Source organism: Pinus tabuliformis, chromosome 9, assembly GCF_031772625.1.
Source record: "Pinus tabuliformis cultivar Carrire ecotype Pingquan chromosome 9, CPIR1, whole genome shotgun sequence".
NCBI classification, from domain to species: domain Eukaryota; kingdom Viridiplantae; phylum Streptophyta; class Pinopsida; order Pinales; family Pinaceae; genus Pinus; species Pinus tabuliformis.
This window is the reverse complement of record NC_142307.1, coordinates 407,638,863-407,707,816: the sequence shown is the minus strand read 5'-3', so window position 1 is coordinate 407,707,816 and position 68,954 is coordinate 407,638,863. Positions and strand designations below refer to the sequence as shown.

The following is a 68,954-nucleotide window of genomic DNA, read 5'->3' as shown; positions in this document are numbered from 1 at the left end:
GCCATTAAAAGACAAGCAAACCATTTATATTAAAAATAAGATTATATGAGTCAAAAAAATACTTATTAGGATAACAGTGATGTGGTACTTATTAGGATAAAAGCCTGGCAAACCATTTATATTAAAAATAATGTCGTATTGAAGAGACTATATCAAAGCGAGCTCTGCTCTGGCTCTTGCTTGTTATTCCATATGAAGCAGCGTTCAACAGGATGAATCATCTGCTTTAGCATCCAACATGAATTGTTTATAGGTATTGACTGGACAACTTTCCTTCCTTCTCAATATAATTCTGTGAAGGGAAATATTTGTGAGCCAACTTCATGCATCAATAGCCACAAAGGACTAAAGCACTGACTTCACTCTATCTTAGATTTTGTTTATTTCAAAACTACTAACCTATAAAATCAATAAGATGGAATGAGCTCCATGCTAATCTTTTATCATTCATTCCTACATAATGCTTTGAACCATCATTGGTCTCAGGAATGTATTTGAGAGTCCAATATTTGATGCATTGTTTTATTTGAGAGAAGCGAGCTCTTCTCTGGCTCTTGTTTGTTATTCCAAATAAAGCAGCCTTCAACAAGATGAATCATCTGCTTTAGCATCCAACATGAATTGTTTATAGGTATTGACTGGCCAGCTTTCTTTCCTTCACACTATAATTCTGCGAAGGAAAATCTTCTCCCTTGAAGTATCTGTCTAGAATATCCTGCGTTCCAGCTGCATACATTATCTGAAGTAGAGATTTTATAAACAATTAGTCAGAAAAATCTCAAGAATATCTTTGTACTTTTTATGATTCCTATTTTCTGCTTCCAAAGATGACAAAAATGATGAATTAATGACAGCATTAAAGCTTTGTGCAATGGACCATGATGCAATATAATTGACTTTTTGAATTATTTATGAGGTACATTTGTCAATCAAAGAAATTGCTAGAAACAAAGGGGTGAAATTGGATGAAATATGACACCTAGCCATCTATTGTAGTCCCAGAGATATGGGGAGTCATAGCATGGTTTGGCATGGAGCACCATGGATGATCTTTTGGAGCAGGTTGAGCAAACCAAGAGTTAGCAATGTACCTGTTTCCATCATTGCAATTGGCAGTTAGCAATGTGGCTGTTTCCATCACTGCAATTGGCAAGCTAACTTGTTATAACAAACAGGAACATAGTTTAGATCCTTTTGTCTTTCAGCGCATTGGACATTGGGATTTTTCTCTCCCCTTGCACGCAGTTATGATATATAAGGGGGCTTCTATCTTTATTGCGATTAACATGTTGACTCTGTTCCATCTGCATCTATGTTCCAGATTTATTTGCTTTTTAATCAGGCCATCAATAGGGGCTTATAAATTTTCATGCATTGTTGCCAGGAGGGCAATTGCAATTGCAGTATAGTTCTCATGCTAGATGGCCTACTTTATTCTTTATCTATCCATATCTAGTTATCAAAAACACGGATTTCGAGTGCCTACTTTAATGAAGTCTCCACCAGTGGATGAGTCACACTGTCTGTACAACATTCTTGAAGGAAATCGGATGAGAAATGGAAAGAGGACCTTAAGTAGTGCAAGAGCAATGCAATGGTATTTTGTATTCCTAAGCCTATTCAGACAATGAATAATGCAGTGTGGAGAATGTGATTCCAACCTTCCCATGATCTTTTGTATAGAATTCCTAATTATTGTGAATTGCAAGTGTTTTCCAGACAGGAATAGCTTGTAAAAGATAAAATTCCATCACAGTCAAGGAAACTCATCTGGTAGTGGTCCAAAGTACCTTCACAAAGGCCCTGGTACTTCGTGAATTTAGAGGATGCATCTGGGTTTGCATGTGACCATGTTCTAGCGAAATGTTACAATTTGTTTTAAAAATTTAAACCAAAACAAAAATCTTGCATTTCATTCAGAAGTACAACTCACTTGGCCAAGGGAAGCAGTTAGAAAGTTTAAGGAGGTCAGCGTCCAGTATGTAAAGAGATAAGGAAATATGGTAGCAGACCTATTGGCTAATATTGCAATAGAGGAGGAATAGAAGGATCAGACCTAAACACAAATTCACTGTCATTGTTCATTGTAAGCAGATTTTTTGCATCTACATTCAAATATTTCAAGGTAATGTCCTAGTTTATTGTAGAATCCATTGACAGAAAAGAGACACTTGCAGTCACTATAGGAAAAGCGTATCATCATTTGATATATTGATTGATCTAGATTCTATAGGAAGGGGAAGCTGGGTAGAATGTACCATATACATGAGCTCTAGCTTGAATTTCACAGCCCCAATATCTCAATGCAGCATTAACATATATACAATTACTAAGGAACTGTACCTGCTGAAAACCAAACGTACGAATGTAATTTTCTTCCTTAGAAGGCAATCCAATCAATCACATCTCATTTCAACTTTAAAATAAAAATACACTTAACCGGTCAAAACCTAGATAAGTGAGTAACCCATCAAATGCACCGTACCTGCTGAAAACAAGACGTCCGAATGTAATTTTCTTCCCTCGTTTTGTATTCAGGGACGGCTCTTCCCGGAAGGCAGTTCAATCAGATCTTATTTCAATCTTTAAAATAAAAATATCCTTAACAGGTCAAAACCTAGGTAAGCGAGTGAACCTTTAAATGAATTTAAAGCGTCAGTGAGTTTCCCTCGAATTACTTTCTTGTTGAAATCCCAATGAGTTGTGTCTGAGTACTTAAAACCCTGCAATAGAAAAAAAAAATCATCAAACAACCCTCTGAGTCATCTTAAGATTCCAAACCATTATCTACCAGAGGGCATTCTAAATTCTGTACACCTATATAATATACTGGTTTGGAATTAAACAAGAAGCATACCTGCTCAGGTAATTACCCTTCACAGAAATCTGAAATCATGCGTTTCATCTCTTCTGCTCCGCATCGAACCAAACAAAATAAAATCAACCAATCCAGAAAAGGGAAAAAAATAAAAGAAAATTCAACAAACACCAGCTGGTAAAAGAAAAATCGACAAAGAAAATGCACAATGAAAGCCAAAAAATAACAAGCAGAAGCCAATTCAAAGCAATGCAGAATACAGAAGAAGATGAGCTCAAAATAATAAGATATAATTTGCCTGCAACTCTTATATAGCAGCTCCATCTCAAACGGTCATAAATTTGCCCCAACTTCTAGTTCTTTCTCACTTCCACTTTAATCTATATTAGCAACATATCACCATGCTCTTTCTGAATCTGAGATAAATGTTTGATGATGGGACTTGTATGTCCATTATTGACATTGGGAAGTAAGAATTACATGGTGTTCTACCTCCTTTCACATGGTCTAATATAGAACCAAGAAGTCCACAAATGAAGTGGAAGCCCATTTACCAGAGATTTACCCAAATACTATATATTCACCAAATCAGACAAACAATGACTTGAGTATGGCTATAATCAAGAGAAACTTCAATAATGCTTTCCCACATAATGCTTTCCTCAATAATGCTTTGTCTTCAGAAAATCTTCGTCCATGACTCTAGTCATTAATTAGGATTTTCAATTCATGTATATTCAAATTGGAGCCAGCTTTAATCAACCATCTAAGCATGCAAACATTGGCATAAAAAAGAAGACGAGCTTCTGCCAGAGAAAAGGAGATCTTGAAGCATACGAGTCATTATTATCTCAAAGCTGCTTGTGACTCAACAAGAGCAGACTTTTGGGCCCTAGGGGTTAGACTGAGAGGACAAAGCTCAGGGGGTTAATGCTCCCGCCTCAATTTGAATTCACAGACTTAACTGTTCTGTGTGGCTGGGCCTCTCCATGGGACCTAGGGTTTATAGTGGCAACCCAATGGACTCAAACCCATGCCTAGCGGGTATGAATCCACTCAGTTATTGATTCCCTTAATAGAAATAAAGACAACAGACTTTCCTGCAAGCCTTGTACCATGCCACAGAATGGGCCTTACTGCAAATGGCCAAAGCCTCTAAGTCTGTGTTTCAGCGCATTGGACATTGGGATTTTTCTCTCCCCTTGCATGCAGTTATGATATATAAGGGGGCTTCTATCTTTATTGCGATTGACATGTTGACTCTGTTCCATCTACATCTATGTTCCAGATTTATTTTCTTTTTAATCAGGCCATCAATAGGGGCTTATAAATTTTCATGCATTGTTGCCAGCAGGACAATTGCTATTGCAGTGTAGTTCTCATGCTAGATGGCCTACTTTCTTCTTTATCTATCCATATCTAGTTATCAAAAACACAGATTTCGAGTGCCTACTTTAATGAAGTCTCCACCAGTGGATGAGTCACATTGTCTGTACAACATTCTTGAAGGAAATCGGATGAGAAATGGAAAGAGGACCTTAAGTAGTGCAAGAGCAATGCAATGGTATTTTGTATTCCTAAGCCTATTCATATAATGAATAATGCAGTGTGGAGAATGTGATTCCAACCTTCCCGATGATCTTTTGTATAGAATTCCTAATTATTGTGAATTACAAGTGTTTTCCAGACAGGAATAGCTTGTAAAAGATAAAATTCCATCACATAGTCAAGGAAACTCATCTGGTAGTGGTCCAAAGTACCTTCACAAAGGCCCTGGTACTTCGTGAATTTAGAGGATGCATCTAGGTTTGCATGTGATCATGTTCTAGCGAAATGTTACAATTTGTTTTAAAAATTTAAACCAAAACAAAAATCTTGCATTGCATTCAGAAGTACAACTCACTTGGCCAAGGGAAGCAGTTAGAAAGTTTTAAGGAGGTCAGCTTCCAGTATGTAAAGAGATAAGGAAATATGGTAGCAGACCTATTGGCTAATATTGCAATAGAGGAGGAATAGAAGGATCAAACCTAAACACAAATTCACTGTCATTGTTCATTATAAGCAGATTTTTTGCATCTGCATTCAAATATTTCAAAGTAATGTCCTAGTTTATTGTAGAATCCATTGACAGAAAGGAGACACTTGCAGTCACTATAGGAAAAGCATATCATCATTTGATATATTGATTGATCTAGATTCTATAGGAAGGGGAAGCTGGGTAGAATGTACCATATACGTGAGCTCTAGCTTGAATTTCACAACCCCAATATCTCAATGCAGCATTAACATATATACAATTACTAAGTAACTGTACCTGCTGAAAACCAGACGTAGGAATGTAATTTTCTTCCTTAGAAGGCAATCCAATCAATCACATCTCATTTCAACTTTAAAATAAAAATACACTTAACCGGTCAAAACCTAGATAAGCAAGTAACCCATCAAATGCACTATACCTGCTGAAAACAAGACGTCCGAATGTAATTTTCTTCCCTTGTTTTGTATTCAGGGACGGCTCTTCCCGAAAGGCAGTTCAATCAGATCTTATTTCAATCTTTAAAATAAAAATATCCTTAACAGGTCAAAACCTAGGTAAGCGAGTGAACCTTTAAATGAATTTAAAGCGTCAGTGAGTTTCCCTCGAAATACTTTCTTGTTGAAATCCCAATGAGTTGTGTCTGAGTACTTAAAACCCTGCAATAGGAAAAAAAAATCATCAAACAACCCTCTGAGTCATCTTAAGATTCCAAACCATTATCTACCAGAGGGCATTCTAAATTCTGTACACCTATATAATATACTGGTTTGGAATTAAACAAGAAGCATACCTGCTCAGGTAATTACCCTTCACAGAAATCTGAAATCATGCGTTTCATCTCTTTTGCTCCGCATCGAACCAAACAAAATAAAATCAACCAATCCAGAAAAGGGAAAAAAATAAAAGGAAATTCAACAAACACCAGCTGGTAAAAGAAAAATCGACAAAGAAAATGCACAATGAAAGCCAAAAAATAACAAGCAGAAGCCAATTCAAAGCAATGCAGAATACAGAAGAAGATGAGCTCAAAATAATAAGATATAATTTGCCTGCAACTCTTATATAGCAGCTCCATCTCAAACGGTCATAAATTTGCCCCAACTTCTAGTTCTTTCTCACTTCCACTTTAATCTATATTTTAGATTTTATTTTATATTCATATCCACCGACATGGCCAGTGCTCTGCGATTCAAAATTTGTTTAAAAAATCACAAATATTCTGAGTGATTACGGTCGATGGCGATTACATGGAAGCAGTGCTGAAAGATTTCCAAACCAAAACCTTCAGATTGCGTTTTTAAATGGAAACATTTTACAAGGACATGAGATACTTTAATATTTACTGTTTTTCTAAGATATAATGTACATAGCTATGCATAGTCATTTAATTACCAAACTCGTTTCGAACATGCTTGAACAGGATTACAGAACTGAAGCAAAAGCAAGAAACCTAGCCTGGCGCTCCTCCTCCTGCAGAAAAATCCGCCCTGCGCGGCCCTCCCCATCCTCCTGGCCTTTCTCCTGCAGAAAAAGCTCGTGCAGCACTGGACGGACTGGCTAGGTAGACAGATGGCTAGAGCTAACCAGCCTGCTATTGGGCATTTAATGCACCCGATAGCGGCCTCACCATACATACATGCCATGCATTTCCATCCCGCATCCATCGTTTCTCCGGCAGCAGGATGGCCCATCACATCATAAGTTTTCCGAGAATGGGTGACCCACTACCTCCGAGCTGGCACCGGCTGTGCTGGGCAGGATTTTCAAACGAGCATTCGCGCCAAAGAGCCATTTGCTCCATTCGCGCAATCCGTCGAGTTTCCTCTGCAACCTCTGCAACCCCTCTCGAGCACAAACCGCTCCCGCAAGTGTTGCTGGCTCACCCACGCAGGTCCGCCCAGGGTGCATATTCCCGGCTGGCTGTGCGCCCCCCGGCGTAAGGTAAATTAACCTCTGTGCCAGTTTCTTATCAATGCTGTATGTGGCATCCCCATATTGCCAATGCCTGTAAATCCTCGATTTATTCCATGTAGTTACAAAACATGGCAATCTCAAAATAAATTTTGGCATACAAGGTCTTATTTTACATGACCATGGACATAATATTTAAGATAAATGATCTCCTTATAAGCAAATCTGAATTCTTATGCTGTTTCTCCGAAAACTACATTTGAAGGTATCGAAATTCTGTGCTCTTAGCTGGCAATTTAGATTCTCTCAGCCTTTTTAATTTGGTGATTAAGACTAAATCCCATCCGCAGTAGTTTACATGTACTCAAGAATAAAATTGTTGACAGCGTTTAAGGCTAGAGTTTAGAAAATTTGGGTTGCATTAATCATAGAACTGTCAGACATGCTTTTCCTTTCTTGTACAACTATTACAATCTGGGTGGAGTAATATCCACTGTTCTGAATGTGTAACTTTTTCCGATACAAGAATTGAACACATTAATTTCAGGACACCAAAACAGATCATTGCAGTGTTTCTGCAGGGTAACCATACAAATAAATTGTTAGCAGATCATTGAAACAGCCTATGAATCATTGGTCCCTTTTTTTTGCTAAATTCTAACAATTTAGCACATTAAACCTTTAAATGAGCAGAAAAACACTGGAACAAAGTGCCTCAGAAGAAAGACATTTTGAATGAATGCACATGCTTGGGAAGGCATCTTTCGTTCAAGGTCTAATAGCAGTCCAACAAACTCTTTAGCAAGCTAGTGGGCTCTGTTGCAATATATACTTTATTGAGTACTTACAGGACCTTATAATTACTACTGGGCACCATTCCAAGCCTACAGGTTCTGATGTATGCCTACATAATTTGTCGAGGGGCCTACGGGTTCTGTAAGTGTTGATCAGTCTTGCAACTCTGCTATGCAATCTATTTTGCAAGTTGAGAGCTCCATTGTGGGCCTACACTTTATGTTTTTGACTTATTAGTGTTCCTAAGGTCCAGCAAACTCTATTATGGATTTCTTCTTTTTGCTACAAGCTCACGAATCCTGTTAGAATTCATATTTTGAGAAGTACAACAATATATTACTTATCGTTACATACTAGAAAACATGCAACTTTTCCGAAGAATTTTTTATACTCTGTAGATAACAAATGGGAGGAGCATCTAATTATTAATCCAAATGATGTGTTAGGATCAAGTAAAAAGCAACATGTTTTAACTTTTATTGTTGAAACTTGAAATCTGGGAAGGATTTTTTTAATCAAAAATCTTCTTGACTATAAAAACAAGCAATGAACACTTTGCAATAAAAGACATCCACATTGGGATTATTTATTCATGGAATCATGAACCCCAGTGGATATTAATCTTTGCTACATTTCCATTGTGCTAAGAAAGAAGCCAACTTAAATAAATCATAAATGCAAAGATAACCTTGTTTTACCACTAGTTGGGCCACTTCACATCTGCCAATCTATATGGGTGAAAGACCTTCAACAATTTTCTTTAATGGAGCTCTAATAAGTTTTATAAACTCCTTAAAGTAGATCAAGAGCTACTTGAAGATTCACAATTTTGCCATCCCACTCAAATTTGTTATGACTTGACATAAAGCTTAACAAGCACTGATAAGTCGCAATTAAAAAGACAAAATGCTATTTCAGGTATAACTTCATACAACTACATGTGCAAAGTAGCATTTAGCCAGGCTATGGACAATCCTAATTTAGCTCCTTTGCTGAATTGTCTGAATAATGTACGCCTGCAACTAAAATGAGAAACTAACTCTGTAAAGAAGGCTGCAGGTATAGGAAAGCGGTAGCCTGCATATAATCCCAGCCATAGATTTGTCTATCGATTATATCAGAGCAAGCATTCAATAATGACCTAGAGATATAAAATGTTCAATCACAATCTAGAGGTACAAATAATTGGACCAGAGATACAAATATTTGGATAGACTTGTTGCTGATTATGAGTGCTCAAAGTTTGTCCTTTCTCTGAACAATAGACAGGTCATCTGATAGGCTAGAGCCTAGATTATAATCAGCATTAAAAACGAACATCCATTAAGAAGGTTGTACTGACATGCGAATATGCAAGTCTAAAACGCCATGATTACTGGTCTATTTCCAATCCAGTAACTTCGCTTACCAGCATTTCTTCAAGTCACTATAAAGTCCTTTAGCATACATTCCACTACCATAACTTACTCACATATGCAGAGTTTTAAGTCCCAAGAGGCACATTCACATTTGCTACAATTATGTCTCCACAGTGTTCGATACACCTATTACTTTATATTCTACCACACATTTATCTCCCAGTTGAACCCGCTGGAAAGAAGTAGACTGCATAAGATTTTTATGTGATTAAAATAGAATCAGAACTGGCCTTATCAATCTTGACTACAAGCGTCACAAATGCCCTAGACCAATAAATATTTATATCTAGTTATAAAATCCTTTACAGCAAAAAGAAAAAATAGGACATCTCAATACATGGGAACTTCATAACCAAAAGTTCCACATAAATTACAATTTTGATTAGGTACATGATATTCTAGTTTTATCAGTAGCCCATCATTATGCTACTTCCAAACCAGTTCAGAATATATTCAGTACACACACCTCGGAATTGGAATTCATCAAAACTCCATGTGCATGCTGCAAAACCCACTCAACTGTTCCGAGACACCAAAGAATGTCTGCTCCCATGGGACTCCATTCTCCAATCCTGCCTCCTCTGCCGGAATCTGTGATACACCCTCTGGTCTTGTGAAGCACTTTTACCAACTAGCTGCATGTGATCTGCAAACAAAATTATGAGATGATTAACTATACCCAAGCCTAGCATTAGTTCATATAAGACAGAAAGTAGCAGCAATTGCTAGTTAGAAGTATACCCATTCTTCCACCATCCTCTCCTTATATTGATATTTTCATTTTATTTGTACAATTACTCTGTGGCAAAGGATATGAAACAATGGTCATTGTGATCTACTAACAATTCATTTGTATGGTTACCCTGCAGAAACACTGCAATGATCTGTTTTGGTGTCCTGAAATTAATGTGTTCAATTCTTGTATCGGAAAAAGTTACACATTCAGAACAGTGGATATTACTCCACCCAGATTGTAATAGTTGTACAAGAAAGGAAAAGCATGTCTGACTGTTCTATGATTAATTTGCAATATTTCAACAATCCTATGTGGCCTGGTATTCTCCTTTCTTACTCTACTTCCCATTTTTTTTTTTCATTTTTAATTTTTTTTTAATTTTTTGAGAAATATGTTGTATAATTCTATTGAAAAAAATATTGGTAAAGGGAGCATATGACAAAAAAATGGACAGTATATTGACTTTCACCACGTACACAGATCAAAAGCAGAAAATTTAAGTCCAAGAATGAAACCTAGAAACCTAAAAACCAACATGTCCCTGTGATAAACAGAGCAGGGCCAGACAGACAAAGAACCAAAAAAGAATCCCCCACGAATTGCCAAAAGGGAGTTTGGGGAAGATCACTCCCCAAAGCACTGACAAACATGACAGCATCGAAAACCATGAAATCCTAAACAGCAGTAGTTCCCATAACAGGCCACTGCTAGGCAGCCATGACATGGGATGGTAAGGGCTAGCAGCGAACACTTCACCAACTGCAAGATGTGTACCAGCAGACAAACTGTCAGCAGAAATCCCTTCGCACAAAAGCAACTGCAATCAAAGGGCTTCATGGCCCAACCAACAAGATGCCAAGCCCTTCAAGTTGCCTGCAACCAATATCATCACAGAAGCTTGAGCCACCAGATGTCCTTCACAAGTCGTGTCGCAGTGCCATCCCCAGTAAGGCATAACTCCAAGCAACACTGCTGCAGGGGATAAACCCTTTCAACAACCTACAAACAAGATGTCTGTGAAGAAAACTCACCCCAATGCCTTTCATGAATAGATCTTAAACTCCATTTGCCAAGAAGAGGTGAACCAAATAATGTGAGCCAGAAAATTCAGAATATGGGCCTTTTTCTTGCAGTGAAAAGCCATGAACATCAGCCCACAAACTAAAAACAAAGAACGCACAGCCAGCCGGGAATATGCACCGTGGGCGGACCTGCGTGGGTGAGCCAGCAATGCTTGCGGGAGCGGTGTGTGCTCGGGAGGGGTTGTAGAGGAAACCCGACGGGCTGGGCTGGGCTGGGCTGGGTTTAATTAATTTTTTAACTAATAACTGTTTTTTAATGTTTTCTTTGGACGGCTGAGAATTGTTGAATCGTCTAACAATAGATTTAACGGTTAAGATTATGACAGGGAGACATCTAGGGGAGTTCATTTCAAAGGGGAACGCCTTACGGCGTAATAATCCTACCTATATATTTTTCCATTACCTTTTTATATTCCTTTTTCTCTCATCTCTATACATATAAATGCATTTGAGATATTTTACATATATATATATATATATATAACGCTTATATGTATATATTATACATTTTGTATGAACCATATCAACTATACTTTTCGGTCTATACACTAGTCTCACAACCTTCAAGCCTATTTATTTGCCTTCCGGATACATCTATGTATAATAATATATTGGTCATGGGTTATTTATGGTCGATCTACAATTCATTTATGCATTAGTTGACACTAATGTAGACTTTATGATTTATTATTACTAGCATTTGCACCAGATGTTGCAAAGGAATGGTGTAAGTTTCAATAAAAAATTACTAGTAGATTATAATAGATGACACTTTCAATTCGCCGCATAGTATCTCTCCAAAAAAACATCCCTACAAAAAGGATGTTGTACAATACCTCTTGTCCATCTTTGTTAGGTCATTGCCTTCACCCAGTGACATATAGCATATAGCAATCACGCTTTTACAAAGTTTACTTTAGGGTTAAAGGCCTTCATACCAATTTTTTTGGTGATGTATGACCACCGCCAACACTAGGGCTACAAAGCCTGAGGCCATACATTAGTTGTCTTGTTATGTCCCCTTCACTCATCCTGTTATGTCCCCTTCGCCGACTCTAGATGTAGATTTCGACTTAATGAAGACAAAAAACTTTGATATCTTCAATCGACATAAAACATAGAACTTGCAATAAAAGTTTTGTAGAATTTTTCCATATGCAATTTTTAAAAAATATAGAGAATTTGTGTGGGGCTATTAAGAAAGACTTGAACTTCAAACATTTCCCACTATTTCTATATTTCTCACTTATATTGAGATAATGTACAATGCAATGTTATGATATATTATTTTGATTTAAAATTGATAATTAAAATAGTAATTATAGTTATTAATTAAAAAGTTATTAAATATTACTTTAAAATTATTAGTTAATTTTTTTTTTAAATAAAAATAAAGTGGTGCAATATCCAAAAAATATACTTGTCAACTTAGAAGAAATAATGTGGAAAATGGTCATTTCTTCAAATGACAAATTGATCATTGCGATTGCGAGGAAAGAACTACAACTTTGTTGTTTAAAAAAGAACTCACTATGCTTAATTTGAACATGCAGGTTGTTGAGACTCCAAACCATATGTCCTAAACATTTTGTGAATATCATTTGTGGCTTCAAATGAGAGTTTGATAGCCTGTTGGGTGAAACTATGTTCGTTTAATTCCGTTGTAGTACTTACCCAACTATTTAATTTATCAATCCGAGGTCCGTAGACTTACGAGACACATGCACTATATATGCAGGACTGAAGTGGAACTAATCTAATCTAATCTAATCTAAATTACTGAAATCAAATTAAAGCATTGAAACACTAACTAGGAAAGCATGAAATTGCATAAAGGAAAATAAATGCAACATGTGAAGAAGTGAATGGCAAACAATATGTCAAATTATATTACAATAACTAAATTACAAATCATGAAAGAATTAAAGTTAATCTCCATTCTCTATTATTCATTATTCATCCCAATGAAGAGAGAGCACTCTCTTATATACATGAAGAAGATAACCTTTCCATAATTACATATCCAATATTCTCTCAAGCACTCTCAACTAGTTTCCCGTTATTACAAGATATCATCGCACAAATCTCTCAAACATGATCCCACAAATCTCGGATAAGATATGTCTCCATGATTTTCTCCTTAGGATAAGATATGCCTCCATGATTTTCTCCTTAGAAAAAGATATGCCTCCATGATTTTCTCGATATGCCTCCATGATTTTCTCCGTAGAAAAAGGCTTGCATAATTATCTCCTTGATATGGTGGAGGAGATATTAATTCTTCACATATTTCCTACATCACAAAACTCACATATTCTTGAGATATATATAAAAATATGTACATTTTCTAATAATTAATCATAAATTCACTTATAATACAAAAATGAATAAAATGGAAAATAAGAAGGTGAAACCCAAGTGTATGTAGGAAAGTGATATGATAACAAGTTAATGGGATGATGAAATGTAAGGAAAAAGGTGGATGAAAATATGACATTTCTGAGTCCCAACATCCTCCCCAACTGAACTTGTTGCATGTCCTCATGCAACCATGCATGGGTATCTTTTAAGAACATTTGGCATATTGAACTTTGGCTTTACATGATGATGTCTTAAATGTTTCCAGGATATGTGAGAGACATTGGTAACAATTTACATTTTCTTATGGTTGGTTCTTGTGTGACAACCATGAATATGGTTGGTTCTTGTGTGACAACCATGAATACAAAGAATGTTGGTTCTTGTGTTAACAACATTCATTTCGTTTTCTGTTCTCTTTTCTTCAATAATGTAAACATTCACTGGAAATCATAATGTGCATAAGAAAGCCCTTTTTGTAATATTAATAAAGCATGCCAATATTGCGTATGAAACAAAGTGCAACAAAGTATCATTGGAAAATAAATGTTGGTGAATGGTAAATGGAGTGATAGTGGTGAAGAAATGGAATCATGAAAGTGAATATGTAGTGAATGTAGTTCTCCCCCCCTCAACTGAATTTGTTGCATGTCCGCATGCAACTTAACATGGCGCATGAAAGGAAATGTAGCATGGTGAGGGAATTTTCCAAAATATTCAAGTTAGCATATAAGGAATTGCATGATTAAAGATTAGAAAACAACATACCTCTACTTACCCAAGAATGATGAAGTATGCAATAGGAATGTAGCTGCTGTTGCTGCTGGATCGGGAAAATGTGACTGATGTAACTGGATCCTGGGAAATGAAGGAATTTGAACTGCTGATGCTGAATCATGGAAAAGATAAAAGCTGAAAGTGGTACTGTGGTATCCTCATAGATCAGAATGCATACTGCTGTAACTGCTGAGGGAGTCATGAAAAAGTGTATAGTCTTCACCCGCTACAAACCCGATGGTACAATTCTAAACATGCGAATGAATGTGTCGATGTCGAGCATGAATAGAAATCATTGGATTACCGGCCATTGATGTATGCCGTTAACCAATGCGAGGCAACTCACCATTGATGTCAATGAGTGCCAAGGTACCAGAGTACATCTTGCGAAGTGTGAATGGATGTGTCGAGGTCGAGCCACTTGCAAGATCTGAAGATCAAGGGACATTGATGTATTCCCATGATCGCCAGCGAGAGAGCTTGCCATTAAGGCATGCAAGCCTCTAGGTACTCAAAATGAACTCTAGTCTATTTCCCAGATAAGGTGCTGGTGTCGATGGGGCAAGACTTGTTGAAAGGTGGGCCTTAAGGAATCCCACATCAGTCAACGCGAGTTTGTACAAAAAGATTTGGTAGGACTATAAATAGAAAGAACTCACGGACAAGCAGTGTGGATCAGCATGGCTAGGAAATCAAGGCAATGTAATCATGGAAAGGGAATGAGTTTTATTCAGAAGGCAAACTAGAAGGCAAAACTAAACTGAAAAGGATAAATGGATGTATGCGATTCAGAAAAATAGGCGTGCATGAAGTCATGAAAGATAAGGAAATGGAAGATGGGCTGCAACACAAGGATGGTCTAGGCGTTTGGAAAAACAAAGGGAGTAATCATGACGCAAAAGGATTTTTGTGTAGTGGAAAATGTCATGATATGTGCAGTGAAGAATTTGTTCCGTCAAGCGTCCAATGATGCATGTTTCATTGTGATTTCGAAAAATCACTTTGCATACTCTGAAAAACTTAGCACCATTCCTGCATAAAAATTGTCATCTTCGTGTGCCATCTCCATCGATCATTCCTGTATGAAGTGACTCAAAAACAAATTAGCGCATTTTCAAGAATTTACAAAATGTCCATTTTTTTTAATTATTTTTCGAAGTTACACTAATTGTGGATGAAAAGGGTGTTGCATTGGAATGTTGAGCTTTCTGCATAAGCTTTTTGTTGACCTACACATAACACCAATCTCATTTCACTTGTTAGTATGTGCATCCTAACTCTTGCCCACAAATTCACAAAAATATCCAACATACTTTTATTTCCCCCCAACTTAGAAATATTGCATGTCCCCATGCAATGTACTTATTGATGGTGCAATACTTTTTCAAAATGCTTTTAGTGGCTTGCAGAAAAATTCATTTAAAACATTTGAAAAAGCATTGTATTTGTTAGGGAACAAGTAGTGAGTGTATGAATGAATGAGGGCAATTATTTTTTATTTATTTATTTTTTCTTTTTATTTTATGTTTTGTGTTTTTTTTTATTATTATATATATATATATATTTTTTTGGTTACAGAAAACAATTTCATAAATTTGGAACAGAATAAACAATGAATGAAAGAAAACGAGATATCATTATCAAAACCCCAAAGGTGTACAAATCAGTGATGATAAAAATGAAACCAAGAAATATGGAACAACCGATCCATTGATACCAAGCACCATGCCGCTTTAGCATTAATGAGAATTTGTTGCTGCGCTAATATCATTATTTGTCTGGGCTAGTGCTTCAATTGCGAGATTTCTATCAAAGCTCATTATAACCAATGTGGAAGCAGCTTCTTTAGATGGATCTATAGTTACATGAAGAAGTGGAGTTGCAGCAGCAAACTCATCCTCAAATTCCGTGTCATATGAAGTAACAGCCTCCCTTGTAACATTCTCTCTTGAAGAGGTGTTAGATAGCCCCATTAACAAAGTCGACAAGGAAAGGCGAGAAACAGCAGAAGCTAATTGCTCAGGGAACTCAATTCTGCGAAGCCCAAAGACATGCAGTCGATAAGACAATCCAGCGATGATTTCACAAAGACCTGATATTTTCCATGATGAAATAAGTGGCTGAGGACTAGCAAGGTAGACAAATGATTTGTCAGAGAATTGGATCCCAAAAATACGAAACTGGTATATCGAAATAGAAAGGTATAAATGAGGAAAATATCAAGCCATAGGGTCCAGGAAAATATCAAGCCATAGGGTCGAATCCAATCTCAATAGTATAGAGGCATCAGTCGGCTCTGCGGATTCTTTTTATTCTTCCGAATCTCGAGCCTTTCGTCAAATCATGCCTACACCGTCCATTGATGTGAAGATTGGGCATGGGAGAGGTGAATTCAACGAAAAAATGTTGGGTGAAACTATGTTCGTTTAATTCCGTTGTAGTACTTACCCAACTATTTAATTTATCAATCCGAGGTCCGTAGACTTACGAGACACATGCACTATATATGCAGGACTGAAGTGGAACTAATCTAATCTAATCTAATCTAAATTACTGAAATCAAATTAAAGCATTGAAACACTAACTAGGAAAGCATGAAATTGCATAAAGGAAAATAAATACAACATGTGAAGAAGTGAATGGCAAACAACAGATATGAGCTCATGACAATAAAACTATGTCAAATTATATTACAATAACTAAATTACAAATCATGAAAGAATTAAAGTTAATCTCCATTCTCTATTATTCATTATTCATCCCAATGAAGAGAGAGCACTCTCTTATATACATGAAGAAGATAACCTTTCCATAATTACATATCCAATATTCTCTCAAGCACTCTCAACTAGTTTCCCGTTATTACAAGATATCATCGCACAAATCTCTCAAACATGATCCCACAAATCTCGGATAAGATATGTCTCCATGATTTTCTCCTTAGGATAAGATATGCCTCCATGATTTTCTCCTTAGAAAAAGATATGCCTCCATGATTTTCTCCGTAGAAAAAGGCTTGCATAATTATCTCCTTGATATGGTGGAGGAGATATTAATTCTTCACATATTTCCTACATCACAAAACTCACATATTCTTGAGATATATATAAAAATATGTACATTTTCTAATAATTAATCATAAATTCACTTATAATACAAAAATGAATAAAATGAAAAATAAGAAGGTGAAACCCAAGTGTATGTAGGAAAGTGATATGATAACAGGTTAATGGGATGATGAAATGTAAGGAAAAAGGTGGATGAAAATATGACATTTCTGAGTCCCAACATAGCCCTTGTGGCTTCAAATTAGATCTTTAGTCATACTTTTGTTTGGGTTTTATACATTTTATATAGCTGTGATGGAATCTTTATCTTTTAAATGTTTGGCTATTTTAAAAATACAAACCATGTGTCCTAAACATTTTGTGAATATCATTTGTGGCTTCAAATGAGAGTTTGATATCCCTTGTGGCTTCAAATTAGATCTTTAGTCATTATTTTGTTTGGGTTTATACATTTTATATAGCTGTGATGGAATCTTTATCTTTTAAATGTTTGTCTATTTTAAAAATACATTTACAATCCAACCTGCACCACATATTACAGTTTTAGTTATTATCAAACATGTTAATTAGTATCCCATATATTTTAAGCAAGGAGTGTTATTTTGGGTCCAATTTAATCCTGGAGTAGAATTTTTATCTTTTAAATGTTTAGCTATTTTAAAAATACATTTACAATCCAACCTGCACCACATATTACAGTTTTAGTTATTATCAAACATGTTAATTAGTATCCAATAAGGAATGCTATTTTGGGTCCAATTTAATCCTGGAGTAGAATTTTTATCTTTTAAATATTTAACTATTTTAAAAATACATTTACAATTCAACCTTTTATCTTTTAAATGTTTAGCTATTTTAAAAATACATTTACAGTAGAATTTTTATCTTTTAAATATTTAACTATTTTAAAAATACATTTACAATCCAACCTGCACCCCATATTACAATTTTAGTTATTATCAAAAATGTTAATTAGTATCCCATATATTTTAAGCGAGGAATGTTATTTTGGGTCCAATTTAATCCTAGAGTAGATTTGTTTATCCACAACGTATTGAAAAATTCGATAACGAAGATGATTGTTAAACAAATATTTTCTTTGATATTCACCTGAGCTCTAAGTTGTGCACATTTCAGATTTCCACTAGAGAAATCCTAGAAGAAGGGAGACTTGATTGTTATGTAGAAGCCTAAGTTTACTAAAATAATCGGTTCCGCGTTGTTTGAACATCTGTACTAAGAGTGTCGACTGTACTAAGAGTGTCGAGAATTGTTCGATCCAAGATGTAGACCATTCCTTTTTCAAATTTTCTTGAATGCTATTTTGGGTCCAATTTAATCCTAGAGTAGATTTGTTTATGCACAATCTATTGAAAAATTCGATAACGGAGATGATTGTTAAACAAATATTTTCTCTGATATTCACCTGAGCTCTAAGTTGTGCACATTTCAGATTTCCACTAGAGAAATCCCAGAAGAAGGGAGACTTGATTGTTATGTAGAAGCCTAAGTTTACTAAAATAATCGGTTCTGCGTTGTTTGAACGTCTGTACTAAGAGTGTCGAGAATTGTTCAATCCAAGATGTAGACCATTCCTTTTTCAAATTTTCTTGCAACTTGCTTTCAATTTTCAGCTCTTCCATCGTAATTCTTTCTTTAGGCTCCAAATCAATTTTGTATTTATCTTGTATACACTGGAGTCTATGAAATGGAGTTAATTTACTAAAGCAACAATAAAAAAAAGATAAGCCAATTTTTAGAAGAGATTAACAACATTTCTCCTCACAAGTCATTTTTCCCATTTGATCTCTTTATTGGTTCACTCCAAACTTGCTTAACATATAAATGGTGCGCAAATAAATGATCCGCAACAGTATGCAATTAACTGATCCACATTTTCCTCATTGTCTTTGCCAATTACGCATATTCCAGGTCCATGCCAAATTACTCATCAATCTAGAGATTTAGAATGTTTAACAAATCAACAATTTTCTTACAATTGGACTCTAGTAGAAAATACTGTAACACTCACATGGAAATTTAGTACCTACTTTCTAGTATATACTTTAGTGGTTGAGGAATCTATGTCACCCACATGAGGAGGAATAATTAATTAGTTATCTGATAAATTGGCAATGAATAATTTATACAACCGTTAGCAATCTAATAGGGTAAAAAACTTAATACCATATTCAATCGGATTAATAAAGATTCAGGTTAAAATAATACTAGGAACGAAGGTAAGAACTTAATACCAGGTTCAATAAGCTCGAGTATATCGCAGTCTTTCAACCATGAAGTGAATCTTGGAGGAAGCTCGATAGAACCGCATTCTGAAAATGACTTAACTCGTGGGGAAAGCTTTACAGATCATGATTCTGGAAATGAAGTGGAGGCAGCTCAACAGAACTTGATATATAACTAACTATAGAGATATTCAATGTAAATTAATCTTTATTCTCAATATATAATAAACATGAAAAAAGTCAAAACTTAAATATAATTACTTTTCAATATGAAATTTCATCTTTATAATACTAGGCTATTATAATAGTAATAATAGCATAATTTTATTCACTGTAATGACAACATAATTCGTGGAAAATAACTCACCACAGGAATAAGATGATATAGGCGCAAAGTATCTGTCAAAGCGGCATGAAGATAGTGCATCTTGTCCAGCACTACATGTGTCAGGGTTTCAGCGAACATACCTATAGATTCTCCAGGGACGCACATTCATTCTCTTTGACCACATCGTTGATTTTTTGGAGAAGCCTTTCTTCAATGTCTGGATTATGGCAAAGCAAATGAAAAAACCAAAAAAGAGTAATCGCACTGGTGTCCCACTGGGTTATTATAAAATTCATAACAATGTCTAGGAGATATTTGTTAGAGTATTTCTCTGAATGACAGTAGATCGAGCTTTCTCTGTATATACTTTTCAAAGACATGGTTATTTCAGACAGAAATTTCGTGCCTTTTGCTCTGAATGACGTTGTAGACAAAATCATCCACAGTTTAAATGCTTTCCTTGATGGTGACCTCGGATCCAATACTGAAGTGTCTTTTTATAACAAGGTCAAAATGACGTCCGAAGAGCATAGTATTCGTAGTTTCCTCGGGTCCAACGTTAATATTTGACAAGCTGTTCGCCCCTATTCCAAACCCCAATTTGCATATTTCATGCATTTTTTATCGTAAACAAACCCTGCAATTGGAGAAAATAGAAGAATGGCTCTTTCTTGTCGAGCTAAGCAGAATAATTGGTCTTCGTCAGAAGTAAGTTGGAAGGAAGCAGTAAAGATCGAAGCAGGAGATGCTTCTTGGTTTGCCATAAACAAACGCTGATAGACGATGTAGTTATTAATTGTAACTTACTTAATACCGGTCCGAAAAGATCGAAGAAGGAGATGCTTCTTGGTTTGCCGTAAACAAATGGTGATGGACAATGTCGTTATTAATTGTAACTTACTTAATACCGGTCAGATTACCGCTCTTTAATCGGATGGTCAATGTTATTTTGATCGTCTAACTTGAAAATCAAATGCAGAAGTCTGTACACGTGTGATGGGAGGAGAGTTGTTTCCAGAGGGAACGCCTTACGACGTAATTATTATAATATGATGTTATCTGAAATGGATGCCACTTGGATATGTATCACATGTGGAGTCGTTAATCGAGGCGGAGGAATTGCTTGGACGGCTAAAAGTGGCCGGAATCCGAGTAAAAAAAATTTAAAAAAATCTTGTAGAGGCAGTGTTTGAATCGTGTTTTTGATGGTGGAAATAGATTCAACACCATCAAAAATGTCTAGGACACCTAAAATTTTGAAGTTTAACAATTATAACTTGGATTTACAAAAATCCTTGTGGGAATTTCTCTAAATATAACAGGAATTTCCATAACTTTCCGGGCAATTCCTCCGGCTAGTTAGACTACGGCCATGATTTTTTTCTTGTGACCTGGATCATGGCTCTCGTGGAACCCTAGTTAGTTGTTGATTTCAATAATGTAGATTAAATTTTTAATTATACAATTTTTAATTATATGTTATTAATTATTAATATTTAAAATTATTTTAATGTGATAGGTATATTATGATTTTCAAAAAATGTTTATAATTTTATTATTAATAATAAAAAATTACAATATAACAAATTGAATATATATATATATATATATATATATATATATATATATATATATATACATACATATATATAGCATGAGATGCACTCTACATATTATGGGAGAGATGTTGTCCCATCACCAACTTCGGTTTTTGGAGTTTTGGTGTTTGGAATTGATTTGCAAAGAATCTCACCTGTGTTCAAATCTGTAGAGGCGTCAGCCATACTCATGTAGTGTAGGAAGATACAAGCAATAAAAAAGCAAGTCCCATCACCAACTCCGACCTCTGGAGTTTTAGTGTTTGGAATCGATTTGCAAAGAGTCTCACCCATGTTGTAGTGTTCATAAATGTGTGTAAACATTTAAATGTTGACTCAATATGAGAGAGATGTTTTATTGGTTTTAAATGAATGGAAACATTTAAATGTCGACTTCACATTGGAGAAATGTAATGTCCATAAAATGAAGCATTAAATCGAATAAAAATAATAATAATAAATCATAATGTCGACTCAATTAAAAAAACAATAATAAATAATAAATCACTTTCATACAATTTGTATTGTAATTTTATTTTTCTTAATTTAAAAATCATAATATATATATATATATATATATATATAGATATATTATATTAAAATTTAAATAATAATGAATTCATTAGGATTCATATTTCACAAAAACTTAATAAATTTAATTAATAAACCTATAATTAAAAATAAAAATATTAAAAAATATAAAAATGTGACATATATATAAATTATAAATTAAGATTTATTAGACCATATAAATTAAAACAATGATTCATATTTCATGCCAGGACTGCCCGCCGCCATGGGAGCACCAGGGGGTGCGGAGCCCTCTCCCACCCCTCCATCATCAACAACAGAAGCCTTCCGTAGCCTGCTATCGCAGAAGGGAAAAAACGACCACATCCCGAAGTCCCGAAGTTCATCAAAAAGCTTGATGAAATCCCAGAAATTGCTTTGCCGGAAGATCAACCGATCAAAATCGCCCTTGCCTTGGCTGACAGAGGTTTAGTGGGGCAATTTATGGGTCGTTGGCCAACAACAAAATCGACTGATGAATGGGTTCAATGAAACTGGAGGCCCCTGCTGCCCAACAACGTGATCTGCTATGCGGTCGGTAGAGGTTTTTTCATCTTCGAATTCACTACCAAGGAAGACCGAGATCTGGTGTTCAGAAACGGTCCATATTTCATGGGAAACCAAGGTCTCTTTCTGAACAAATGGACCCCCAACTTCGACCCTTCAGTCGATGTCCCAAAGGAGGTTCCTGTTTGGGTTCGGCTACCCAACCTGCCAATACACTGCTGGAGCTTCCAATCCCTGCAAAAGATAGGAAACGGACTGGGCAGATTCATCGACAAAGCTGATAACAAGGGCCAATACACCTGCGCCAGAATTTGCGTGGAAGTTGACTTGGAAGCTGGTCTGCCGGAAGCCATCAAACTTACAGTTGGAGATTGGCACCACTTCCAGAAGCTGGACTACGAGCAACTGCCTTTTAAGTGCAGAATCTGCCATGAGCACGGTCACTTTCAACGAAACTGCCCCAAAGCACCATCAGGGGACAAAGTGGAAGAAGAAGGATGGAAAGAAATAAAAAAGGGCAAGGTAGTCTCAAAGCCAAACGAGCAGAAGAAAACAGGACCAAGGGGGAATCCCCAGACCAATGACAAGACCAAACCAGTCTCAAATGAAGGCCCCTCCTCAGGGGAAAAGGTGGATGCCTCAGAGAACCATGAAGAAACTGAAGATCAGTCGAAGAAAGGGAAAGAAACCGAAGAAGAAACAAATGTCCCCCTAACAGAGGTAGATCAAGGGGGAAACGCAGGCAACGACGAGCACATTAGTCTTGCATCTGACTCAGGGGAAGAATCAGAAGAAAGAGACTCCGAATCAGACAGCTCACAAATTTCTCCTATCAAATCGACTAGGGGCCGGAAATCCAAGAAGAAACAAAGAGAGGAGAAAACTTATCTGGATGTTCTCCAAGGCTCCCAGAAAACTCTCAAAGGAATGATGAACACCAGATCCAGGCGCAAGCACAACAGGGCTCCAAAAGGAGCCACTCCTTCCCAACCTAGTAAATAATGAAATACGTCTCCTGGAATTACAGAGGATTAGGTAGCAGGCTGAAAGAAGATGCCCTGAAAGACATTGTGAGGTTGCATTTGTGAGGAGACAAAGCTGGAGGACACTCTCCTCCTCCATTCCAGCAAAACATTCTGGCGCAAAGGCCCTGGTAGAGCTGTCAGTGCTAGAGGCGCCTCTGGTGGGATTTCCCTCCTTCTGGGACAGCTCCAAATATGACTTGATTCAAGAAGAAAGTTGCCAGCACTGGATTTTCACTCAGCTCCTCCACAAAGACTCTGGTCAACAAGTAAGTATGTTCAACCTTTATGCTCCGGTCTCTCCAGCGGAGAAAAAAATTTGCTGGGACTCGCTCCAGTCTTTTCTTTTATTGCACAATCCATAAAACATCATTATTGCAGGGGATCTGAACGTTACTCTAGCCGCTGAAGAGAAAAAAGGTGGTTCTCCTGTAAGGGATCCAGCTAGAGAATGGGTAGAAGATATAATGATTGGCTGGGATCTGGAGGATATCAAACCATCAGCTGGGAAATACACTTGGTCTAACAAAAGATTAGGTCCCAGCCATATAGCTGCTCGTTTGGACAGATTCCTCGTCCAAGCCTCCTTTCTTACTAGTGGTCTAATGGCCTCATCCAAAATTCTTCCTAACTGCACTTCCGATCATAAACCCATTAGTCTCGAGCTCTCCATGGATGGTTTTCTTGGCCCCATTCCCTTTAGATTTAGCCCTTTGTGGATTCAGCAAGAGGGTTTCAATGAGGTGGTTTCTGAAGTCTGGAACCGGCAAATCCTGGGATCCCCTTTCTTTGTGTGGGAAGAAAAGTTGCGGGCTCTTAAGAGAAGGCTCAAGGAGTGGGCTAAAACTCTGAAAACTCCAGCTGCCAAGAGAAAAGAGTCTTTAGAAAACCTTGCTGCCCTCCAATCATCAATGGAGGATTCTGCTATTACCCAAAGTCTGCTCCAAAAAGAAGTTGAGTTGCAAAAAGCCCTCCATAAAGCTAGTAGGGACGAAGAGGAGTATTGGAGACAAAAATCCAGAAACTTATGGTTACAGGCCGGCGACAAAAATACTAGTTTTTTCCACAAGCATGCCGAAGCTCGCAAGCAATTCAAAAATGTATCAGAAATCCGCTCCCAAGATGCAGTGGTTAAAGATTTTGAAGGCATCAAGAGAGCAGCCTTCTCTTTTTTCAAAGATCTTTATTCAGCGCCTGCTGACCCACCTATAGATCCCCATGCCTATCCGTATAATCTAATCCCCTTCTGTGTGCAAGACTCTGTCAATAATATGCTGACTGCACCGATCAGCATGGATGAGCTCAAGAAAGCCTTGGATTGCATGGAACCGGATAAGGCGCCAGGGCCTGATGGGTTCACTGCTAGGTTCCTTTAGTCTTGCTGGTCAACTATCAATAAAGACCTCCTGAGAATGGTTAGGAAGTCCCAATCTTGCTCAAAGATAGGAGGCAGTACCAATTCAACCTTCCTTGCATTGCTACCGAAAGAGAAAGGAGCTTCAGATTTTAGTAGATTTCGTCCCATTTCGCTGTGTAATACTAGCTATAAACTGATTACCAAAATAATATCCATTCGACTCAAGAATATTCTGCCGGACATCATACCGGAGAATCAAGGAGGCTTCATCAAAGGGAGAAAGATACTGGATAATATTGTGCTGGTTCAAGAGGCAGTTCATTCAAGTGGCCAGAGAAAAGAGAAAGGAATGGTAATAAAACTCGATTTGGCAAATGCCTTTGACAGGGTGAGGCATGACTTCCTGTTCACTGTTATGACGAAAATGGGCTTCTCAATAACCTTCATAAATTGGGTGAAAGCCTGCATTGCCTCTCCTTGGATTGCACCGTTGGTAAATGGCCGTTCTACTGAATTTTTTAATGCATCTAGGGGATTAAGACAAGGTTGTCCGCTGTCCCCTCTCCTCTATGCTATCCAAGCCTCAGTGCTTAGTTTCCAGCTAGACTTTTGTCAACAAGTCCAAACTCTGCCAGGCCTCAGAATGGTGCACAATGTTAAAGACATAAACCATGCCCAATTTGCCGATGATACTCTGCTCCTTGGTGGAGCGAGCATTAATTCGGCCAGATCTTTTAAAAAGGAATTGGACATTTATAAGGAGGCCTCCGGCAGCAAGATAAACTATTCAAAAAGCACAATCTATGGCTGGAACTGCTCGGTCAAAGATCTGGCTGACATAGCTAGGCTCCTTGAGATGAAAGTCTGTCAGACCTGGGAGTCATTCAAATATCTTGGGATACCAATCTTCAAATCCACTCCTAAAGTTGCCCACTGGATGCCCCTCTTAGACAAGCTTAAGCTCAGAATACAAGCCTGGGGAGCCTCCTGGCTGAACACTGCTGGGAAAATAATTCTTATAAAATCTGTTCTAATAAGCATGCCTCTTTTTCAGCACTCCATTCTTCTTGCCCCCAAAACCTTTCTCAGTAAAATGGATGGTATGCTGAGGAGATTCCTTTGGGAAGGGGGGAAAAATAATGAAAGAAGACTTCATTTAGTTAATTGGGATACCATTAAGAGGCCAATCCTGGAAGGAGGTCTGCAAATGAGAGATTTGGCTGCACAAAATCTCGCTCTAGGCTCTAAAATCCTGTGGAATATTGTGGCTGGGAAAATAAGCTGGAGCAAGAAAGTCCTGTGGAAGAAATATTTTCAAGGTCAGCGTTTGAGATGTTTGGATCATCCGCCAAAAACCACCAAAGGTTCCCCAATTTTCAAGCTTTGTATCGCTGCTCTGGAGCATTTCAGTCCCAATCTCTACTGGATCCCAGGTAATGGGAAAAAAATCAGAATTTGGGAAGACCAGATTCTAGGAGATCAGCCATTGAACCATATAGAAGGCCTTGCAAATATTAAATTTGGCTACAGTCCAACAATATGGAAACCCTTTGGGACATATCCACCTGGACGGAGGACTCTGGTAGACGGTGGGACAGCTGGAATCTGGGAGAGGTTCCACATCGTCTGCAAACTGAAGCTTCATTACTATTAGACAAACTCCAAGGAAAATCCCCCATGTCAGCAACAGCCAAGGACAAAAGAGGGTGGGGCTCCCATTCTGGTTCTTTCTCGGTTGCTGAAGGTTACAAAAGTTTGATTGCTGTTCCTAATGTCCCTCCTGACCCAACGCAATGGAATTTTATTTGGGGCTTCCCTTCGCTCCCAAAAGTAGACTTCTTCTGCTGGACGTTAGCTCACAACAGTATTCTCACAGGAGATAACCTGAGAAAACGTGGAATGGAAGGGCCATCCAGATGCCCTTTGTGTATGTCAGAGGAAGAAACAGCTGATCACCTGTTGTTGCTGTGCCCTTTTGCCAAAGCAGTTTGGAAGGGGGTTCTGAGATCAAGGGCTGACAAGGTTGAGCTGCCAAGAAATATGCCAAAACTGCTTCACGAGTGGGCCAAGCTATCTTCGTTCTGCCTCAATAAAAAAAACCTGCTTAAGACTGCTTGGATGTGGATCCCTAAATTCACCTGCTGGAAGTTATGGTTGGAAAGGAACAACATATTATTCAGGGGTGAAACCTGCACTTCAAACAACGTTATCTCCAAAATTAAAGCTCTATTGGGAGAGACTTTGGATGCTATACCGGCTTTAAGGAATGAAGCGATTCTGGACAGTGAGGAGGAGCTTTGGCTGAAAGATATTGTTCCAAATAAACAAACCAATCCTATTTCTCCGGCCTCTTGCCATGCTATGTGGGAAATTCGCCTGGAAGAACAGGAGTTTCTAAAGTGGCGTTCTGCTCTGGATGACCACTGTCTATTCTTCGACGGGGCCTCTAAAGGCAACCCTGGGGCTGCGGGTGGGGGTGGAGTTCTTCTGAATCCCGATGGCTCTACATTGCTCAGGTATCATTGGGGTCTGGGATTCGAATCAAACAACAGAGCTGAGGCTCTGGCTTTGTGGCAGGGGCTTTCTCTGGCTCTTAATCGGAACATTCAGTCTCTGACGGTCTTCGGAGACTCCAGACTTATCATTCAAGCGATGAACTCACTTTCGAATCCTTCGCAGATCCATTTAGTCCTCATTCTCAAGAAAATTAGATCCATGCTGGCCAAGTTTCGGAAAATTTCCTTCTATCATATCCTGAGGCAACTGAATTCACAAGCCGATCTGGAAGCCAATCTTGGCTCAGCCCGTAGCCAAAGAACCCTTTCAGTCAATTCTGAAGAATCTCTCTGCATCATCCCATAATCTTCTTAAGACCTTCACTCTCAGAAAATCTGTTCACTCTGATGCATTGGGGATCTGCACCTGAACTAGTAACATTGGGATCTGCAACAGGCTATTCTCAGGTGTCCTCCAATCCCTGATCGACTGTTACTGATTCAGTTTGCCTTCACTCGCACCAGGCTCCATTGGTAGGCAATCAATACAGAAAAGATTGATGCTCTGGAAGCTCAGTCCCTATCAGTAGCACTGGAAGCTCAGACCTCAGCAGATGCATATGCCAGAGTGTGAATTTCTGAAGATAAGTAGACAACAATCCAAGCTGTTCTATTTACAGGAAGGGTTCATCATGAACAAAGGAGAGAAATCTTGGGCAGTAACCTTTGCAAACTGATACGTTTTCCAAACATGACCACTCCCAAACTGAAAGATGTTCTTTCTTGCGATGACTTGGATAATGTGTGTGCATCAAAGGTAGAGTCAGAAGCACTTCTTTTGAAGGCAGATGCACCCCACAAAATATTGAATGAAAGGGTGTACCAGCATTTCCCTGTTACAGTGGTGGAGTTTGATGACCCTATCAAGGAATGCATGGTGTTTTGGTACATAACCAAAGATTCCTGTTCTCGGTTCTCTCCTGATGATGAGCGGCTGTATTCTCTACCTTTCTTGTTCTGTGGCGCAAATACAATCTGCAAAACTGTAGGAGGTAACGTTCTGATAATGTCTCAGAATCTCAATTGTATCTGAGACCAATGCTTTTGGTTTGAGCTCCGAGGCTTTGCTGTAGCATTAGCCCAATTTCGCACCCCCAAACAGCGGCGCAGAAACTTTTATGCTCACTCCTTCTTTAGTTCATCCAGAAGGCGGTTGGTATTTCATTTGCCCGTGGATTTAGTGGAAGGACGAGGAGCAGGCATTGGTCCTAAACGCTTGTACAGAGCAGCACAATGAACAAAGCAAATTCTATCCCGGCAAATTGGTGGTATCTCTGACATCAAAAGGCGGTCCAGACAAGTCCAGCAGTTTCAAAGCACCTCCAAGCATGGATTCAGTGAAACAAATCCTCCAAAGGGCGGTCCAGTTATTTCCACAACATCAAAGCATCTTCATGGACCTGCTGTATCAAAGAGCAAAACCCTCTCTGTGTAATAAGAAAGCCTGAGTGACAAGAAATAATGGGTAACAAATGAATTACTGTGTAACAAGTACGCGGCAGCTGTTTTGCCGCCTTTCAAAGCAAATTAACCGTTAAAGTAAAAAAAAAAGATTTATTTGATCATATAAATTAAAATAATGATTCATATTTCATAATTTTATATTTAAATGTAGTTAATAAACGTATAAAGATTCAATATTTATAACAAGTGCTACGTAGTAGCTATTCTCTACCGCTTAATTTAACTATAGCTAAATTAAAGTAAATATATGAAAAAGTAGTGAATAAAACCTTGTGAATCAAATTATTTTAATTCATTCTTTGCATTAAACCATTAAAAAATAAATAAATAATATCTAATAAATCTTGACAACTCAAAAATAAATTGTTATTATTGTTGATTCGTCCTTTTTTTTTATGCTTCAAATTATTTGTTCCTATAGTGTTTTGACAATACACTACATTAACTAAACCAAATCATTACAAGACTACACTCAATCAAAGGCATGAAAAATGAATCTAAAATATTTTTAAAAATATATTAATTCATTTTTTAATGTAAACTTTATAGAATGCAATCTATTTTTTAGTCAAAAAGAAAAATAGTTGATGGTCACACTTAGTTTTGATTGGTGGCACGCATGACAAAATTTCTTAGAGGTTTAAAAAAATAGTATCAATTGTGGAGGTATGTTACAGGAGAAGTGAATGGAAATGATGCAAAGTAGATTTTGAATAATTGAGATGCAGGACTTCTATCCATGAGAGGGAGGAGTGAAGGGAAATGATGCAAAATATATTTTAAATAATTGAGATGAATGCCTTTTGTCCAAGCGAGCACGAGATGACTAATGAATTAGTGTGACCATGCGAGGGAGGAGTGAATGGAAATGATGCAAAATATATTTTAAATAATTGGAATGCATGCCTCGTGACTTAGCATGGCCATATGTGTGTCATGGAAAGAGTTCAAGTGGAGATGGTTGATTGTGAGGGTTGAGTCTCCTTATTTTATCCAGTTAAAGTGGAGATCAAGTGGAGATACTTGATTACGAGGGTTGGGTTTCTCTAGTTTGTTGAGTTAAAGTGGAGATGCTTGATTACGAGGGCTTAGCTTTGTTTGATTCCTTGATATATTATATAAATAATATAAACAATATTATGCTAACATGTTTATTGAAAATTTGTCACTTGTGAGTATTGAAGCTATGTAGGAAGGATAACAATCATTCCTCTCAACCGCCCAAAATAAACTCATTTGAAACCTTAGCTTCATTGTTATTTTCTTACATACAAATTAAACGATAAAAAAAATTAATAATTGTTTGAGACTTTTGGTTTTTTTGCTAAAATCACTTGATACAACTATTTATAAAATTATTACTTTTAATTTGGTGACATTATTACTCTTTATTACTTGAAATTTCTTTTTAAATGCACAAATAAATTCAAAATACTAAAAAAAACATTTAATTTATATATATTTAAAAAGAACAATTCATAAAACTGCTTCTGCTTGGCTAAGAGCTCGTCTTCCTCGGACGTAAGGAAACAGGTTAACGGCCCAAGACCCAGAGGCATCTGGCAGGATTGAAAGCCTGCTCCCTTACGGACCACCAGCGGGTTATTACAGGTGGCGTGGTTTTCCTTGATAACAGTGATGAGTCAAACCGACATTCGCGGATAGCAGCCAGAGATGGCTATCCTCACTGTTGGTTTGACACCTGAGTTTGATAGGTTTTGCCACCTTTGGAAGAACAATTCATCTATTCGTCCACTATTTTTTATATTAAATATTAAACAAAATTCAATAAAATATAGATTTAAAATAAAATAAAATAAACTCTAAACATTCCTAATTAGAATACAATCCTATTTATATCTAAATAGAACATAATGAAAAATAATATATATCCTCAACTTCAAAGATGGGGAACGACTTTAACCTTCGTTTAATGTTGCAAATCCATATAAGCCTGAACATTAACATTGCTTCGAAGTTATGATTCGGTATTGGATTTAAACAGTCATTCATGTATGTACACGTGCATTATAATAAACAATCGCTTAAGTGTTTATATTATGCGAGTGGATGAGACTCGTCACCTATCTTATCAAATTAAACATACCAAATCAAACGCTATGGAGATGCATGTGGATTATCAAAATCAGTAATGGAAAAAAGAAATCAAGCAACAGAGGAAACTGATAGATCAACACAAAAAACTTAAATGCAAAATGCAGATCCTTAAATAATGAGCAATAACATGTTAAATTGGATAGTTAATTAAATTGAAGAAAAATAAATTAAATTATTTTTAAAAAATAATAAATTTCAATTTCCAAAATTAAATTATAGAAATATTTCATTGGATTTTTTTATCAATGTCAAACTACAATGGTTTGACCAAAAACCCAATGCAATATCTACTGCTTGCGGCAAGGATAATAAAAAGAAAAATTCTAAGTTTTGTTTTGTAGGTTTTAATAAAATAAAAAATGAGAATACTTTATATATAAAAATGCGATATTTATATAATAAAAATAATATTATTAATAATTTGCATAAATCTATCTTAATTCTAAATCTATTAAAAGTTGATATAACATCTCCTTTTTAAACATAGAAAAATATCTATTTAACTATAATTTTGATAAAATAAATTTATTTATGTATTTTTAATAATAAAATAAAACATCTTACCATTTTCAAAATACATACATTTTTTTTTATGATTTTACTTGACTTAGTTTTTTTTTTTTTTTTGGGTCTACATTACTAATGTGCAAGGTGGTTATTACCTATCAATTTTACTATATAATCACAAAAATATTTTACAATTTTTTATATATAAATACCAATATCTTAACATTATTGCTTATCTCTTGCTTAAACATGTTTCTCAATATTTCATTTTCCATTACCTTTTTATATTCCTTTTCCTCTTATCTCTATACATATTAATACTTCGTATCAACCATATCAACTATACCTTTCGATCTATACATTAACTCTACGCCCTAGTCTCACGACCTTCGGGCCTATTCATTCACCTTTCGCATACACCAATATATAATAATATATTGGTCATGGGTTATCTACGACTGGTCTTTATTATTACTAGCAATTGTCCCAAAAGGTACAAAGAGAGGCCGATAGGATTATTTAATTGGAATTTTTGAATTTTTCTAGAAGAGTAAATTGGTTTGTGGAAAACCTTGTTTTCTTGGACTGGATCATTGTGCAATTACTTTTATTTAGATGTTTTGTTTATATCTATATTACAAGGAACACATTGAATGTCTTATTTCATTTCTGCTATCCTTAATAATATCCTTTCCATGCTTTTCTTGATCAATTTGATGAAATATTCCATTATCCTTTGGTCAAGCCTAGAAAAATACCAAAGTACTTTATTCAAATTCATAGCACCAGTATGCCTGATTCTATATATAAACCTAGCCCAGAGGAACAGAGTCGTCCATAGTCTCAAGTAGTCCTAGAATCTCTCTACAAAACTCTTATTCCTAAACAGAAAACCAGACTTAACCAAAATCTACACAAAAAAATGTTAACCAAGCACATTTAAATGTGTGAGCATGTAAAGTCAACACAACAACTAAGGTGAAAATTTTGCAAAACAGCCAAATCAAAACGTTGATAGTCATCATACACCCATACGGTAACGAATACAAGTGAATAACAACTCATTCCAGAAATCTTCAATCTAGAGCAACCCAACAAGTAAATTTTTGTTTCCATCATAACCCAATACAGAAATAAGCATAATTTTGTGATTTTTTTCTTTCACGTTTTACTGAAATAAGTTCAAATCAATGTTTGCGATGACCAAGAAAGCTCAAGCCAGACTTGGAGTGCAAGCCAAGGAAGAGGCAAGGGAAGAGGAATGATGTGGCGTGGGACAATGTCAAGGGGTAGCCGGGAATGGCAGGATCAAAGGCTTTGGGCTTTCATCTAGGTATGGTTTCTGGTGATACTTATGGCTTTGACAGGATTGGAATGGGCCCTGTGGATGGGTTTGCAATGCCAGATATGTTTACTGCTCCAGCGAGTCAAGGAAGAGGATTTACTCCTTAGGGCCAACCACGTCCCAGATTTGGCCCAGTTTCAGGGATCAATAAGAATTATCAATTCCCTACACCCTTGGAAAGCAAAGTGACATACAGAAGCTCGTTCCATGTATCAAGGACGCCTGGTAAACACCAATGGCTACAATCTGCAAACTGCTCAGGATGCTGCTTCTCATCACTAGTAACGATACTACTGTAAATTGAAGGGTGACCATCTTTGTGAAATTGGGAGTCCTGTGATATCCAGCAGAGTAACAGGAAAAATCATAGTCCCTATAACTTCCTTCACTATGGGCACCTGAGGAATCACTGGAGGCGAGTATCCTTCAAATTGCACTAGTTCAGTCTGACCATAGCATTTCTGCCCGTTCTTCTAATTCCAATAAATTGGGCTGCACATTTACATCAATTTTATGAGGAAAACCATTTCGTATACCTAAAATAAGAGCCATAGCTACTTGAATAGATTTCATGAATATCTTGGAATTTGATCTTTCATAAGAACAGTTATATTTTTTAAAGCTTAAACGCTTAAACTTCCAATTCCAAAATATTCATGAAAACTGCAATCCACATCAAAATTCCCTGTAATATATACAATGTGTGTTTGTATAACACCTCTTTGCAAATCACTGGCTATTATTTTCTTAGTTAGGAATATCTTGTTGAAATTTGGGGAGTATAAAATTCCACAGTTGATCCTTAGAAACTTACGAAATAGAAACTCAGGAATATTCGCTGAAATTAGAAGATTGGGGTTTGTTTTGAGAGTAAAGCTCATAGGAATACTGTAATTGTAATTGCTCTGTTTCACACGATGCAACATAAAACAATGGAACGGATCCCCTGAATAATTTGGAGAGGAATATTTGCTCAGAGGAAATAGAACTGTAACTGTAACTGAAGCAACATAAAACAATGAAACGGATCGAGCGAATAATTTTGATTCAATGAGATTATAACGGTTGAAATAAATTAAGAAGAAACTGTAGAGCCGAGGAAACCAGAAGGAAAATGGAATAATAAAACTGAGATGAATGGACTGGGTTTTGCTTTGAGAGCAGCGCAGAGGAAATATAGTTGTAATGGAGGTTTCTCTAATTCAACTATTTTAATTCAAGAAACATAAAATTAGTATCATTCATGATGAAAGAAACCTACCAGTAGTTGGGCTAAACCTACCAGTAGTTGGGTTAAGGAAAACTACATAGAAAGAACAGAGCAAGGTTAAAGATCGAAAACTACATTGAAATAAGAGAGCCAGAATTAATGGCAACCGAGAACAGAGCCAAAAGATCAAAATAAAACGAAAGATTAAAAGCAATTAATGGGATTGCGAGCGGACTAAGAAGAGAGAAAAAGGATTTGAGTACAGACTTAAGCGATTAATGAGATCCAGAGAGAATTTAAAAGCATGATCATTAGGCTACGAAGGCCACGAAAAAGGAATTCTCTTCGAACATTTTTACAGGTGCCAAAAATATTTCAACATAAATATGCTACGAAGGCCACGAAAAAGGAATTCTCTTCGAACATTTTACAGGTACCATGGCAAATAATTTTATAAGTCTATCGAAATTAAAATTAATTTAATGGTATCTTTAAAAAAATTCCAGAACTTCAAAAAGCACTCTGTCAACCAATTTCATCGGTACTAATGTCAAATAATTCAAGAAACATATTAAAATTAAACTTAATTTAACCGCACATTCACAAAACCTTAGAAAACAACAACCCACAGTCTAATCATATCTCATTTGTCAAGCAATTCCATCAGTACTAATGTCAAATAATCGAAGAAACATATTAAACTTAAACTTAATTTAACCCCACATTCACAAAATCTTAGAAAACAATAACCCACAGTCTAATCATACTTCAATAGCAAAAGCATTTGACCATGTAATTTTCGCTATCATATGAGATTAAGCATTTGACATGTCATTTAATTTCATGAAAAGAGTAATGGAAAGTGAAGCAGATATGGGTGCAATGGAAAGTACATAAAGTTGCATCAGTTGTAGAATAAGCACCGGAAAAATGCGAGAAAGCAGAGGCAACAATGCCTTATTTGGAATGGAATCCTTGTGCATAAATGCATAAAGCGAGAAAGCAGAGGTAACAATGCCTTATTTGGAATTGAATCATTGTGCATAAACACAATACAAAGGTTTTGACCTCTCAAACTCTCTCCGGCGGGGTGGTCTTCTGCGCTCCAACGTTGCTGATCATCTTTCATGGTCTCTCCCTTTCTCTGCTCCACATGCTATTGTAAAAGATATATACGCAGATCTCATTTCAGTTTGTGCTCCTGCATCGCGGCGCTTTCCAGTCTTCTGGTGGAAGATTCGTTGCCCCCTCAAGATTATTTTGTTCTCCTGGTTGGTGCTTTTCAACAAGAACCTAACCTGGGACACCTTGAGGCGGCGGTCTTGGCATGGCCCCAGCAGATGTGCTCTCTGCAAGATGGATGAGGAATCAAATTTTCATCTCTTCTTCAAGTGCTCTGTTTCCCAACACATCTGGTATGTCCTTGCAAATTATTTCTCTTTTCAACACCTATGTTTCATCTCTGTGGATGTAGCCTTTGCCTGGTGGGGGCGTAAAAAATCCCTCCGCCCCATTCTCCCCATTACCATCTGGTCTCTATGGCGGTGGCGAAATCGGTTAATTTTTGAAGACTCCACACTCTCTGCAGATTTTGTCCTGCAATCTGTCTCCGCTCTGTTCTCCCCGGACAGCTGATCGGTCTCCATGGGGTCTGTTTTTTCCATCTCCTGACATAGGTGCACGTATACAGGTTAAGTCATATGGGCGATTTTTCTATCAGATGTTTCTCAGAGATGTTTTTCAGATTCTGCCTATAGTTCTGAAACTGTTTCATGCAAGCTGCTCATGAAAGCTGATACATACTGCTTTTGTGTCATAAGGCGCTCCTTCAGATCTCCTAATCATTTTGTCTGTATATCTCCTCAATATAATATAAAGATTTTCTTTCTAGAAAAAAAAAATGTATGTAATATATATCAACATAAATTTTTTACAATGGACATTAAAAATGATTACGCTTTCAAACCATGCCATGTGATACGATTTCTACAAGTATTTTAAAATCGATTTATACAGAATTCGAAAAACTTAAAAATAGCACTCCAACAATTAAATTAACTTTGAAAAATAAAAAAAACCAGTACTCAAATAATTTCATTAATACATTAAAATTTAGAATTAATTTAGTTGAATACTCACACAACTTCGAAAAATTGAAAACCAATGCATTAAAAAAATTTAATAACTCCCAATTTTATCAAAGAACCACGCCCAAAAACCAATGCAGTCTCATCCCATCTCAATTATCAGTAATCGCCAGTTTAATTGATTTTTCCCCCCAAAACCATGATAGCAGTTTAATTAATTTTTCCCCCAAAATCATGATAGCGTGTTATGGTAATGGAAAATACCTGAAATTTTAATTCGCAAACCGTACCACCTGTGCACCATCTCCTAATCTCCCTCCCACAACACGTGTACTGCATCACTGCGATATTGCTGGTGAGAAATTTATTTAATGAAAACTAAGACATTACAATTCTTAGCTACAGTGTTGTGTTTGATCCCTAATTCCATCGAAAACATCACACAACTTTGACAATGGACTGTTGTCCAATAGCTAGCTTTAGTTTTCGAAAGAATCGGTGGGTCTTTTAAGAGAACTCACATTGAAGAAAGCATCCATATCAGATATAGGGATGGTTGAATGTGTTTACCCCTGGTTCCAAACCATTGACATTTCACAAAATATTGCCTTGCCATAAACATTAGCAAGAATGAGACTACCATGACTTGGACACTTTCAAGTCTCATAAACCTTAAATTCCTCAACTTAAATGGATGCTTCGCGCTGGAAAAAGCTCAGTCTACAAGGTCTGATATCTTTGTACGTAGTTGAAGCAGAGCAATCGAATTTTCTGGGAAGATATTCCCAAACTTTTGGTGATTATTTTTGTACATTATACCACCAAATATTAATTCTCTCACATATATATTCTCTAAATTAAGAACATAATTCTCTAGCATATACATTCTCTAAATTAAAAACACAATCACTCTAATTGACTTATTAATTTCATCATCTCTCATTCATTTTTCTGCTCAACGTTCATCATATCTCATTCTCAACCTATAAATTCAATATTAAAAGCATTTCACTATGCCTATGTGCTATCATTATCGTTGTCGGCAATCAATTATGGTCGGTGGAATACATGAACTTAGACAGAGCTGCATGGGCATAGGCAGCTGGAGCTATAGTTGACTTAGTTTTACTGGAGTCCCCTGGAGAAGGCATCAGAGGAAGCAACAGAGGGGGCAAGGGGCAACCTCCTTTCCATCACATAAATGAATAATTTTTGGATGATACAAATGACAAGACCTCCTTTCTATATATCTCAGTACTGAGAATCAGTATTTCTAAACAAAGAACATAAAATTTTTCCACATAAGGTAATTCTGGACTTCAAAAAATGTATACTTTGCAATGACCAATATTCTGAGTAAAATTAGATTGGCCATATTTGGACAGAACAAATCATAGCAACATCTTGCAGAATGTTTAAAATAGACTGTGGACAATTTAAACAAACCTTTTTCAAAAAGAAGGAAAATTTGTCCAGAAATTACAGAAATGAGACTGATTACCCAAATATTTCTCCAGGCATTCTAAAATTTAGTATCCCACCAAAACCCTTAAATGAACAGATTCGACCCCATGAATCATGACCCAAAGCACACAGGAAACAGACAGCACCATTAACTTTAATAACACCTTTTGCCATTATCAGGCTACTCATCCTAATGTTTAAAAACATCATAATTCTTCACCAGTTTTATGATATCGTGCCTCTGCCATGCTGCTCTTCCCAGGCAGCATTTGATTGCATGCCAAATTACAACAGTCGATCTCCTTCAACTTCATGTGAAATCCTGATGCTCAAAAACATCATAATACTTCACCAGTTTTATGATAGCATGCCTCATGGCATGCTGCTCTTCACGAGCAACCTTTGATTTTTTGCCAAATTGCAACAGTCCACCTCCTTCAACTTCATGTGAAATCCTGAAATGCTACCAGAATCCAAACAGCCACACAATTGGAACCTGAAACATTCACATTACGAAGACCCACAGCAGCCACAACATACAGACTACAGTCACCTCGAACACAACATCATGAGACTGTGAAGCAGTTAGAGCAGACACACCACACCATTGATCCTGATGTTCAAATAAAATCTTCATCCTTATAACCTTTTAAATTTCTTCGATCACAGGCCAATCCCCTCATTTACCAATTTCTAATCCTTCATCCTTGTAACAATTTAAATTTCTTCGATCATAGGCCAATCCCCTCATTTACCAATTTCTAATCTTCTGCCTCGTTGAGGCTGTCAGTACGATTATAACTATTAAATGGATTGATAATTTGTACATCCAGTGCAATCATCATCTTCTCCCACTACCCTGGTGTGAAAAAATATGATTTCCCTTTTTCCATTAGAAAATTAAAGTTATTAAACTCAACATCAAGAAATAAGTCTCACAAGTAACTGTCAACGGGACCTAATAAATTTTAACAATCCCCAATTGATTTAAATATTTCCATATTAACAATCAATTCCCTTTAAGTTTAACCATTAACAAATGACTGCCACACATGCCAACTATACCTTAACTATAAATAGGTTAAATACTTTTGGACAGACCATATTGCAATGGCATCATCTCTTAGAATCCTTACATCAAGAGGAGGGCATTATAGAACAAAAATTCACAAATACCGGTGAAATTTAGTTCAATTAAATTTCGATAGAATGGTGAGGAAATAAGAACAAGGAATGGATTATACATATGTTACAACTTAAAGCGTGTTTTATACAAATAAACTGCCTTTCACTGCTCAAAGCATGTTGGGTCAGATACCTTAAAGTATGACACCAGTTCAATAAGGTCAAAGTTGACAAAATACATTCATGACACAGAAATCAACTCATATGCCTGTGACAGACTCCTTATCTTGAACTTCATAAAGACCAGACTTATCACGTGGAACAGGGATGTTCCATTTTCGAAATGATGCAACTAACACCTGGGCTATTCGGGTCAAGGGACTGCCCCCTAGCTTTTGATGTCGGTATAAACGGGTACCTGAAAAGAAGCTGCAGACCGCTATTCCCATGGCCACAGTAGGAATTCCAAAACCCCACCCCCAACCAACATTCTCTTGGACCCAAACAAGAACACTAGTTGCAACAAGAGCACCAATGTTAATTGAAAAATAAAACCAGTTGAAAAAGAACTTTTCTTTTTCTTTTCTACATCATCTATCTCATCAAACTGGTATGCTCCTAACGATGAAACGCGTGGCTTAATACCACCAGTCCCTAGCGCAATAATGTAAATTGCCATAAAGAAAACACCAGTTTGAGTCGTTGTTGCATGGCACAGATGCAGATATAGTCAACAAGGCCATTCCCTGAAAATGGACAAAAATATTCTTCAACCAAAATGAGTTGCAAACAATGTCAAAACATGATAAATTGACAGAAAGGTGTTGAGAGAATTTGCTTCTAAATATGTTACTATTCATTTCTCAAATAACAGAAAAACTTGATAGAACAACAATGAACTTACAAAAAAATACACAATAGAAAATACAACAATTGTTTTATAACGTCCCCAGTATGCATCAACCAAAAAAGCTCCAATCAAAGGAGTTATGTAACAAGTTCCAGACCAATTTGTGACATTATTGGCTGCAGTTGAATTGTCTTGCTAGAACTTATAGGCACAGATGCAGATATAGTCAACAAGGCCATTCCCTGAAAATGGACAAAAATATTCTTCAACCAAAATGTGTTGCAAACAATGTCAAAACATGATAAATTGACAGAAAGGTGTTGAGAGAATTTGCTTCTAAATATGTTACTATTCATTTCTCAAATAACAGAAAAACTTGATAGAACAACAATGAACTTACAAAAAAATACACAATAGAAAATACAGCAATTGTTTTATAACGTCCCCAGTATGCATCAACCAAAAAAGCTCCAATCAAAGGAGTTATGTAACAAGTTCCAGACCAATTTGTGACATTATTGGCTGCAGTTGAATTGTCTTGCTTGAACTTATTTGTCAAGTAGTTCACCAGATTTGAAATGAATCCATAGTATGCCAATCTTTCGCAGCACTCATTCCCTGTAAAATAAATCCGTTATGGAGACCATAATCCAATTGAAGGTATATAAATATAAAATAAGAGTGTTTCCTTGCCCAAATTTCAAAACCAGTTCTGTAATTACTAGTTATTTTCTGGTTAGTTTATCAATAAATATGTGGGCAAACTACTCGTTGAGAAAGATATTAGTATGCTAAAAAGAACATTTTGACATTTAAAGGTCATCACATATACCCAAAATAAATGGACAAGCCTTCCAGTTCCCCGAATTGTTCTTGACTGAACGTTTTCCATGAATATCTACAGACCCATCTTGAGTGTACTCATCATCAAGATTCATTGAAGAGTTCATACTTCTTATTGGTCGAGTGTTGACCTATAACATAAAAACCAATAAAATGTTAGCAAAGAATGAAGGAACAGGAATTATATTTATTTATAATTACTGGATAAACAGTTCCATAAAAAAAACCATGACAACTCCGTATCATACATTTCACGTAGTTACACCAGGCATACAGATTTGGCAAGCACACACAATAGTTTAAGTCATTGTGCAAAACGTTTCACTAAAAGGGGATCAACGTTATGCTTCAGCTCAAGATGTGTTTACTAACTACATCCCCAATTTGTAATTTAATTATTTATGAAGAGAAATAGGGAACTGAATATTGGGAAACAACTTTGGCTAAGACCACAAAGATAATACATTGCTAGCTCAACGTTACCAGAATTCAGATGCAACAACGTTGATGATTGATCCCTCAATATATGACCATAAACTGGCCTTAATACAATATTTCATTCTGGGACATATCAATGGGTCAGCAATCAAAGGAACAATAGGAAAGAAAACTACATGAGCAATGAGAATCATTAAGTAATTGTAGATAAGCATTAAAAATTTATTTAAAAAAAAACATTCTTAATGTTACCTGCCCATAACTCACACATCAAGAGATTTTTTCATCGAGCTTTCCTCTGATGATACAATTGGTTTTATTTGATCCTCATTGCTCTCAGAAATCGACAAATTATAAACCAAGGAAGATAGCAGAGGATCTGGTACTGCACTGTTAGCAGCCACCCCACGCGAGGACACACCTCCCAGAAGTGGATGCAGCTGCCCCTCCCGAAGCTCTCTACTCAGAAAAGACAGTGTGGAATTAGGTGGCAACCCTAAACAAAGATTAATGGTTTGACTGTGGGAGTCACTTCTGGAGGTGGACAGAGCCTGATGACTCAAATCTTTTCTTAAGATTTTGCCCGTGGGGGACTTGGGAATTGAATTGACAAATGTTACTCGACGTATCTTCTTGTATGGTGAAACCTGCACTCAACCATAGCAGATATTTTCTCTTGGAGATTAACATCTTCAACAAAAGAAAACAAAGTTTAGGTTGAGATAGAGTAAGGAAACATATAGAAACTCAAGTGCTCCATTTACATGTTTTGCAACAAAATTTATGACATCCTCTTCGCAGAAATTGCTGTTTGACTTCTTCACAACAAATGCCATCGGTATTTGACCTGCTTCATGATCAGGATACCTACCACACACACCCCAGAAGGAAGAGAGTTTCATGCTTAAATAAATAGCATGTATGCAAGAATCTTTGGCTTAATTTGAAAACGAAAAAGGACATCAGCTAATGTTCAAAGGTCGTCTGGGCTACTGGCCCAAGTGTTCAATTCTAACTAAAACTTGAAAAATATTTGCTAGCTAAACAAGTGGTAAATCTAGTTGCATATAGACATTTGAAAGCATATTAGATCAACAAGTGGGAACTTGGGAAGTATATCAGATCAAGAAGTAGTAAATGGCACTCACGGAATAACAGCAGCATCAGTAATATCTAGGTTCGAGAGGAGCAACTCCTCTAATTCCGCTGGAGAAACCTGACAAAATATAAGTCTTCTCTGAGAAGATCAATATTTTGGGTTTGCATTTACTATAAAAAAGGTCCTTGAAATGCTATGTACCTGAAATGCTATGTACAAGGACAGTCTGATGCCCAGGCTGCCCCACTCTTGCTCTACAAACCGTCACCAGAGTAAGCTTAAAATAAATAAATCCCTGCAGTTATTTAGAACAGTAATAAGCGATTCTTGGAAAACCTAACAGAGAACAGTAATAAGTAAGGTTAAGCAGTCAATATTTCCACCATTTAAGCTCAGAATATAGCCCAAATTTGTCGAAATAAAGCACGAATTCGGCCAAATTCGTCGAAAGAAAGCTCAAACTCAAGCAGAATCCTCGAACGAAAGACCGAATCCGGCCAAATTCGCCACAAAAACGTCAATTTGCTAAAAGAAAAGGTGCAACCGCTGAAATTTAGTCAAGAAAAAGAATCGAATGCACTAAAGTCTCGCAAGAGAAGAACATACCGCAATATTTCAGCTCACTGTGTCAAATTAGCATAGAGGCTGAACCATAAAACGAATTGAAGGGGTCAAATTTAACACAATTTCGGAACCGCCATCATTATCGAGAAAGGCGTTGGCATGACAGTTTTACAGTTGAGGTTTTGCGAGACCCGGGCAATAGAACTCGCGCCAGCTGATGAGACCATGCCAAGTAATTGAATGAGACGCTGAATGCCCGCTGAAAAATATTAAAAAGAGACTTAATACTAAAACTGTTTGCCCGTTGAATGTGGACGACACGTGTCAATCGCAGAGAGAAAAGGACGACGAAACTCTGTTTCAAAGGAAGGCCTATCGGCCTAATTATAATACAACGCCATCTGAGATGGCTGCCTCTTGGACAAGCATCACATGATTTCTGACTTGTGGCTTGGGTCCCCATCGCTCTCGTGGAACCCTGGTTAGTTGTTGATTTCAATAGTGTAGATTAATTTTTTTTTTATATATTTATTAATTATATGTTATTAAGCATTCATATTTAAATCTATTTTAACGATAATATGTATATTAAGATTTAAAAAAAAATGATTTATAATTTTATTATTAATAATACAAAATTACAATATAACAAATTGAATTGAATATATTTATTATTTTTTTTTTTTATGAGAGGCGCTCTACACATTATGAGAGAGATGTTGTAGTGTTCGTAAATGTATGTAAACATTTAAATGTCGACTTAACTTGGGAGAGATTTGGTGTCTATAAAATGAAGCATTAAATCAAATAAAAATAATAATAATAAATCATAATGTTGACTCAATTAAAAAAACGATAATAAATAATAAATCACTCTAATACCATTTGTATTGTAATTTTGTTTTTCCTAGTTTAAAAATCATAATACACATATCATATTAAAATAAATTTAAATAATAATGAATTCATTATGATTCATATTTCACAAAAACTAATTAAATTTAATCAATAAACATATAATTAATAATAAAAATATTAGAAAATATAAAAATGTGCATATATATAAGTTATAAATTAAGATATATTTGATCATACTGTAACAACCCTGTATTAAAAGTTCATGTAATAAAGTTAATAAAGGCAAAATAAGACCAAGGTCATGAGACACGTATTCCACGCTGAATGTTGGGCAAAGTATCCTAGTGGGTATCTCTTGTTTATTATGGATAAGGGGAAATTGGCAAAGGCAAAAGAAAAAAGACATTCTTGACATTTTATTTATGAAATAAAGGAAATTAGGAGAAAAGGAAGGTGTAAGGTCACAGGTTGAGGAAAAGAGAGGGAAAATGAAGAAATTAGAGGCATCAATAGTAAAAAGACATCAGAGCATCAGTTTGGGGCCTTTTGTTAGTTCAGTTTCAGAATTGGTTACAGAGAGGAGAAGAGCGCCAAGAGGAGAAGGATCAAGCAAGAAAAGGTTAGATCAAGCGGATTCAACAGGAATACTTGAAGGTAACAGGTTGCATGTATGATTTCCTAGCTGGTTTTGACATGCACGATATATGCATGTGTGTATTTGGTTCATTTGTTGTCATTGGCATGGGTTTTGCTGGGTTTTTACAGTGGTTTAGCCTTGCCTTGCCATTTCCGGATAACCATGGTGTGATGGGATTCATTCTTGGTTGAGCTTTGGATTGTCGGAATGTTTTGGATCTGGGTGAGGTTGTCTCAGGAAAATCCCAAGGGTTGGGGGTGGAGATGGTTTTCTCTAGGAAGCCCTCAACAAGTGGGTGGAGACAAGAAATTTCCTCTCAAGGGGTGGTGAAGGAATTCTGAGGCACCCAAGCTCGGTTTGGTTTTGTGATCTTGGGACCGGTTTAGGTGAGATCACGGTAGTGTGAGGGTGGAGGTGGTTTAACCTCTAAATTCCCTTGATTGTTTTTGGATTAGTTTATCCCATGAGATGCCACATTCATGCTTGGAATATGGCATGAGGGTGATTGGCTAAAAGAAAGATTTGGTTCAAACTAATCTATGGTTGGGTGGTACGTGGAAGTCCCTAACTTGTTTGGCTTTTGCATATGGTTAATAAGAGCTAAGTTCATCTTGTCTTTACGAGTAAATATACTTGTTATTATGTGGATTTAATGGTTGTTATATCATTGTTAATTATATGGTTATATGTTGGTTATAAGCATGGTTTTATGACAGATCTAAGTATGGCTCTTATCACCTTTTAATTGATGAATGACTGGTTAATAAATGCATGACCTAATTAGTATCATGACAGCTATTATGAGAGGGCACTAGTCCTTCTTGGTAAACCTCATATAAGTTTTAGATCTCTATGTTCAAATATGCATTCATGACTTGTAGGTTGATGTTCATTATGTGTTTGATGGAATGATTGTCATGGTTAAACCGGGTTAGGTCGAGTCCTTCAGTAATTTTTGTGTTAAAGGCTTTGTCTCTGGGTTATTTATCATTTCAAGAAGATTCATTAAGTTTTGGACAAAGGTCTAGATCCTGGCCCTAAAAAAGTGGTTTGAATCTCGCAGTCATTGGCACAAAACTACCTGAAAGAGACTACAGTCACTGGGAAGCAGGCCTGTGGGAGCTACTAGAGGGTTACAGTCGCTTGGAGGCCTTGTCATGGAAGCAACTAGGGGTCTAGCTCACTGAAAAATAAAGTTATCTCATGGGTTCAACACCTAAAATGATTAGTTAGTTCCTGGGGGTCTTGAAGGACCTGAGGGAAGTCAGTAAGGTCTTGTTATGTCGGATCCATTTCCTTAAGGTCATCTAGGAGGTTGAGTCATGTCATAGTAGCCCCTCAACTCATGTTTACCCTGGGCAAGACGGTGGAAGTGGGTAGATATGAAAGGAGGCGAGTTACAGAGTGTTATTAGAGCAGGTTGCACTCTCTTTAGGTAATATCGGATACCACAAAGTGGTATCAGAGAATGGTTCAAATAATTAGCCCTGATGAGCTAGATGCATTTTTTTATGCATGCATTTCCATGGTTATGGTTTTCATGCAGGAGGTCATGGTATGCAGTTAGTATTGTTATACATGATGTTGATATATTGATTTGATTAAGATTATGTATCTATTAGCACGATAAATGCTAATGTGGACTGATTTTGCAGATGAGATAAGCTTCCCCTGAATGTAATTGAGATATGATTTTAGTTATGGTATGCGTAACACCCTCCTCCCACATCTACCCAAGTAACCGGCTAATTGGGGAGAAGTTACTATGATATGATTCGACTCCCTATGTGTCAGTTAAGGAAGTGGAATCGATAGAAACACACCATACATACCTTCCACATCAACAAAAAAACTCCCATAAGCCATCCCAACCACTCAGGTACCCAACCCCTGGGTCCCACTGAGTTTTTAGACCATTAAACCCCCAACCGCTCCCTTGATATGGACAAGCATGTGTCTAGGAGGCTCCAGACGCTCCCACAACATGGGTATGCATGCGTCTGGGGACTTTTCTCCTCAGACCTGTGCCTGCGACTCCAAGATTTGTACCACTTTTTCAGGTCCAGAGCCTAGGTCACTACCCAGAACTCAATCATAGGTTCATAAATGAATTATCACAACGGAACAATGATACATCTACAAAAACATTGACAAGGACTAGATTGGACCCCTACTAGCCATGATAGGCATTTTGTCAAACATGTCATAAACATAAAAGTTACAGGCCTTAACAGCATAACTGAACATAGGGGTCTCATACTTATCTGAGAATCACTAAGAAGCATTGATGCCTCAACACATTAGCTACAATTTCATCTATTAGGCCATAGATACATTGTTCATTCATTTACAAGTAAAAACATGATGAGATCCATACATAGCCATTGTCATAATACATGTTCATAACCAGCATAATAACAACAAAAATACCAAGGAAACAACAACCATATAATCCACATATAAACCAGTACAATAATCATGAAATAACAAGGAGAAATAACCTCATATTAATGATGCAAATGCCAACCAGGTTTGGGACTTCCATGAACCACCCGACCGTAGACATGGCTAAGCCAAATCTCTCTTCAGCCAGTCACCCCCGTGCCATATTCCAAGCATGAATGTGGGATCTCATAAAACACATCAATCAAAACTATCCAGGGCTTCCAGAGGCCAAACCACCTCAACCCATCAAACAATGATTCCTACTGACGGTCGGACATGACAAACCATCACTAGATTGGTCTCTACCCAAGCCTTCCAGGGCTCTAGAGCATTTGTTCCAACCAGGGCTTCCAGGACTAGTAACTCAACCCACCAAGGGCTTCCAGAGCGTTTTTCCAACCAAGGCTTCCAGGACTAGTAACTCAACCCAAGCTGTTACAGGGCTTCCAGAGCGTTTGTCCAACCAAGTCTTCCAGGAACTAGTAACTCAACCCAAGCTAAAGGAAACATGAGAACCAACTAGAAAAATAAAGAAATGAACCTACAACACCATGGTTATCCGGGAAATGGCAAGGCTAGGCAAATCCACTATCAATCCAAGCAATCCTCCATGAAAATGATAGATCATGACCAATAAACCACATGCATATGCCATGCATGCCAAAACTAGTGAGAAAAACATACATGCAACTCGGTACCTGCAAGCAAAACTCGTTGTAGTTGTTGATCCCGATGTTCTCTTGCACATTCCTTCTCTTCCTTTGCCTTCTTGCTCCAAGACTCCAAGTATGCCACTCTCCTCCAACAGTGATCCAAGAAAACTATAAGTGTCCAAGAGTATGAGAGAGAGAGAATAGAGAGAGAGCTCCAAAACTGAACTGACAAAAGCCTGTGAACTGATCCTCAAAAGCCTTTTTATTAATGAGGCCTCTATTTTCTTCATTTTCCATTATTTTCCTTAATTTTCCTCCTCACATGCAACCTGTGACCTTTCACCTCCCTTTTCTCCTAATTTCCATTATTTTCATAAATAAATGTGCCAAAATGCCATTTTGCCTTTCCAAAGCCTTTTCCATTGCCTTTTCCAATTTCCTTAGCCATTAATCAACCACAAGTGATCCCCATCACTATGTTTTTGCCCAACATTCAACTTGGAATACGTGTCACATGACCATGGTTATTATTTTACCTTTATTAACTTTTATTACGTGGAATTTTCACTAGGGCTGTTACAGAACCCTCCCCCTTGGGAGAACACTGTCCTTGGTGTTCAACAACACCTACAACCAACAAGGCTACTGTAAGCAAATCATACTACCCATGGAGCTTTACAACTTATCTTGTTGCAATATTTACAATGATCATCTTGCTGAGAAGCAAACCAACATGACAACAAAACAAGTATAACATCATAATTTCATGACACCCATACCGCTTATTGGAGCTTTATAACATATCTCATGGAGGTATTTACATTCATATACATATGTACATATACCAAACATCACCAAAACATGTACCAAAGACATATACCAAAACATTTGCTCAACTAACGAATAAGGAAGGATACATAACCCACATTTGATCCGCCATCTCCCATGTAGCTTCAACAGGTCCAAAGTTCTTCCATTGCACTTTAACCTGTTTGATTGCTCAGTTCCGAAGCATGAGCATATTTATCTACAAAATACACTGCGATTCAGGCTAGAATTATCCTTCTGGTTCCACCTGCAATACAAACTAGTCAATCACATGATCAACATCTTTAACAGACTTCTTAAGAATTGACACATGGAAAGTATCATGGACTTTCATTGTCGGAGGTAGTGCAAGTTGATAGGCTACTGGCCCAATCCTCTCAATAATCCTGAAAGGTCCACAAAATAGGGGTGCCATCTCAGCACATGATCCAATCCGCAAGGAGATCTTCTTCAATTTGATGCGCAAGTACACCTGTTCCCCAACTTGGAACTCCTTGAAAAACCTATTCCTATCTGCATAGCTCTTTTTCCTATCCTGTGATACTGTCAACTTATTCTTGATTACTTGCATTTCCCACTCCATGTCTTCCAACATGTCCGACCTAACCAACACCCTGTTAACTGGATCACTCCAACTGATGGGAGTATTACAACTCCGCCCATATAATGCCTCAAATAGACTCATCCTCAAGGATTCCTGATACCCATTGTTATAAGTGAACTCTACCAATGGAAGGTACTCTTCCCACTTCCGTTGTTGATGCATCACATACATCCTCAACATGTCCTTCAATATCTTGTTGACCCTCTCTGTCTGTCCATCTATCTGCGGATGATAAGTTGTACTGAAGGCCAACTCTATGCCCAAACCTGCAAATAAATCCTTCCAAAACTTGGAAGTGAACTTTGAATCCCTGTCTGACACAATATTATTTAGAATTCCATGCAATCTGACCACGTCCCTGGTGAAGACCTGTGCTACATCGCTCGTTGAGAATGTAGATTTCACTGGAATGAAATGCACTACCTTTGTCAACATGTCCGCTGCTACCTTGATGGAATCATATTGTCTCACTGTCCTCGACAAACTTGTGATAAAGTTTGTGGAAATGACCTCCCATTTCCACTCTGGAATCAAAATCGACTGTAGAAGTCCACCTGGATGCTTACACTCTATCTTCACTGTTGACAATCCAAGCACCTAGCCACAAACTCTGCTACGTCTCTCTTCAAATTAAGCCAATAATAGAATTTCTTCACTACTGTTAGCGTCTTCTGATAACCTGGGTGACCTAAATATGGTTTCATATGAAACTCCCTCAAGATCACCTTCTTGAGCTCACTGCTATCTGGCACATATATCCTATCCCTAAATCTAACCAATCCATCTGCTGTGAGATGATAGTCCACATCCTATGCACCTGCATTTGTACCTATACTTGTACCACTACCTGTACCTATACCACCATCTGTACTTGTACCTATACCACTACCTAAACTCTGCTGCAACCTGTTCATAATCTCCATATTATTGACATCCTGTTGACATGCCTGCAAGAACCTATCTTGTAAATCTGTCCCGTAGGAGCTCATAGCTTCTATGTGATTTACTTGTATCCACCTGCTAAGATCATATGCCATCCAGTTCTCCTAACCTTTGATATACCCGATCTCAAAATCGAACTCACTGATCGTGGCCAACCATCGAGCCTTCCTGGCATTCAGATTCAGTTGGTCAAATAGATACCACAACCCATTGTGATCACTCAATAATACAAATCTCCCGCCAAGAAGATAGTGCCTCCACATCTTCAATACATGTATGATTGCTGCCAACTCAAGATCATGTGTCGGGTAGTTCTTCTCGTGATCATTTTGTTTCTATGACTCATAGCATACCACTTGTCCATCCTGCATAAGGACTCCACCAAGTCCTCTCTTGCAAGCATCTGTACATACTATAAACTTTTTGTTCGGATCTGCAATCTTTAACACTGGTGCATGTGTTAACAATTACTTGAGCTGCTTAAAACTAGCCGCACACTCCTATGTCCATTCAAACTTCTTACCTTTCCTTTGCAATGATGTGATGGGACAAGCAATTTGCGAGAATTTCCTAATGAACCTCCTGTAATAACCTGATAACCCCATGGAAGATCTCACCTCATCCACATTGTTGTGAGCTTCCCACTCCATGATAGCTCTTACCTTTTCTGGGTCCACTGCTATGCCATCCTTGGAAACCACATGTCCCAAGTAGTGTACCTCAGTCTTAAAGAAACTACACTTACTGAGATTAGCATAAACTAATGCTCTCTCAATAATCTCAACACTGCTACTAAATGCTAATGAACCTCCTGTAATAACCTGATAACCCCATGGAAGATCTCACCTCATCCACATTGTTGTGAGCTTCCCACTCCATGATAGCTCTTACCTTTTCTGGGTCCACTGCTATGCCATGCTTGGAAACCACATGTCCCAAGTAGTGTACCTCAGTCTTAAAGAAACTACACTTACTGAGATTAGCATAAACTAATGCTCTCTCAATAATCTCAACACTGCTACTAAATGCTCAGCATGCTCTTCTTCATTTTTTGAATATACCAATATATCATCAATGAACACAATAACAAACTTGTCCAAATACGGACGCAACACACTATTCATCAAGCACATAAAGGTAGTTGGAGCATTAGTTAAACCAAATTGAACTACAACAAACTCATAATGCCCATACCTGGTTCGGAAAGTTGTCTTGTAGATGTCCTCTTCTTTAATGTGTACCTAATGATATCCGGATCTCAGATCAATCTTCGACAACATTGTTGCTCCCTCCAACTGATCGAACAAGTCATCAATCCTCGGTAACGAATACCTGTTCTTGATGGTCACTTTGTTCAACTTCCTATAGTCAATGCACAACCTCGGAGTACCATCCTTCTTCTTCACAAATAGTACCGGTGCACCCCATGGTGATACACTTGGCTTGATGTATCCCTTGTCCAAGATTTCCTTCAACTACAACTTCAACTCTACCAACTCAGGTGTACTCATCGTGTAAGATGCCTTTGATGTTAGAGTTCCCCCTAATACCAACTCAATAGAAAAGTCTACTTCTCTGTGAGGTGGCAACTCTGAAATATCTGCAAGAAATACATCCTGAAACTATTGTAGAACTAGGTACCTTCTCAAAACATATGCATCCTCAACTTCCTTACCTTTGTCACTAGAAATGTGCACTGCAAATAACACACACCCTTTCCTGTGACTATGCTTGGCCTGCATAGCTGTCACCATTCTAATTGATGTTGCTTTCTTCTTACCCTGCAAGACTCTTTGTTCCCCATTGTCATCCAAGCACTCAATGGATTTGTCATAACAATCCACCTTGGTTCTATGAAGGTACAACCAATCCATGCCCAACAACATATTGTATGATCCCAATGGTAATACATTCAAATGTGTTGAGGTAGGCATACCATTCAAATCAAATGCACAAGCTCTTACCCAATGATGAACTCACTTCTTTGTACCTGTAGCCAACTGCACTAACCAAGACTCTACATGCACTTCTTTATTCAAACCACACTTATCCACCAGGTTAGGATTAACATAACTATAATTAGATACATGGTCAATCAAAATAGAAATAACTTGATCACAAATCTTACCGTCCATCCCAATGATATATGCATGATGGTATGGTTGTTTGTTATCCAACGTTGCATAGATCCTAGGAATACTCTGCCCAACATCTCCCACTGTTTGTGCCTCCCGAGCACTGTAGATTTGTGATCTACCACCCTAATGTTGTGGACAATCTCTCCTACGATGGTCTCCTCCACAAGTCCACTACTGCAAAGGCTTCCAACCTTCATCCTTATTCTTCTCCTCAGATCGAAGTCCCTATCCTCTGTCAGATGCATTGAACCTCTTAGATGGCATTGCATTCTCTTTATTACCTCTACCTTGAGGTCTGTCTTTCTTCTCGTACCATTTTCCTTTGTTCCTTGTATTATCTTTTCAGTCTGGCTTAGTCTTAGATCTGCGCTTTGATTGCTCATAGCAATGCTTTAGCTTTCGAATGGCCTCCTCCAATGATCTAGGCTCATCAAAGTCAATCTTGTCTTTGAGTGCAATCGGTAACCCACTAGTGAATCTCTGAATCTTGGCCTCCTCCTCCTTGAGGTAAGGTACATACCTCAGTAGCTCCAAGCACCTGCTAGTTTACTCCTCATCTGTCATCGATCCCATCCTTAATTCATAGAGTTATTTTTCCCTGTCATCAAAGTATCTCTTTGATAGGTACTTATTCTTGAATAGTCTCTCAAACTCATTCCAATTCAAGTCCTCATCATGAATACCTCTGACATTCTTCACATATTCACACCAAATATTTGCTTTACCTTTAAGACTGAATGTAGCTATTCTGGCTTTCATGTTCTCTGAGTAATCATGCAACCTAAAGAACTTCCTCATACCAAGCAACCATGCATATGCATCCTGTGATTTCTTCATCTCTCCATCAAATGTAGGTGGCTTTGATTTCTTAAACTCATTCGACAAATATCCCTTGTCACTCCTCCTGTAAAGATGATAACGATGCCGATCATAATGCTTGTGAGAACTAGAACTAGAATAGTACCTATGTCCATCACCTCTCCTATCCAGAGTATCCAAGGACTTGCCATCTCTGATCGTGTCATCTCTACCTGACATCTACCCACCAGAAGACCTATTTCCATATGCCCATTAGTTTTTTCCTTCTTCTCATGGATGATCCGAAGGGGTCCGTGTTGTTGCAATTCTGACAAACTCTGAAGTATCACTGCATTTACCTCTACTTGTTTCTCTTGTGCCTGTATGATTTTGTCATTGTCTGCCTTACAACTCCTTATTTATGCCTTTAAGCTTCTCAATGTGTCTGCCAAATCAGAAGAGTTCCCAACACCACGTTGCTCATCTGATCCATAGGGAGAGTCTCGGGAACTATAGTCTACCATCTTGCTAGTCATCTTTGATATTCTTCCTGCAAGGTATATCATGTCAACTAAACCAAATCACAATAAACCAACATACCTTAGCATAATTCAGGGAGGATACCTCATCTGCAAGATCAACAAATCAGTGTAATACATGTATAACATAATCATGACAGCATATAGAAATATAATGCATAATCTTATAACCATATAACCATAATTCTAGCTAGAGTTCAGTCATCAATGCATGACCATATCAACTACACATACCATGACCTCATGCATGACAACAACCACCACATCATTGTACACTTGACCACATGTGAATACTAATGTGCATAAGAAATGCATAATAAACCATGCCCTCACGACAACACACTCCACAACAACATCATCAACTTCCCATGGCGGCCTCACAACAACCATAAGCCATACCATACAAATGAAACAAGCACATGGTCCTACAACATAAGAAACACATATTTAACCAACATGAATGCATGACCAACACACAACCCGTCCAATCTGAGGGGTGAACCATGCTCTGATACCACTATGTAATACCCTCCTCCTACATCTACCAAAGTAACCGGCGAATCGGGGTAAACATGTGAGAAGAAGTTACTATGATATTGTTGACAGTGTTGGACCTGCCAACGTGTCAGGGGATCTCCTCGGTAAGAAGTCCCAACTAGACCTCAGACCGTTTTGAGTAGGATTCCCAATAGTGGGTAGTAAAGCTATGCCTTGACTGCGATAGCGCACAGAGGTAAGAAAGATATATTTTTTGGAAGCAAGTGTGTGACCTTGCAGCGAGTCAAGAGAGATGCATGGGGAGGTTCTAACACACGGAGGGGAAAAGGAAGTGTGCCCCTTAGAAGCCTGTAATAGTACGCAACCTGAAAGGAACACACAAGCTTAATGACATCACAAGCTGGAAAACAGAATAATCGACAATCCAAAGTGATGGGTTAAACCAACAACACGACTTCAACAAGATTCATACAATCATATATGAAATAGTTCATACACAAATGTGTAAGTTAAACAACATACATTGCTAAAGTAACCAAAATAGTCGAACTACAATAACAACATATGCATGAAGACGTGTTGGCTCTTTTATATTATATATAAATTGAAAGTTCCATCCATACATATAACCATGACAACCACTAGCCCCAATAGTGGAATGTTATAGTCAACACTGCCTACTCCTCCAAAGAGATGTACTCGCTCTACACTGTGGAGAAGCCAAGGCTCATCACAATAATCTCCAAGCCCTCTCTAAGCAATGCCTAGCAAAATCTTGGCTTCCAAAAGCCCTTTCTATGAGTTATCAGGTTCTATATATAACAAAGGGTAGGGTGACCCTTGAAATTCCCCTTTGGCTCTCAAACTACCCTCATGACTCTTGAAATTCATTACATATAACTCTTTACATTACATATGACTGCTTTCATTCCACTAATGACACTTGGAATTTCACTTTACATTACATTTGATCACAATAGTTACGGCTCACAGTAGTGAGGTGGCCAAGACAACTCATAACACAACTCGCCATGACACTATCGACATGTACTGGATGACTGTGGTCTCTGTGTCAAGCTGTTGTGCTATTAAGTGATGGATGTGTCTTTGGATGTACTTTGTCTTCATCTCCACATAGCTTGGTGTTGTGGGGTCTTTAATGGTCTTGTTCTTCGCAAGATGGTTCCATGCATGTGTTTCTTTCGCTTGCCGCTTGATGTGCTTCTTTCGTTTGTTCAACTGTGAGAAATTCTTCTAGCATGCGCTCCTTCTTCATCCCGTTAGTCATCGTGCCATGTTCCATCAATGTACTTGTTCCTACAATCACTCATGACAGGACAACATCAAATCCAAAACCTCCTAGTCTAGCATGATGCATTGTTCTTGTGTTTCAAGTCGAGGTGACCGGGAGGGAGGATAAGACACTTAAAATGTGCAGAGCACAACTCAGGCCAGGATGAGAGGCTCTAGAGGACTATTAGGAAAAACCGCGTAGAGGTCACTAGGAGGCATATTTGCGCAATCCGGGACAGCAGTGGATGCTGCAAGGTGGAACCCAGCTGGGAAGGACTACGTAGTTCCTGGGAGGAAGACAAGGCAAGTTGTCAAGGGGAATTGCTAGATAGTTTTGCGCAATTTTCGGGATGAGGACTGGGCAGGTCATCCAGGGTCCAGCTGAGAATCTGTGCAGTTTCTTTGAGGATGACAAACCGGGCAGCAGGAAGCACTGACAGGCAATTCTGCGCAGTTTTCCAGAGCAAGGTTGGATTGGGTTGCGGGGAGCTGCTGGTCACAATTGCACAATTTTGAGGGACAGTCTGGGATAGGTAGTAGGGGCCTTCCCGAAAAAACTGCGTAGTTTCTAGGATGAGTGTAGAGCGGGGCAACAGGGAGAGTGCCAGTCAAAACTGCGCAATTTTTAAAGGCAGGACAAAGCAAGCCAATAGGGGGGCCTGCTAGTGAGATCTGTGCAATTTCTGGAGGCAGTGTCGGGTAGGCAATAAGGGAAGTCTGCGCAGTTTTGGAGAGCAGCACAGCCTAGAGTCACAATGCAGTTCAGGTTTCTAGTAGACCAAAGGGAGGCTTGATGAGTGATCTTGCGGGAAGTGCATATTGGATCGAACTTAGGGGACGACGTAGTTCTGGGAGACAGTCAACTTGATCACTTCCATGATTGTGCACTGCAAGCTACCCCGGAGGACAACCTCAAGCTCTACGCAGTTCTAGGCAGCAAAGTAGGGTGACTGAGAACTGAGACTGCGTAGTGCAGCTCAGTCGGGGTCCGGTTGAAGGAGGGTTGTCCAGTCGACAGATTTTCAGGAAAAATGGATAAGTGTGGGAGCAAGTGAACTTGTGCATACATGACATTGTGATCACACACTTAGCATGACTCAACGACAATACAACTCAAATCAATAAGACAAACATGTGCTCAGTGGGATTGTCTAAAGGTTAAGAGCGACAAGTGTGACACTTGAGATAGATATTCGAACGACCGTGACGACACTTGTGTGACAATGCTTACAACTTTGTGTGTGAGTACGACCGATGTTCACATAGTGAAAACAACTCATGCACACAAAGACAAACCTTCAAAATTGCCAAAACAAGATCGCAAGCATGATATAGCAATCAACATGCCAAAAGATGACAGTTGGTCCAACAAGCGAAAATGAAGTAAGACACATAGAGGGAACACATGGAATGACTTTTAGTGCTTGCAAACATGCATGTTATTGAAGACATAATGATATAACAATGATAAGCAGTACTTCAAGCTACACTAAGAGATGTACTTCAAAAGGATGTACTTTACTTACCATACTTACCCTCGAGATGATTATGCATCCGACGAAGTTTGCATGCAGTCCCGATCTTTTTTCATCACTCGGTTTCTTGGTCCTTCTCCTCAACTCCTTGAGAGTGATATAGCATGTCATCTTTTCCTATAGACATTGAGAGATAGATCTCCGTAGTTTCAACGGGCAATGACTGCTGTCGAGATGAGGCCCTGAGAGATCCATATGCACAGTTTCTGAATGTAAGACAAACTGGGCAACTGCAGTACAATACTTTGCAGTTTCTTAATGCAAGGCACTATTGCGGGATGGGGTCCTGGGAGGACACCTCTGTGCAGTTTCTGAATGCAGGGCATCCTGAGCAGCTGAGAGGCAATACTTCACATTTTCTAAATGCAACGCATTGTTGTGGGATGGGTCCCGGGAGGACACATATGCATAGTTTCAGGTTGCAAGACAGAATAGGCAATTGACGGACAACACTGCGCAGTTTCTGAAAACCATGGGTTCCGGCTGGGGGAAGGACACTGGAGGAAACCACTACACAGTTTTGGATGGCAAGGGAGGCTGGGGTCCATGTGCATTGTGCAGTTCCAGAAAGTAAGGGAAAAAGCTTGAGGGATGCAGAAGCAAAGTGTGCAGTTCCGGAAAGTTGGATGAGGCCAGGTTGCTCGGGAAACCGACTAAGTGTGAGATTAGAAAAATTGATGTAAACAGTGATAGGACTTGACTATTATCACACACGAACACTTAGTGATACAACATAGACCATCCAGAACATAAAATACATACTTTGCTTGATGCAACAACCTTCATGACAAGAGTGCATGAAGTGAGTGTGAAACATATTTATGTAATGAGAACAACCTATATGCACAAGATTTCTTGTTGAAGCAGAACAACATTCCCTTCGCATGAAAAACAATAATCCCTATGCCCAAAGATGACACATGTTGCATAAAGATGATAAGATGAACAACTTTTAAGATCAAGGAGGGGGCTTGAGATCATCAACTTACCAATGAGTGACCAAGGAAGGATTGATCACAGGGTCCACGGTAGGCTCCGAACTTTTCATGCGAGCCAAAATTTTGGAGGGTGGTTGTAGCCACTACAAAAAATATGATTCGACTCCCTATGTGTCAGTTAAGGAAGTAGAACTGACGGAAACACACCATATAGGCCTTCCACATCAACAACAGAACTCCCAGGAGCTATCCCAACCACTCAAGTAACCAGCCCTTGGGTCCCATTGAGTTTTTAGATCATTAAACCACTGGATGCTCCCTTGATATGGAAAAACATGCGTCCAAGAGGCTCCAAATGCTCCCATAACATGGGTATGCATGCGTCTGGGGACTTTTCTCCTTAGATCTGTGCCTGTGACTCTAGTATTTGTGCCACTTTTTCAGGCCCAGAGCCCAAGTCACTGCCCAGAACTCGATGACAAGTTCAGAAATGAATTATCACAATGGAACAATGATACATCTACAAAAACATTGACAAGGACTAGATTGGATCCCTACTAGCCATGACAAACATTTCGTCAAACATGTCACAAACATAAAAGCTGCAGGTCTTAACAACAAAATTGAGCATAAGGGTCTCATACTTATCCGAGAATCACTAAGAAGCATTGATGTCTCAACACATTAGCTGCAATTTCATCTATTAGGCCATAGATACATTGTTCCTTCACTTGCAAGTAAAAACATGATGAGAGCCATACATAGCCACTGTCATAATACATGTTCATAACTAGCATAATAACCACAAAAATACCAAGGAAATAACAACCATATAATCCACATATAAACCATTACAACACTCATGAAATAACAAGGAGAAATAACCTCATATTAATGATGCCAAGAGCAACTAGGTTAGGGACTTCCATGAACCACCCGACTGTACACATGGTTAAGCCAAATCTCTCTTCAACCAGTCACCCCTGTGCCATATTCCAAGCATGAATGTGGGATCTCACAAAACACATCAATCAAAACCATTTAGGGCTTCCAGAGGCCATGACACCTCAACCCATCAAACACTGATTCCACCTCATGATCGGACATGACAAACCATCACCAGATTGGTCTCTACCCAAGCCTTCCAGGGCTCCAGAGCATTTGTTCCAACCAAGGCTTCCAGGACTAGTAACTCAACCCACAACTTCCTTAGGGATTCCAGAGCATTTGTCCAACCATGACTTCGAGGACTAGTAACTCAACCCACTAAGGGCTTTCAGAGCATTTTTCCAATCAAGGCTTCCAGGACTAGTAACTCAACCCAAACTGTTGTAGGGATTCCAGAGCTTTTGTCCAACCAGGGCTTCCAGCAACTAGTAACTCAACCCAAGCTAAAAGAAACATGAGAAGCAACCAGAAAAACAAAGAAATGAAACCACAACACTATGGCTATCCAGGAAATGGCAAGGCTATGCAAATCCGCTGTCAATCTAGGAAATCCTCCATGCCAATTATAGATCATGACCAATAAACCACATGCATATGCCATGCATGCCAAAACTAGTGAGGAAAACATACATGCAACTCGGTATCTGCAAGAAAAACTCGTTGTAGATGTTGATTCTGAGGTCCTATTGTGATTTTTTGCTCTTCATTTGTCTTCTTGCTCCAAAAATCCAAGTATGCAACACTCCTCCAAGAGTGCTCCAAGAAAACTCTAAGTGTCCGAGAGTATGCGAGAGAGATAATAGAGAGAGAGCTCCAAAACTGAACTGACAAAAGTCTGTAATCTGATCCTCAAAATCCTTTTTATTAATGAGGCCTCTATTTTCTTCATTTTCTATCATTTTCCTTCATTTTCCTCCTCACATAAAACATGTGACCTTTTAACTCCCTTTTCTCCTAATTTCCATTTTTTTCATAAATAAATGTGCCAAATTTCCATTTTGTCTTTCCAAAGCCTTTGCCAATTTCCTTAGCCATTAATCAACCACAAGTGATCCCCATCACTATGCTTTTTCCCAACATTCAGCTTGGAATACGTGTCCCATGACCATGGTTATTATTTTTCCTTTATTAACTTTTATTACATGGAATTTTCACCAGGGCTATTACAATATCTATTTGGTTTATCTGACATGGTATACTTGCAGGAAGAAGAGAATCAAAGATGATGATAAAAATGGTAGAATATAGTTCACATGAATCTTCCTACATAACTGTTGGGAAGCAAGGAGATGGTTATTCTCCTTATATAGCAAACAAACTGAGGAGTTTGAGGGTAAAGATCAGAAGTTGTAAAGTAGACAATGACAGGTTGGTTGAGGCACATGAAATACTTGAAAGGGCTCATGAAAAACAATGAAAGGTCAATGCAGTCATCCTTCAGACCTTGTCATACTTGCAGAGATAAGGACAGTTGAGGATTATTAAACAGTAGGAAGAGAAGAATAATGGACCCTTTGGTAACAAGTCTCCGTCAGGATACAGGTTGGATAGAGGGGGCACGGTCAGAGGTGGCTGATCATTGGACACAACTGAAGGAGGACTAATATGTATGGGTATTATTCTAGTTCCTCGTATAGGAGATATCATCATTATCACCGCCATCATCCTTATAGGAGGAATGCGTACTTTCTTGAGGAGTTCAAGAAAGTCAAGCCACCTACACTTGATGGAGAGATGAAGAAGTTAGAAGATGTAGAGGCATGGTTGCTTCAAATGAAGAAATTCTTCAAATTGCACAACTACTCAGAGAACATGAAAGCCAAGATAGCCACCTTCATACTTAAAGGGAAAGAAAATATTTGGTGGGAATATATGAATAATTTCAAGGGCATTCGAGAAGAAGAGTTGATTTGGGATGAGTTTGAGAGACTCTTCAAGAAGAAGTACCTATCTGAGGGATATTATGATGACATAGCAAAGGAGTTTTATGAGATGCAGATGGGTTCCATGACAAATGATTAATATATTAGTAGGTTCCTGTAGTTCTTTAGGTATGTGCCTTACCTCAAGGATGAGAAAGTAAAGATTCAAAGGTTCATCAGTGGGTTTCCAACAACATATAGAGACCATATTTAGATTGATGGGCCATGGTTGATGGAGGAAGCCATCAGGAAACTAAAGCATTTTTATGAGCAGTAAAAGTGTAAAGTTGAGCCTAAGCATGAATTGAAGGGAAATGAGAAAGTTAAATGGAAGTGGCCATTGAAACTGGGAAGACCTCAGGATGCAGGTGAGAAATAAAATGTTGTTCTCTACAAGAAGTTCAATGCAGGTGAGAAATAAAATGTTTTTCTCTACAAGAAGTTCAATGCAGTTGATAAGGGACATGGCTCACAACAGAATAGAGGTGATGGTAGAGGACCATTGCAGTGTTGGATATGTGGTAAAGATCACTGCAAGAAGGATTGTCCATTATACTAGGGTGGCAGGCCTCACATCTATAGTGCTTAGGAGGTGCAGACGGTTGGGAATGTGGACCATAACATTCCTTGGATTTATGCAGTTGTGGAAAATAAGTGGGCCGATCACCAGTCATCCATTATTAAGATGGAAGATAAGATCTGTGGTCAAGTTGTTTCAATTTTGATTGACTCTGGATATAATTATAGTTATGTTAATCCTGACCTGGTGGATAAGTGTGGTTTGAGAAAAGAAGTGCATGCAGAGTCTTGGTTGGTGCAGTTAGCTACAGGTACTAAGAAGAGAGTTCATCATTGGGTAAGAGCTTGTGCATTTGAGCTGAATGGTATGCCTACATCAACACATCTAAATTTTCTTCCATTGGGATCATATAGTATGCTTTTGGGTATGGATTGGTTGTACCTCCACATGACCAAAGTAGATTTCTATGACAAGGCTATTGAGTGCCTGGATGATAATGGAGAAAAGAGAATCTTGTTGGGAAATAAGAAGTCTACATCAGTGAGGATGATTAAAGCTATGCAAGCTAGACACAGATGTAGGAAGGGGTGTGTACTATTTGCAGTCCATATTTCCAGTGACAAGGTTAAGGATGTTGAGGATACAAAAATCTTCGAGAGGTACCTTGTATTGCAGTAGTTTCAGGATCTGTTTCCAGCAGAAATTTCAGAGTTGCATCCTCACAGGGAAGTAGACTTTTCTATTGAGTTGGTACCAGGGGAAGCACCAACATCAAAGGAACCATACAGGATGAGCACTCCAAAGTTGGTGAAATTGAAGTTGCAACTAAAGGAAATGCTTGACAAGGGGTACATTAGGCCAAGTGTATCGCCTTGGGGTGCACCAATTTTGTTTGTGAAGAAGAGATGGTACTCTTAGATTGTGCATTGATTATAGGAATTTGAACAAGGTAACCATTAAGAACAAGTATCTATTTCCAAGAATCAATGACTTGTTTGACCAGTTGAAGGGAGTAGCAATGTTCTCAAAGATTGAATTGAGATTGGGATACCATCAGGTACACATCAAAGAAGAGGACATCTACAACACTGCTTTCTGGACCAGGTATGGACATTATGAGTTTGTTGTAGTTCCATTTGGTTTGACTAATGCTCTAGCTACGTTTATGTGCTTGATCAATAGTGTGTTGCATCCTTATCTGGACATGTTTGTTATTGTATTCATTGATGATATGTTGATATATTCTAAGAATGAGGAAGAGCATGTCAAATACTTGGCAACTGTGTTGAGATTGTTAAGAAAGGATCAGTTGTATTCCAAGCTTAGTAAATGTAGTTTCTTTCATACAAAGGTACATTAATTTGGACATGTTGTTTCCAAGGAAGGCATAATAGTGGATCCATAAAAGATAAGGGCTATCATGGAGTGGGTAGCTCCTAAGAATGTGGATGAAGTCAGATCATTCATGGGGCTAGCAGGTTACTAAATAAGGTTCATCAGGTTACTATAGGAGGTGCACATAATTGTAGAGGAAAGGAAAGAAATTTGAATAGATAGAGTAAAATGCAACATGTTTCTAGCAGTTGAAGTGGTTGCTTACAAATGCTCTGGTGTTAAATATTGCAGATCCAGATAAAGAGTTTGTGGTGTGCACAAATGCTTGCAAGAGAGGACTTGGTGGATTCTTGATGCAGGAAGGACATATGGTGTTCTGAGTCACAAAAACTAAATGAGCACGAGCATAACTATGTGACTCATGACCATGAGTTGGCAACGATCATTCATGCATTGAATATGTGGAGGCATTATCTTCTTGGTAGGAGGTTTGTATTGATGAGTGATCAGAGTGGGCTAAGGTACCTATTTGACCAACCAAATCTAAATGTCAGGCAAGCTAGATGGTTGGCCACTCTTAGTGAGTTTGACTTTGAGATCAGATACATTAAAGGAAAGGAACACAAGGTTGCAGATGCTCTCAGTAGGAGAGTGTAGGTAAATCTTGTTGCAACTATGAGTTCTTATGGGACGAACTTAGAGGATTGGATCTTATAGGCAGGACAACAAGATGATAGACATCAATAGTTTAGGCACATGTCACAACAGGGTACAGGTGACCAGGATGTGGACTATCGTCTCATAGTAGATGGCTTGGTCAGATTCAGTGACAATATTTATGTGTCGGATGACAGTGAGCTCAAGAAGAATATCTTGAGGGAGTTTCATGTCAAGCCATATTCAGGTCACCCAGGATATCATAAGACATTGATAGTTGTGAAGAAGTTCTACTATTGCACGAATCTAAAGAAGGAAGTGGCAAAGTTTGTTGCTAGATGCTTGGACTGTCAGCAGGTGAAAGCTGAGTGTAAGCACCCAACTAGTTTGTTACAACCTATTTTGATTCCAGAGTGGAAATGGGAGGTCATTTCCATGGATTTCATTACAGGTTTGATGAGGACATTGTAACAACATGATTCCATCATGGTTGTGGTTAATAGGTTGAGTAAGGTAGCTCACTTCATTCTAGTGCAATCTACTTATTCTGTTAGTGAGGTAGCACATGTCTTCATTAGGGATATAATGAGGTTGCACGGTGTTCCAAAGAACATTGTGTCAGACAGAGATGCTAAGTTCACTTCCAAGTTTTGGAAGGAGTTATTTGCAGGTTTGGGTACAGAGTTGGCCTTCAGTATAACTTATCATATGCATACAAATGGACAAATATAGAGGGTCAACAAGATTTTGGAGGATATGTTGAGGATGTATGTCATGCATCAACAACGGAGGTGGGAGGAATATCCTCTATTGGTTGAGTTTGCTTAAAACAATGGTCATCGGGAGTCTCTAAGGATGATTCTGTTTGACGCACTCTATGGGCAGAGTTGTAATACTCCCATCAGCTGGAGTGATCCAGGGAACAAGGTACTTATAGGATTGGACATGTTGGCAGAGATGGAACAAGAAATGTAGGTTATCAAGAAGAATCTAAAGGCAACACAAGCCAAGAAGAAAATTTATGCAGAACAACACAAGGCATTTAAGGAGTTTCAAGTTGGGTAGCATGTGTATTTGCACCTCCACGCCACGTTGGCACCTTGATATTTCAAGCCTTTCAAGATCCTTGAGAGGATTGGACCAATGGCCTAAATACTTGCATTGCCTTTGATAGAAAAAGTCCATTATGTTTTCCACATTTCATTGCATAAAAGATATGTAAAGGATGTTGATCATGTTATTGATTGGTTTGGATTGCAGGTGGAGCCATAAGAAGAATTCCAGCCGAAACCTTAGTGCATATTGTAACAAAAATAACTCATGCTCTGGAACAGAGCAATATTGCAAGTTAAAGTGCAGTGGAAACGCTTTGGGCCCAATGAAGCTACATGGGAGATGACTGATCAAATGTGAGCTATGTATCCTTCATTGTCTGTCGGTTGAGGCAAAGTAGTTGTGGTATATCTACATATTTATGTATGGTTGTTATTGTAAATACCATAATGAGCTGTATTATAAAGCTCCAATAAGCGGTATGGATGTCATGTTGTCATGTTTGTCATGATGGTTTTGCTTTTGAGGAGGATGTTCATTGTAAATATTGCAACGAGTTGGGTTATAAATCTCCATGAGCAGTATGTTTTGTTTTTTCAGTGGTTTTGTCGGTTGTAGGTGTCATAGAACACCGAGGATAGTGTTCCCCTAAGGGGGAGGGGTTGTAAGGGTTAAAAATTCATGTAAAAAAGTTAATAAAGGATAAATAAGACCAAGGTCATGGGACACACATTCCAAGATAAATGTTGGTAAAAATATCCTAGTGGGCATCACTTGTTGTTTATTATGGGTAAGGGGAAATTGGCAAATACAATGGCAAAGGTTTTGAAAAGGAAAAAAGGAATTACTGGCCTTTTATTTATGAAATAAAGGAAATTAGGAGAAAAGGAAGGTGAAAGGTCACACGTTGCATGTGAGGAGGAAATTGAAGGAAAATAGAGGAAAAATGAAGAAATTAGAGGCATCCATAATAAAAATACATCAGAGCATCAATTTGGGTCCTTTTGTTAGTTTAATTTTAGAATTGGTTTCAAAGAGGAGAAGAGCACCAAGAGGAGAAGCAAAGTAAGGATCAAGCAAGGAAAGGTTGGATCAAGCGACTTTAGCGGGAAAAATTGCAGGTAACAGGTTGCTTGTATGATTTCCTAGTTAGTTTTGGCATGTATGGTATATGCATGTGTGTAGTTGGTTCATTGGATGTCATTCACATGGGTTTTGTCAAGTTTCGATAGTGGTTTAGCCTTGCCTTTCCATCTATGGATAACCATGGTGTGATGGGATTCATTCTTGGTTGAGCTTTGGATTACCGTAAGGTTTTGGATCCGGGTGAGGTGGTCTCAGCAAAATCCCAAGGGTTGGGGGTGGAGATGGTTTTCTTTGGGAAGCCATCAATAGGTGGGTGGAGATAGGAAAATTCCTTAGGGGGTGATGAAGGAATTTTGAGGCATCCAAGCTCGGTTCAGTTTTGCGATCTTGAGACCGGTTTAGGTGAGATCACAGTAGTGTGAGGTTGGAAGTGGTTTAACCTCTTGATTCCCTTTATTGTTTTTGGATTGGTTTATCCCATGAGATCCCACATTCATGCTTGTAATATGGCACGAGGGTGATTGACTGAAAGAAAGATTTGGTTGAACCCAATCTATGGTTGGGTGGTACGTGGAAGTCCCTGACTTAGTAGGATTTTTCACATGGTTAATAAGAGCTAAGTTCTTCTTGTATTTATGAGTAAATGTACTTGTTATTATGTGGCTTTAATGGTTGTTCTATCATTGTTAATTATCTGGTTATATGCTAGTTATAAGCATGGTTTTATGACAGATCTAAATATGGCTCTTATCACCTTTTAATTGATGAATGACTGATTAATGAATGCATGACCTAATTGGTATCATGGCAACTATTGTGAGAGGGCATTAGTCCTTCTTGGTAAACCTCAAATAAGTTTCAAATCTCTATGTTCAGATATGCATTCATGACCTGTAGGTTGCATGTTCATGACATGTTTGACAAAATGACTGTCATGGTTAGACCGGGTTAGGTCGAGTCCTTGAGTAAGTTTTGTGTGAGAGGCTTTGTCTCTGTGTTATTTAGCATTTCTAGAAGTTTCACTAAGTTATAGGTAGAGGTTTGGGTCCTAGCCCTAAAAAAGTGGCTTAAATCTCACGGTCACTGGCTCGGAATTGCCTGAAAGAGACTGCAGTTGTTGGGAAGCAGGCCTGTGGGAGTGATTGGAGGGTTACAATCACTTGGAGGCCTTGTCATACGAGCAACTAGGGGTCTATCTCACTAAAAAAGAAATTTACCTCAGTGGTTGGACTCTTGGAATGGTTGGTTAGTTACCGGGGTCTTGAAACACATAAGGGAAGTAAGTAAGGTCTCGTTATGTCGACTCCATTTCCTTAAGGTCATCTAGGAAGTTGATTCATTTCGTAGTAGTCCCTCAACTCATGTTTACCACGAGCACACCAGTGGAAGTGGATAGTGTTGTAGCCGCTACAACCACCCTCCAAATTTTTTCCTTAGCTTTGTTTTGGAGCCTCCCTACCAACCTTTCGCAGCACCATGTCTTGCTTCGTCAAGTACACAAGCTCCAGTGATTTTCTTGCGGAAAAGCAGCCTGTCTATCAGAGCTTGATGTATTCCCCTCACAGGCTGTTTCTTCGAACTTGGTCCAGCTGCAGGCTGAGCAACTCCTTCAAGAAATTACGCAATTCTGGAGGGAAACCAACCTTCCCTCCAGAAATTGCTCAATTCAGTCTGGCAGCCCGCTGGGCTCCAGAATTGCGCAATTATGCCAGTAAAGCTCCATCCAGAAAATTACGCAATTCCTCCCAGCAGGGTTGCTCAGCCTAGGAATTGCGCAATCCTGGGTAGTAGTCAGCTGCTCTGCCCAGAAATTACGCAAATCTCCTAGGCAGTTAGCCCAACTCCCATCCATAAATGCGCATTTTCTTTCAGCAGTTGAGCAGCCTCTTGCACGTGCAGTTGGGTTGAACAGTTCCACCCAGGACCAAGGAAACTTGACTTGCATGCATGGCTTGCTTTTTCCTAGAATAGCAAAAGGCAACATGCAAAAAGCATCCCTTGATTCAGGGAGCTATTTTTAGTAGCTAGAGGTTACATGCAAAGATCGTTTTAGAATATTTCCTCCAAGTGTCACTTTTTCCTAGATCTGTGGCATGCACGTCATGAGCCCAAAACTATTTATTTGACGCATCAGAGCTCATTCTTTCACATCGATCTTGGAGCTTTGACATCCCACAACACATCCAGGACTCTTCGACACATCCGACTCAACTATTCATGGGTAAGTGGTCTCAACTTGTCTTTTTGAGCATTTTTGTCGCTTTTTGTGTTTTCTCTTTTGTGAGTGTTGTTTGCTTGATTTATTTGAATGCTTGCTCTCATTTACATGCATACTAGCTTGTACTAGCACCGTTTCAGTTTTCGTTACCATCTCACTGTTGTCGCATGCTTGAAACTGTTTTGCACAAACGGTCGTTGATTCGGCGACTCGCTTCACCCACATGCATGTTGTTCCATTTTCTGAATCTTCATTCACTGTTTTCATGCACGATCATTTGCTTCTACTTACACTCAATATCGCCATGCATTCACTTTCACATTTTCATTCAAATGCCTGTCGGTGGGTCTAGGCAGCCTTGGCCCGGACTCTGCCTCACCAAGACAACATTGCACAATCCTAAGAGGGAAGGCTTTGCCTTCCTCTCCAAAAATGCGCATTTCTGCTCAGTGACTGTCCTCCAGGCTCGCTTTGCATAATTCTGAGGGGCAGTGACTGCTGGCCCAGAAAATTGCGCAATGCAGTCATTGAGCCTGTAGTCATTGCCAGCTGGAATTGCGCATTTTGCAATTTCAACAGTCAGTAGTCAGCCTGGATTGCGCATTGCGCAATTCCAATAGCCAGTCTTGCCTCCCAGACAGCCCAGATTGCCTTTTGCGCAGTTCTGGTAGCCATTCACTTAGTCTCCCAGAAGAAATTGCACAATCTTTGCCTATCAATCCTCAGGTATGTGTTATGTCGTTCCTCCAATTTGCTTTGGTTTTCGCTGATAGATTTCTTGCCATTCATGTTGATTTGTCTCTAGATATAGTAGGTGTTCGTCTGCCTCTTGAAAGTCTAGGATCAATGGCCTCCAAGAGAGCAGGATCAAAGGACACTGATGGAAGTGCAACTAGAGCAGCGTTGAGCAAGTTTCTGCAAGTCTACCGATGTATGAAGATACCAAGTTGATTATAGACGAGGACATCAAACTGAAATTGCAAGAGGTCAATGATGCATTTACATGAACATTTGGGGAATACCTCGAAGACCGCCAAGTATATGTGAACATTCACATGTCCAGTTTGTACCGGATTGCATTCATATACCCCATGTTCCCATGCACGAACATGATACACTCTGTTATCTCAAAATCAGACCCTGGAAGGCTGCTGACCAGGAAGACCTTAAGTAACTATTTCAAACCTACTTTAGGCTGAGGCTTAGCCTCCCCAACTTGAGAGGGCTCTCTCAAAGAATTAATGATTTTTTTGATTATGATAAAGATGGCTAACTCTATGAAAAATTCGAAAAACAGTATATGAATGGTTGAAATATCAATTAACAAAATTCCATTGGGCCATGGAGTCAAGGTGTGTTTTAGTACAACAATGAGATTAAATTCACATGGAAGTCAGGGCATAGAGGGCTTTCACATAGAAGTAGAACAAAGATATAGCGTAGGAACACAGTCCACAAATACATGAAGGAAATTAGAGCATCTTCAAATGAGTTCTAAGTAACATGTATCTATACTACTGCAAGTAAGTATAGGAAAGAAACCATGAAGAAAACTAAACATTAAAAACCCTTGCTGAATCCTGAGTAGTGAAATCAACTCCTTATATTATCCTGAAAACATACAGTCACATACAATAACACAAAGTCCTCTGTTTCTTTGAGAATTTCCAACCCTTATTACATTGCTCTTTCTCCTATATATAGAGCTCTTCTACCTAACTGAGATTCCTCCTCCAGCATGAGGGGAACTCGAATTCTCCTTATCATGACACCTATTGACATATTAAACTAACTATTAAAAGCAACTTACTACTAATTGACAGCTCTAGAAACCTAAGACAATTAGGAGTCTAACTCTATCATCATGCTGGTAATAGCATTAATTACAATCAAAATTCGTTCTCTGACAAGTGGTCTCTTTCAGTTTGGCTTGGTGGATGTTTAAAACTCCTTGCTGGCCCTTAATGTCTCATCTCCTTTACTGCTCCTGAAAAGTAGGAAGCTGCCCCTGTTTTTCTACTTTTGGTTTCCTCGAGGATATTTGAAACCAATGAACCAAATTGTTCTTCTTTAGTTACCCAAAATTCTATTGGAGTGCCACGTTCCTCATGTGCTGTAAACCTTTCCTGTATACCTATGTGACGACAAAATCTCTTCAAAGCTGCTCGAAAAGTCATGGTCAATACTAGTGGTGATCATTGGTATAACAAA

General features: G+C 38.2%; 2 protein-coding genes, 1 long non-coding RNA gene and 1 pseudogene across 9 annotated transcripts; 1 reads left to right on the top strand and 3 right to left on the bottom strand.

Moving 5' to 3' along the window:
* Window positions 1–9,166: 9,166 nt before the first annotated feature.
* LOC149148892 (uncharacterized) lies at window positions 9,167–10,070 on the bottom strand. Its single transcript, XR_016263067.1, has 2 exons — window positions 9,722–10,070; window positions 9,167–9,626 (listed from the first exon to the last, which is right to left on the bottom strand). It is a non-coding gene; the product is annotated as an uncharacterized LOC149148892 (long non-coding RNA).
* A 5,602-nt stretch (window positions 10,071–15,672) lies between these two features.
* On the bottom strand, window positions 15,673–16,162 carry LOC149148891 (rhomboid-like protein 20 pseudogene; annotated as a pseudogene).
* An 11,713-nt stretch (window positions 16,163–27,875) lies between these two features.
* Window positions 27,876–28,217, top strand: LOC149148890 (BTB/POZ domain-containing protein POB1-like). The gene has a single exon (XM_089442305.1). It carries the CDS (start codon window positions 27,876–27,878, stop codon window positions 28,215–28,217), a length of 342 nt encoding a protein of 113 aa, XP_089298431.1.
* A 10,822-nt stretch (window positions 28,218–39,039) lies between these two features.
* On the bottom strand, window positions 39,040–42,507 carry LOC149148889 (protein NRT1/ PTR FAMILY 8.1-like). 7 transcript variants are annotated; one of them, XM_089439367.1, is made up of 7 exons: window positions 42,341–42,507; window positions 41,936–42,029; window positions 41,784–41,851; window positions 40,187–40,328; window positions 39,755–39,972; window positions 39,512–39,596; window positions 39,041–39,250 (listed from the first exon to the last, which is right to left on the bottom strand). In XM_089439367.1, exons 4-7 carry the CDS (start codon window positions 40,302–40,304, stop codon window positions 39,159–39,161), a joined length of 513 nt encoding a protein of 170 aa, XP_089295493.1. In that variant the 5' UTR covers window positions 40,305–40,328; window positions 41,784–41,851; window positions 41,936–42,029; window positions 42,341–42,507; the 3' UTR covers window positions 39,041–39,158. The 7 variants fall into 7 exon arrangements, 5 of the variants coding, with proteins under 5 accessions (XP_089295495.1, XP_089295493.1, XP_089295494.1 ...); XR_016262522.1 differs by lacking the exons at window positions 39,041–39,250; window positions 39,512–39,596 and adding exons at window positions 40,903–41,282; window positions 41,400–41,502 and having other exon boundaries at window positions 39,661–39,972; XM_089439368.1 differs by lacking the exon at window positions 42,341–42,507 and having other exon boundaries at window positions 41,936–42,303.
* Between the last annotated feature and the right edge of the window lie 26,447 nt (window positions 42,508–68,954).

What these genes read in the sequence shown, in the direction of transcription:
- LOC149148890 (XM_089442305.1), top strand. Translation starts at nt 27,876, where the DNA reads ATGACCACTCCCAAACTGAAAGATGTTCTTTCTTGCGATGACTTGGAT.
- LOC149148889 (XM_089439367.1), bottom strand. Translation starts at nt 40,304, where the DNA reads ATGAACTCTTCAATGAATCTTGATGATGAGTACACTCAAGATGGGTCT. An exon ending in GGCTTGTCCATTTATTTTGG is followed by an intron (nt 39,973 to 40,186) that starts GTATATGTGATG and finishes TTTATTTTACAG; the next exon opens with GGAATGAGTGCTGCGAAAGA. An exon ending in GCCAATAATGTCACAAATTG is followed by an intron (nt 39,251 to 39,511) that starts GTCTGGAACTTG and finishes GTCCATTTTCAG; the next exon opens with GGAATGGCCTTGTTGACTAT.